Source organism: Pelophylax lessonae, assembly GCF_965119305.1.
Source record: "Pelophylax lessonae genome assembly, chromosome: 7".
Classification (NCBI taxonomy): domain Eukaryota; kingdom Metazoa; phylum Chordata; class Amphibia; order Anura; family Ranidae; genus Pelophylax; species Pelophylax lessonae.
In genome coordinates, this window is record NC_138774.1 from 46,769,233 (window position 1) to 46,841,321 (window position 72,089).

General features: G+C 43.0%; 1 protein-coding gene across 1 annotated transcript; it reads right to left on the minus strand.

Moving 5' to 3' along the window:
• Positions 1 to 18,167: 18,167 nt before the first annotated feature.
• On the minus strand, positions 18,168 to 40,514 carry LOC309560453 (major histocompatibility complex class I-related gene protein-like; the record flags this gene model as incomplete). The annotated part of the gene is made up of 6 exons (XM_082264087.1): positions 18,168 to 18,172; positions 19,385 to 19,486; positions 25,647 to 25,919; positions 34,519 to 34,791; positions 35,859 to 36,122; positions 40,499 to 40,514. 6 exons carry the CDS (start codon positions 40,512 to 40,514, stop codon positions 18,168 to 18,170), a joined length of 933 nt encoding a protein of 310 aa, XP_082120213.1.
• Positions 40,515 to 72,089: the final 31,575 nt, after the last annotated feature.

Sequence of the window (72,089 nt, forward strand, 5' to 3'; positions counted from 1 at the left end):
AGGCACGACGTGTTATTACATCTAAAATTAGTGTTCTCATTTGGTATGGCCCTCTACGCTCACTCCACATCGTGTACCCCGCAGATACCCGAAACCATGCCTTTGAGATGCCTGGTGCCTATTTGCTTTGCCTGCTGTGTTATATATGCGTTTGGTTGTTGTATATTCCAGTCCATTTACAAGGGTACTATGTTAATAGGTATACACATATGGTTCCTGATTATTCAAGTTCACATGCGTTGGATATTTATGGTGACGTACTTTCATGTTCTCCCTTGATGTGACCTGAATTGGTTTATACACATGTTGTACTGTATGTTCCTTCTTTATTTGTTTAAATAAAGTTGAATTTGAAAAAAATCCTATTTTGGTATACGTGGATAGTGCCGTGTATACCCATCATTAAATTCAGTGGGTGGTTGTTTGGGCGGTTAATGATGAGAATCCAAAAACTTTTGTTGTGTCAGTCATTTTATATGTCCTACTCTTCCTAATGTACTTTTTTTTAATGTACTTTGTTTTTTCATTCTTTTGTGACCTGTTTCTCTTGCAGGTACTCGTCGGCTACCACGCATTGATTTTATATATTCTGACACAAACAGTGTTTGCGCTCAGCATATATGGATACCTTTGCTGATAGCAGCTGTGGTGATTTTCTGATTTCAGCACTGCAATTAAAATCCTATTTTGGTATACGTGGATAGTGCCGTGTATACCCATCATTAAATTCAGTGGGTGGTTGTTTGGGCGGTTAATGATGAGTAATACTACGCATTATTCCTGTGCTGATTTCTGATAGGTTCTCTTTTTTTCTGTTCAGCCCACAGGCTGCATGAAAAAAAAAAAAACCTATATGCCAAACAAGGACCAGCAATGTACTGGTACGTTGCTGGACTTTGAGTGGTTGTACCAGGATGATGCCTGCAGATTTAGGCATCATCTTGGTATCGTTTTTTACAGCCAGCGGTCGGCTTACATGTAAAAGCAATCCTAGCAGGTAATTGGCCGCTAGACTGCTTTTACATGCAGTGGGAGGGGCCTCCCCCCCCCCACCGCCTCCTTCCGCAGCCTTCCGTGGTTTTTCTCGGGCTCTCCTGTCCCACCGGTTAACCCGAGAGTGCAGCCGGTGGTTCAGTTATCTAACCATAGATCTAATTGAAGATTAGAATGGCTCCAATCATCTCTATGGCCTAAGATGCCGGAGGCTACGAGCATTTCATGACTTCTTTTTCGCCAGAAATAAACAGGGCCATTGGGAAATTGGGAAAGTATTTTATCACACCAATTTTGGCGTGGTCAGATGCGTTAAGGTCAGAGGAGAGATCTAGAGTATAAAAGACCCCAATTTTTTAAAAAAAGAGTATCTGTCACTACAGATTGCTATCATAGGGGATATCTAAATTCACTGTGATAGCAATAAAAATGATTTAAAAAAAAAAAAAATTAAAGGAAAGGTGTCAAAATAACATAAAAAAGCAAAAAAAAAAAAAAATCGAGCCCCCCCCCTTTCCCCCAGTGCTTGCGCGCAATGGCACACGCAAGCGTTGGTCTAGTGTCATATGTAAACCGCAATTTCAGCATGCATGTGAGGTATCACGACGATCGTCAGATCGAGTGCAGTAATTCTTGCAGTAGACCTCCTCTGTAAGTCTAAAGTGGTAACCTGTAGAGACTTTTAAGTTTTGGCCGCTGCGCAGGCGTGCGCAATTTTTAAAGCATGTCATGTCAGGTGTCTATGAACTCGGCATAAGATCATCTTTTAAATTTTACCAAAAAAATTGGAATTATATGGTGTATTTGTGCAATAAATTTAAAAAAAATGTATTTTTTTCGCAAAAATTGCGTTTGGAAAATCTGTGCGCAAATACCGTGTGACAAAAAAATTTGCAACATCCACCATTTTATTCTATAGGGCCTCTGCTTTAAAGAAATATATAATGTTTGGGGGTTCAAAGTAATTTTCTAGTAAAAAAAAAATATTTTTTCATGTAAACAAAAAGGCACAAAAAAGGCTTGGTTTTCAAGTGGTTAGAAGAGTGGGTGATGTGTGGATAAGATTGAGCATAAAATGCCGGGACAGTTCAAACACCCCCCAAATGACCCCTTTTTGAAAAGTAGACACCCAAAGCTATTTGCTGAGAGGCATGGTGAGTCCATGGAATATTTTATATTTTGCTACAAGTGTCGGGAAAATTATTATTTATTTATTTTTTGTTGTTTTTTTTACAGAAAGTTGTCACTAAATTATATATTGCTTACACATGCCATGTGCATATGTGAACTGACACCCCAAAATACATTCTACTGCTTCTCCTGAGTACAGGGATACCCCATGTGTGAGAATTTTTGGCAGCCTAGCTGTGTACGTGCCCCCGAAAACCAATCCACATCTTCAGGTTTTCTAATGGCGTAAATTGCTGATTTTACCCCTGACTACCCGTCACAGTTTCAGAGGCCCTGAAATTTCAAGATAGCACAAAACCCCCCCAAATGACCCCATTTTGCAAAGTAGACACTCCAAGCTATTGGCTGAGAAGCATGGTGAGTCCATGGAATAGTTTATATTTTGCCACAAGTTTCGAGAAAATAATTTTCTTTTATTTTTATTTTATTTTTTACACAAAGTTGTCAGTAAATGATATAATGCTCACACATGCCATGGGTATATGTGAAATGACACCCCAAAATACATTCTGCTGCTTCTCGTGAGTACAGGGATACCCCATGTGTGAGACCTTTTGCCAGTCTAGCCGCGTACAGGACCCGGAAAACCAATCTGCACCTTCTGGCTTTCTAAGGGCGTAAATTGTTGATCTCACTCCTTACTACCTATCACACTTTTGCAGTCCATAAAAGGCCAAGATGGCACAACCCCCCCCCCCCCCAAATGACCCCATTTTGCAAAGTAGACACTCCAATCTATTTGCTGAGAGGCATGGTGAGTATTTTGCAGCTCTCATTTTTTTTGGAAAATGAAGAAAAAACAGGAAAATGCATTTTTTTCCTCTTTTTTTCAATTTCCAAAACTTTGTGACAAAAAGTGAGATCTGCAAAACACTCAACATGCCTCTCTGCAAATAGCTCAGGGTGTCTACTTTCCAAAATGGGGTCATTTGGGGGGGTTTTGTGCTATTTTGGAATTTTAGGGCCTCCGAAACTGTGATAGGTAGTCAGGAGTGAAATCAACAATTTACGCCCTTGGAAAGCCTGAAAGTGGAGGTTGGTTTTCGGGGTCCTGTACTCGGCTAGACTGCAAAAAAGTCTCACACATGGGGTATCCCTGTACTCAGGAGAAGCAGCAGAATGTATTTTGGGGTGTCATTTCACATATACCCATGGCATGTGTGAGCAATATATCATTTACTGACAGCTTTGTGTAAAAAAAAAAAAAAATATATATATATATATATATATATATATATATATATATATATATATATATATATATATATATATATATACATATTTCCCGGAACTTGTGGCAAAATATAAAATATTCCATGGACTCACCATGCCTCTCAGCAAACAACTTGGGGTGTCTACTTTCCAAAATGGGGTCATTTGGGGGGGGGGTTTTGTACTATCTTGGAATTTTAGGGCCTCCGAAACTGTGATAGGTAGTCAGGAGTGAAATCAACAATTTACGCCTTTGGAAAGCCTGAAAGTGGGGACTAGATTTCGGGGACCTGTACTCGGCTAGACTGCAAAAAAGTTTCACACATGGGGTATCCCTGTACTCAGGAGAAGCAGCAGAATGTATTTTGGGGTGTCATTTCACATATACCCATGGCATGTGTGAGCAATATATCATTTACTGACAACTTTGTGTAAAAAAAAAAAATATATATATATTTCCCGGAACTTGTGGCAAAATATAAAATATTCCATTTACTCACCATGCCTCTCAGCAAATAGCTTGGGGTGTCTACTTTCCAAAATGGGGTCATTTGGGGGGGGGGGGGTTTGTGCTATCTTGGAATTTTAGGGCCTCCAAAACTGTGACAGGTAGTGCAGAGGTGACATCAACAATTTACGCCATTAGAAAACCTGAGAGTGTTGATTGGTTTTCGCGGTCCTGTACACAGCTAGGCTCCCAAAAAGTCTCACACATGGGGCATCCCCATACTCAGGAGAAGCGTCAGAATGTATTTTGGGGTGTCATTCCACATATACCCATGTCATGTGTGAGAAATGTATCTTTTAGTGACAACGTTGTGTAAAAAAAAAAAAATTAAAAAAAAAAATTGTAATTTTCCCGAAACTTGTGGCAAAATATAAAATATTCCATGGACTCACCATGCCTCTCAGCAAACAGCTTGGGGTGTCTACTTTCCAAAATGGGGTCATTTGGGGGGGGTTTGTGGTATCTTGACATTTCAGGGCCTCCTAAACCGTTATAGGTAGTGAGAAAATGCAATGAAAAATGTACGCCCTTTGAAATTCTGATGGTGGTGATTTGTTTTCGGGCTCCCGTACACAGCTACGCTCCCAAAAAGTCTCACATATGTGGTATCCCTGTACTCAGGAGAAGTAGCAGAATATATTTTGGGGTGTAATTACACATATACCCATGGCATGTGTGATCAATATATCATTTCAATGACAACTTTGTGTAAAAAAAAAAAAAAAAAAAAATTTTTTTTAGTCATTTTTCAAACACCTGTGACAAAAAAATAAAATATTCAATGAGCTCAACATGCCTCTCAGAACATTCCTTAGGATGTCTTCTTTCCAAAAAGTGGTAGTTTGGGGGGGTTTTGTACTGCCCCGCCATTTTAGCACTTCATGAAATGAGATAGGCAGTCAGAAATTAAAGCTTCGTAAATTTCAGTATTTACACCATAGTTTGTAGACGCTATAACTTTTGCGCAAACCAATAAAAATACGCTCATTGATTTTTTTTTGTCAAAGACATGTAGCTAAATATATTTTGGCCAAAAAAAAATGACATAAATTGAGTATATTGGATATTTTTTAAAAGACAAAGTTGAAAATGTCATTTTTTTGCAAAATTTTCGCTCTTTTTTTATTAATATCGCAAAAAATAAAAAGCGCAGAGGTGATCAAATACCACCAAAAGAAAGCTCTGTTTGTGGGAAAAAAAGGACGTAAATTTTGTTTAGGTACAGCATTGCATGACCGCGCAATTATCAGTTAAAGTCACAAAGTGCCAAGTTGAAAAAAGGGGTCTGGTCTTTTAGCAGCCAAATCCTCCGGGGGCTTAAGTGGTTAAACACATCCAATAAAAAAGTTAAAAATATTGAATAAATAAAATAAATTTAGGCCAATATGTATTCTGCTACATGTTTTTGGTAAAAAAAAAAAGAAAAAACCCAATAACTGTATATTGATTGGTTTGCATCTACAATCTATTGGATATATATATACTATTTTGTTTATACTAGTAATGGCGGGGATCAGCAACTTATGTCAGGACTGCGATATTGCGGCAGACAATCGGACACTAACTGACACTATGCAGGAATCAGTGACACTAATGCAGTGATCAGTGGTAAAATATGAACTGTCACTGTACTAATGACACTGGCTGGGAAGGGGTTAAACATCTAGGGCAATCAAAGGGTTGACTGTGTGCCTAACCAGTGTTTATGTGTGTACTGTGGGGGTGATTTTACTAAGGGAAGTGATGAATTTTATTCCCTGCTTTGCAGGGACACAAACTCCATCCCTTCCCCCCTGTCATAATGGAGATCTGCCTTGTTTACAAAGACAAAGATCCATCCTGTGTCTCTGTTTGATGATCAGCTAAGTAGTCACAGCAGAAGCGGCATGCCTCCCTAGGCGGAAGTGCAGAATCCCATGTATATATACATGATTCTGCCCAGAATGGTTGCCCTGTAGCAGTATATTTGCTAAGCAGCAGTTGGGAAGTGGTTAATTAACACATATCACATACAGTGGGTACGGAAAGTATTCAGACCCCCTAAATTTTTCACTCTTTGTTATATTGCAGCCATTTCCTAAAATCATTTAGGTTCATTCTTCTTCCTCATGAATGTACACATAGCACCCCATACTGACAGAAAAACACAGAATTGTTGACATTGTTGCAGATTTATTAAAAAAGAAAAACTGAAATATCACATGGTCCTAAGAATTCTGACCCTTTGCTGTGACACTCATATATTTAACTCAGGTGCTTTCCATTTATTCTGATCATCCTTGAGATGGTTCTACACCTTCATTTGAGTCCAGCTGTGTTTGATTATACTGATTGGACTTGATTAGGAAAGCCACACACCTGCCTATATAAGACCTTCCAGATCACAATGCATGTCAGAGCAAATGAGAATCATGAGGTCAAAGGAACTGCCTGAAGAGCTCAGAGACAGAATTGTGGCAAGGCACAGATCTGGCCAAGGTTACAAAAAGATTTCTGCTGCACTTAAGGTTCCTAAGAGCACAGTGGCCTCCATAATCCTCAAATGGAAGACGTTTGGGACGACCAGAACCCTTCCTAGAGCTGGCCGTCAGGCCAAACTGAGCTATCGGGGGGAGAAGAGCCTTGGTGAGAGAGGTAAAGAAGAACCCAAAGATCACTGTGGCTGAGCTCCAGAGATGCAGTCAGGAGATGGGAGAAAGTTGTAGAAAGTCAACCATCACTGCAGCCCTCCACCAGTCGGGGCTTTATGGCAGAGTGGCCCGACGGAAGCCTCTCCTCAGTGTAAGACACATGAAAGCCCGCATGGAGTTTGCTAAAAAACACCTGAAGGACTCCAAGATGGTGAGAAATAAGATTCTCTGGTCTGATGAGACCAAAATAGAACTTTTTGGCCTTAATTCTAAGCGGTATGTGTGGAGAAAACCAGGCACTGCTCATCACCTGTCCAATACAGTACCAACAGTGAAGCATGGTGGTGGCAGCATCATGCTGTGGGGGTGTTTTTCAGCTGCAGGGACAGGACGGCTGGTTGCAATTGAGGGAAAGATGAATGCGGCCAAGTACAGGGATATCCTGGACAAAAACCTTCTCCAGAGTGCTCTGGACCTCAGACTGGGCCGAAGGTTTACCTTCCAACAAGACAATGACCCTAAGCACACAGCTAAAATAACGAAGGAGTGGCTTCACAACAACTCCTTGACTGTTCTTGAATGGCCCAGCCAGAGCCCTGACTTAAACCCAATTGAGCATCTCTGGAGAGACCCAAAAATGGCTGTCCACCAACGTTTACCATCCAACCTGACAGAACTGGAGAGGATCTGCAAGGAGGAATGGCAGAGGATCCCCAAAATCCAGGTGTGAAAGACTTGTTGCATCTTTCCCAAAAAGACTCCTGGCTGTATTAGATCAAAAGGGGGCTTCTACTAAATACTGAGCAAAGGGTCTAAATACTTAGGACCATGTGATATTTCAGTTTTTCTTTTTTAATAAATCTGCAACAATGTCAACAATTCTGTGTTTTTCTGTCAGTATGGGGTGCTATGTGTACATTCATGAGGAAGAAGAATGAACTTAAATGATTTTAGCAAATGGCTGCAATATAACAAAGAGTGAAAAATTTAAGGGGGTCTGAATACTTTCCGTACCCACTGTAGCTGGGCAGTGTTCACAGCTATTTGCATGGTAACACTGTTGTATGAATACTGATTATTTAAAGAATACTCACAGTAAGGTTGGTTCACACATACAGGTAAGGGAAACAGATACAGGTACAGAAAGGAAAGAGTTACGAAGAGAGATGAGATAGATAGATAGATAGATAGATAGATAGATAGATAGATAGATAGATAGATAGATAGATAGATAGATAGATAGATAGATAGATAGATAGATAGATAGATAGATAGATAGATAGATAGATAGATAGATAGATAGATAGATAGATAGATAGATAGATAGATAGATAGATAGATAGATAGATAGATAGATAGATAGATAGATAGATAGATAGATAGATAGATAGATAGATAGATAGATAGATAGATAGATAGATAGATAGATAGATAGATAGATAGATAGATAGATAGATAGATAGATAGATAGATAGATAGATAGATAGATAGATAGATAGATAGATAGATAGATAGATAGATAGATAGATAGATAGATAGATAGATAGATAGATAGATAGATAGATAGATAGATAGATAGATAGATAGATAGATAGATAGATAGATAGATAGATAGATAGATAGATAGATAGATAGATAGATAGATAGATAGATAGATAGATAGATAGATAGATAGATAGATAGATAGATAGATAGATAGATAGATAGATAGATAGATAGATAGATAGATAGATAGATAGATAGATAGATAGATAGATAGATAGATAGATAGATAGATAGATAGATAGATAGATAGATAGATAGATAGATAGATAGATAGATAGATAGATAGATAGATAGATAGATAGATAGATAGATAGATAGATAGATAGATAGATAGATAGATAGATAGATAGATAGATAGATAGATAGATAGATAGATAGATAGATAGATAGATAGATAGATAGATAGATAGATAGATAGATAGATAGATAGATAGATAGATAGATAGATAGATAGATAGATAGATAGATAGATAGATAGATAGATAGATAGATAGATAGATAGATAGATAGATAGATAGATAGATAGATAGATAGATAGATAGATAGATAGATAGATAGATAGATAGATAGATAGATAGATAGATAGATAGATAGATAGATAGATAGATAGATAGATAGATAGATAGATAGATAGATAGATAGATAGATAGATAGATAGATAGATAGATAGATAGATAGATAGATAGATAGATAGATAGATAGATAGATAGATAGATAGATAGATAGATAGATAGATAGATAGATAGATAGATAGATAGATAGATAGATAGATAGATAGATAGATAGATAGATAGATAGATAGATAGATAGATAGATAGATAGATAGATAGATAGATAGATAGATAGATAGATAGATAGATAGATAGATAGATAGATAGATAGATAGATAGATAGATAGATAGATAGATAGATAGATAGATAGATAGATAGATAGATAGATAGATAGATAGATAGATAGATAGATAGATAGATAGATAGATAGATAGATAGATAGATAGATAGATAGATAGATAGATAGATAGATAGATAGATAGATAGATAGATAGATAGATAGATAGATAGAGACAGATGGAAAGAGAGGATGGAGATGGAGAAAAGAACAAGTGAGAGAAGAAAGAAAGAATAGAGAGGGGCAAGAGATAGAGCAGAATTAGGGAAATTTGCTACTCAAAGTATACCCACCATAGTACCCACCAGTAGTACCAGCCAGCAGTACCAGCCCTGGAGAACAGCCAGTTAGCAGCCACCAGCCATTCCCGCCTGGGGGACAGAAGCAGCCAGCGATACCTGCAGGAACCCAATTCAATTCACCTTAAAAAACAGAAGGATCTGTCCCCTTCTGTCTGGGCAGTTCAGATTGGAGGGCCCATAGAATAGAGCGGGCTGTGTCTGTGTCTGCTCTGCATATGCTGACATGGACCTATCATCTGATCTGCCCGCTCTGTTCATTGTGGCCCACGACCGGTTACCAAGTCACTAAAGTGGCTCTCGCTCCTCAAACGGTGTATATATACACAAACACACACTTTTTTTTATTTTTGAGGTGGGGGGAGTTTCCACACTTTTTTCCCCAGGACTTGACCCCTGGTATTAACCACTTGCCGACCGCCCACAGTATATTTACTGCGGCAGTCAGCCCCGTAAGGCAAGGTGACGTAGTACTACGTCGCTAGCCTGAGAACCTCTAGGGGGCGAGTGCGCGCCGCCGGAGGCGTGCTCCCGCTCGTTCCCTAACATGTCCGGACCCGATGTCCCCCGGTCACTTGCGATCTCCTGGTGGAGAGGGAGAAAGGCAGGCAGCTGATGTAAACAAAGCCGCCTGTGATTCTCCCTGATGTAAGAACAGAGATCATACGACTTGTGTCGCTCCTATTAGAACGGGTCCTGTGCTAATCAATGGACCGCGACATACCGCGACTTGTCAGGCTGACAAGTCGCCTGACAAGTCGCGCTAATGTGAATGGGCTCTTAAGCAAATCATTGTGGATACAGTATGTTTACACCCCCAGGTGCTGCCTCTGCTGCTAAAGGGGGTAGTGGTGGAGGCACACAGTGGATGCCAGATTATCCCCTCCAGGCCATCATATTTTAGCCACACCCACTTTTAAACCACACCAACTTTTCGCCGCGGCTCGCTACATTTGCCACAGGTCAATCTCCCCCCTAAATGTCCCTCATTCTCAACTTCAAAAGTTGGGAGGTATGGTGTATGTCACATGGAGGAGTGAGGGAATTCTATAATGGTTACAACACTCTTTATGAATTCCGCTAAGTTCAATAATTCTACCCTACTAAGAGGTTTCCTCTGTATTCTGAAGAAGTCTTTGTACATTTAGTAGCAGACAATTCATTTTTCAAATCATCTTTATTCTATAATTGATATATAGGTTATACATTCTGGATCGTATAAAGTTAGTAATAAAATAAATGAACATAACATACTTGGAAAGGCTGACATTTATCCATTCTAAATCTCAGAAGTCTTTCTTGTTGTTTTTACAATAAAAGATCTGACCAAATTTACTCCCACCTCAAGCAACTCTCCATCTAATGATTACTCATGTCAATGGATAATCTAGCAACTGCAGATGGTTACTTACCAGCATGCTGGAAGATTTATTTTTCAGCCAAGCTACCATATTATCAGCACTTCATTATACACATTATTTCTACATTCTTGTTTTTGATACAAATGTTGTTAAAATTAACTGCTTGAAATGGGAGTAGCTGAGATAGTAGGCATTTACTTTAAAAAATATCTTCAGGTACATCACCCTATTCATAAGCATTCAGCCTTGGTTCTCACTGCTGTAACCCCATTGTTGTGCAATTTCCAGTGCGACTTTGCAGTTCAACTGGCTTGTGACTTTGATGCTACTTTAGAGTCTATGGGACTTTAAGTCACATTGAAGTAGAGCAGGAACCTTTTTAAAAGTTGCTGCGGAATGGCTGTCATTAAAATGAATGCATTTTCACTTATCATGTAACTTTGTGTGTCACAAGTCGCATGCCAATTTGCACCAGTGTGAATATGGGGCTTACAGGCACTGAGAAGGCAGGCTGTACATATTGCAACAAAACACTGCTGATCTTTATGATCAAAGTTCTCATTGACAATTTATCCTTTCTTTTGAATAGGCAATCTTAATCAGGTGTTGACCCGCCATGCACTTGCAAGTGTGCAAAAATGTATCAGATATACTTTCGAATGGATAGAACAGCAAGGAACCACTGACTTCTCTCCGACACATCCCCCCAAACAATGCATGGGGCTTGCTTTTGAAAATGCTAGTTGCCTGGCTCTGTCTGGGCTCAGTATACCTGAGCAAGCCTGCTGTGAATAAGTGTGAGAAAAGTCAGAATGTCATATATCTATACTTATTCCAGGTAGGCAAAGCAGCAGAACAGCCAGGGAGCTTACATTCTCAATGGAGAGATCAGCAATGGCAGCCCCCTGACATTTCTTTATAGAGTCACTTTAAATCTATACTTGTACATCTTACTCCTCCTGCATTCTTTGTCCCATCTGGATCAAAGGATATGCAGAAGGTGACAGATGTCCAGCATTGAATCATCCCTATCAACAATACTATAATCTTATTCTTATAATCTTATACTATAATCCTAACATATATTTTAGCAAAGCAAAGTAAAATGTGCACAATAATGATTATATTGCATATATTGATTAGATAGATACTTCAATCATAGTAAATTAAGATACTCATTATATTGGTGATACACTCTTCTTATACCCAAGTCTGGATTTATCATTAAATTGGAACTTTACTCAGAAAATTTAAGTCCTGCTCGATCTTTTAATGCTGGCCCCTTTTGCAGGTATAGCTATGTAAAATAAGTGCCTATGCTGTTTAAAATCCAGTAATACACTGTCTCACCCTGCTCTGCACATGCTCAGTTGCTCTCTATTTTTAGGCACTGTGCTGAATTTGTAGAGGTCGATCTGATGACAGCCTTAAGATTTACTGCTGCTGAGGGGCTCTAGGCTTCAGCAAAATGCCAGCATCCGGGCAAGAAGAAACAGAAACAACGCTGGGGGCTAATTACGCCAATGCGCTAATTTTGGTAGCATAAATGTTAATGCGGAATGTATGTTTCCTGCTAAAGAACATTATTTTTTTATCAGGTTGTTATGGGTAAAGTTCCACTTTAAGTAAAATAGGTCTGTGCCTATGGGTGGTAGAGACAATCAGAAGTTGGCACAGGAATTGATGAAAAATCCCTGCAGTGGAGACACTGGTTGCACTTTTGTTCGGTATATCTGGGAAGGGTTAGATCCTCTGTCAGGTTATTATTACTGTCTGTATCTTCTTGTGCCAGAGACAACTATTGCTTTCCAGCTGTCACAGAGACAAGAAGTGGAAGTGAAATTTTCCCCAGGGGGGGTCACAGACAGCAATAAGAATTTGGCAATAGTATTTATTCTTACCTAGGCCATTGCAGTATTTGGCTAGCCTTTTGAATTAATTCATGGAGTTATGAGTATTCTGTGATTGGAAAGGGTCTGATCAAGTGACTGGGGTCTCCTCCAGGTGTTCATTCTATATTATTGCAATTTATTGGCTTTGGACCTCAGGCACCATCAGTAACAAAAAGTAAATTGTTAAAAATATTCACTCAGGTGTTTATAGGGTGTTTGTGTTGCTTTGTATTTTCAGTGACACAATACTCCACAAAACAGCTCTATAAAGGCCCGTACACACGTACCGATCGTCGGCATACAAACGTCGGCGGACGAAAGATCTGCCGATTGTACGCGTGTTAGTATGGTGCCTCCGACAGCTGTCTGCGCACAATCCGTGGACAAGAGTCTTTCTTGCAAACATGAAAATTTTTGTCTGCGGACACCAGAACGGACGATTGTTCGCCTGTCAGTACAGAATTCGGCCGACAGACCGCAGATTTGCAAGACTGGGCATGCTCAGAAAATAAAAAACACAGGGAAAGTTAACCATTACATGACATCACTTCTGCAGTCAGCTGAAGTCTGCAGACAAAATTCTTGTGCTGTCCTTGTGCTGTCTTTGCACTTTTCAACAGACACCGACATCCCGGGGAGAAAAGACGAACATTTGTATGCCGACGATCGGTACGTGTGTACGGGGCTTAAGCAGACTAGATGTTGTAGAAGACACTCCAGAGAGCACTTTTCCTGCCAGCAGCCAAAAATGATCTGAAGTGTTTAGTATTGCTCTTCCGAACCTGCTGCATGAAAGAAACATCTGTTTGGCAAACCAGCTCATTTTGACCCACTTGACCTATTTTAAATCATGTTTTTTACTTGGTGTAATTACTTGAATCATAAGAAGCACGTTAATGGTTTTAAGAAAGATGCACTCAAAATCATACAACGGGATGAACATCATTGTAAATTTCTGTAAGAGAAAAAAAGACATTGGATTAAGGTAGATATAAACCCTATACAAATGATATTTAGTATTATAAAACACAGTATTATAAACAATTTCTGATTTATTATATAAAACACTGCTTTAACCTTTTTTTTTTGTCTGTGTTGCTAATCGCCATTACCATATACAAATTACTTCCTGTGTACATGCACTTGTTTCAGCTGCATATCATTGCTCTTGACCAGCTTTCTGTTAGGCTGGGTTCACATAAATGCGAATTGAATGTGTATTTATCCGCATCCAACTCACGTAACATGTGAATATGACCGGCTGTCAATGGAGCCGGTTCACACATGTCCAGAAAAAACCACAGTCCATTTCTGAAAAGGGGTCCTGTGCGTTATTGGATCTGGTTCATGTGCGAATTCAGGCAAAATTTAGCTCCTGAATCGCACCTGAACTGGTGAACAGAAACACACCGGAGTCTGGACTGCAGACCGTGGCCGGACCTGGGTGAACCCTGGACCAACAGTGGGCTATAGATTGCTAAATGTGTGTTGGCAGGGCTGCATATGGGTGTAGCAGGGTGGAGCCCCTGTTAGGCTCCATTCACATTAGTACGACTCCAAAGTTGCACTCCAAAGTCCGTGCAACTTTGGAGTCGTACTAATGTGAATAGAGCCTAACAGGGGCTCCACCCTGCAACTTGGATAGGACTTTGGCTTTCACCAGTGATAATGGACAACTGTTGCACACTAGTTGCATTGTAAAACATTCAGGTACGACTTTCATGCAACTTTTGAGGGTTAATATTGAGGTCTATGGCTCTCAAGTTGCATGAAAGTTGGACCAAAGTAGTGCATGAACTGAAGTTGCTGCAACTTTGTCGCGCATATATGAATGGTTGTCATTGGAAAACACGGGGGAATGACTTGTCATGCAACTCTGATGTCCAAAGTTGCATGACAAGTCACACAAGTGTGAATGAATCCTGTATCGGGACTTTTTTTGTGGTTTGGCTTTCATCACATATTGAGGTAGTAGAAAGTTATTTTAGGTAGGTTCTGCTAAGGTTCAGGAGCAATGAGGAGAGTCCAAAAAGTTAAGATGTGAGGCACAGAAAGCCAGCATAATCTTTACCTTTTGGGGAAAGCCAGTCAAGCCAGGCCCTTAGATGGGAATCGAGTGGAAAACTACTACTAGAAAGGATAAACCATCTATGGCCACCTTTACACTGACTCATCATCATTACCCACCTTCTACTTTAGTGTAGCAAGTGCTCCTTAATGGGCTGTTTGTTATCTGGGTTTCAGTATCTCACTGGTATATGGCTGCAGCTTCCCAGACAGAGTTGGCTTGTTAGCCAGTTGGAGTCACAGTCTGATTGGGCTGACCTGCTATACCAGCAACTGTGACCAGTTTGCAGATCGATACCCACCCACAATGATATTATTCAGTATAGAAAACCAGAGTCCAAGGGCAGCACAGTGCTTAGTTATTAGTACTTCTACCTTGCAGCACTAGGGCCCTAGGTTGAGTCTAAATCTACATTAAGGTTGAATGTTCTTCATGGGCTTGCATAGGTTTCCTTCAGTACTTCGGTTTCCTCCCACACTCCAAAGACATGGTGGTAGGTTAATTGGTTCCTGTCTAAAATTGTCCCTAGTATAATATTCTACTGAGTGTGCCCAATAACCTCACCATCTGCTCCAAAAGCATATAAATGCGCTTTAAGTCCCCAGGGAGAAAAGCGCTATAGAAACATAAATTAATGGTTTTTACCAATGCCAGTTCATAAAAAAATGGTTTAAGGGTACTGTAATATAGCATTGTCTAAAACATTTTTATTACTTCATTACCTGATATGTGTGGTGCTCAGAATCAGAAAGTCTCAGTTTTCTTTTGCCATTCTCCTTAAAAATACATAAAAAAATTGATAATTGCATGGCATACTGAAAAACGTAAATAGACAGCTTTGAAATACTTAAATCCCCCAAAAAGTATTTATTTTGTGAAAGCAGACATACTAGAGAATAAAATAGTGGTTGTCTTTATTTTTTTTTTTATGTCACATGGTATTAGCACAAAAGTTTATGAAACTAAATGTTTCAATAAAAATATACTGAATTCTAATTTTAGGGCACACAAACACAATATATTACCCAATTTGTGGTAAAATATAAAAGATGAAGTTGTGCCAACTAAACAGATACCCAATATGTCAAGCCTTAAATGGGGTGGAAAAGGCAAAACGTTTTTATCTTAATGCATTCTATACATTCAAATAAAAAGCCCTCTGTGTGCAGCAGCTCCCCTTAGCCCCCCTTACCTGAGCCCCCACTCTATCCAGCGATGTCCACGAGTGCTTCAGCCACCCGGGACTCCCAATTGGCTCCCGCTGCTGTCAATCAAACGTGGTTAACCAATCAGGAGAGAGAGGGGGCGGGGCCGAACGGCAGCTCCAGGTCTGGATGGATACACAGAGCTGCAACTCGGCTCAGGTGCCCCCATAGCAAGCTGCTTGCTATGAGGGCACTCAACAGGAGGGAGGGGCCAGGAGCATGTAAAAGGAACCTGAGAAAATTAGGATCTGGGCTGCCCTGTGCAAAACCAACTACACAGAGGAGGTAAGTATAACATGTTTGCTATTTTAATAGAAAACAAAACAAGACTTTACAATCACTTTTTAAATAAAAATAGCGTGTGCCCATGAAATGGTGACAAATTATTGTAGCCTATATTCTCTATAGGCAACAATTTAAAAGTCCCTACAGGTCATCAATTTAGAGATATCTGTGAACAAATGGGCCCAGAATTATTGCTCTCATTGCAGCATGCATGGTAATATGTCACAAATAACGTATTCTTGCATAGGCGCCCCTACATGTGCATTTACATTTGTATGCATGTGTGTGTAGGGGTGGGTTCAAAACATTTTTTTTTTGGGGGGGGGGGGGGGGTTAAAATAGGTGTAACTTTAATTGTTTACACGTTTTAATTTCTTTACCTTTCATCACATAGGGGACAAAAAGTCCCCAATATAATGATTTTTTTTCAGGTTCTCTTTAAACAGACATCAGATGTCCAAAATACCCCCTGATGTCTCACCTGTCCTCTAATGAAGCTAATGGAACACAGATCACACTCTATTAACTTCTTCTCCTCTTACTGTATATAGCTATATATTATATATTTCACTCATCTCATCTTATATAGCTGATCTTATATTCACCCCCTTGACTTTTCACCTATTTATTACATTACAGCCTTAAGTTCAATGTTTTGTTAATCTGAATTTTATGTGATGGATCAGAACACAATAGTCTAAGTTGGTGAAGTAAAATGAGAAAAATATATACATAAAACTTTTGACATGTTGATCATATCCCCCTTAATCTCCTCTTCTCAAGAGACAATGAATTCAGTTCCTCTAATCTTTTCTCATAGCTGAGCTCCTCCATCCCTCTTATCAGTTTGGTTGCCCTTCTCTGCACTTTCTCCAGTTCCCCGATTATCCTTTTTTAAGAACTGGTGCCCAAAACTGAACTGCATATTCCAGATGAGGTCTTACTAATGATTTGTACAGGGGCAAAATTATCTCTCTCTCTCTCTCTCTCTCTCTCTCTCTCTCTCTCTCTCTGGAGTCCATGCCTCTCCTAATACAAGAAAGGACTTGGCTTGCTTTGGAAACAGCAGCTTGGCATTGCATGCTATTATTAAGCTTATAATCTACCAGAACACCCAAATCCTTCTCCGCTATGGATTCCCCCAGTTCTACTGCTGTTCTGTGCTCATTGATGCCAATATTCTCTGCCATTCCAAATCCTGGAGAGCAGCCCTCATCCTTGGAAAATTTTTTCTCTTAAAGTTAAGTGTTTTTGTATTTCCTGTATGCGTTTTTTGCTTACAGCTAACATTAAATGAAATCATATTATGGTCACTACTACCCAGAGGTTCTTTTATATGAACTTTATTAATAAGCTCTGCATGGTTTGAGATTACCAGGTCCAACAGAGCATCATTTCTAGTGGGGGCCTCAATAAACTGCACCATAAAATTGTCTTGTAAGAGGTTTATAATTATTTGCCCTTTAACTGTTCCAGCAGTGCCATTACTCCAGTCAACGTCTGGGTAGTTAAAATCCCCCATTTTTAACACTGTCCCAGCCCTTGCAGCCCTTTCTATCTGTGCCAGGATAGCTGATTATGTATGGCTAGCTCGGGTATCTGACATCCAAGTGTGTTTGATTTCTATCTGTTGTGAATGTTAAAGGGGTTGTAAAGTCAGAAGGTTTTTTATCTTAAAGGATAAGTCCAGGCAAAACCTAACTAACGCTAAACCTACTCTGTGCCACATTCTAACCCAAATCTATCTAACCCTGTAAAGCAAAAATCACCGTACTTACCTTTTCTGCACCCAATCTGGTCCAATCTCCAGTGACGGAAGCTCTGTGCAGGAGAGGACAGTCAACAGCTGTGAAATGAATGGGAAGTGACTTCACCCATAGAGTTACTATGGGGCTTTAATTTTCAGCTGCCTCTCCTGTACCCGCCTCAATGCTGAAGCTGCTGCTGACAGCACAGCGTGGGACTGGACCGGAAAAGGTAAGTACAGTGATTTCTGCTTTACAGGGTTAGATAGCTTAGGTTTAGAATGTGGCACAGAGCAGGTTTAGCGTTAATTAGATTTTTGCCTGGACTTACACTTTAATACATTCTATTCTTTAGAATAAGATTAGAATTAGAATAAGATAAAAAAACTTTCTGTGTGCAGCAGCCCCCCCTAATGCTTACCCGAGCCCCATCTAGATCCATCGATGTCCACGACTGTCTCAGCTGCCTAGGACTCCCCTACTCATTGGTTAAGAAACAGCAGCAGCATCATTGGCTCCCACTGCTATCAATAAAAGTCAGTTAGCCAATGAGGAGAGAGAGGGGGCAGGGCCGAACCGCAGCTCCGTGTCTGAATGGATACACAGAGCTGTGCCTCGGCTCAGGTGCCCCCATAGCTAGCTGCTTGCTGTGGGGTCACTCAAAGGGAGGGAGGGGCCAAGAGATTTGAAAAGGAACCAGAGAAGAGGAGGATCTGGGCTGCTCTGTGCAAAACGAACTGCACAGAGCTGGTAAGTATATGATGTTTGATTTTTTTTTTTTTTTTGGGGAAAAAAAATAGACTTTACTTTTACTTTAAGGTTTGTCATTCGTGCAAATACAAAACCTTTGTAATCTGAAAATAAATGTTCAGCATATGTTAAGTCTAAAGCACATGTGTCAAACACACAGCCCTGGGGCCTGAATCCGGCCTTTCAGGTAATTTCATGTGTCCTTCGAACTTCTTCTGCAGCTACGGTACCCCCCCTTATGCAGCGGTGAAGAGGCTAATCTCTGCCCTCCCATCTCAGCAGTCAGCAGCAGAGAGGAGGGCAGAACTCCTCCTACAGATCCTGTGCCTTTGTCTCTGCCTCCCCTGGTCTCAGCATTCAGCAGACTCCAGCCCTCCTCTGGTCATCCTCCAGACCCTGCATTTTCTGCTTCCCAAATCTTCCCCTAGCTTTTTCCCCGCAGCAGCACAAGGTAAGGGGGTGTGCACTGTTATGTAAGGGAGGGTCAGGACTTTCGACATCATTCTTACAGATAAAACCGGTCCTTTGAGCGCAACCATAATACTGATGCAGCCCACAATTAAATTTAATTTGATATCCCTGGTCTAAAGTATAAATAAGCTCAAACATACAGTGTATGTTCCCAAAGTCATTTATTTATATGACGTCAGCCAGAGAATACTGGTTTGTGAATTTCTCTGAACTGTGAATTGCACTAGAATTACCTAGCAGGTGTTCTTCACACACAAGATTTTTACAAATTTGACCAAGCTTCTGAATGCCTGAAGAATGCTTTGAATCAAAATAAAATATTTATCATGCACCAACTTACCTTGCTTTTTCTTGAGAAGTGCAAAAACTGACACCGACAGGAGCAGAACACCAGCCAAGGCGCAGGCAATTGCAATGTATGAGATTTTAACATGCTTTGGTTCTGCAGTTTTTAAAGTATGCAGGAATGTAAGTAATAATGAGCGTGCCATGTAAAAAAGGAAAAAAAAAAAAAAACATGAGTAGAAAATAAAAACTGTGATAAGCATAACATAGAATACACAAAAGTTCAACAAGCAAAACCTAAGTGCAATCACTGCAGTGTTAGGAACTGTGAAAATTTCCAATGAAATGATAAAAAATATAAGCAAATTGTGTGCAATTAATTAGAGCACTAAAAAAAATACTGTATATATGCATATACTTATATGCGCCGATACTGCTGTGGTCCCACATGTGCCAACCAAACATATATAGAAGACAGTGCTGTGCTGTATAATGTAACAAACAATAACATTTTATACATACAGTGGGGTTTATTTACTAAAGCTAGAGAGGGTGAAATTAGTCACAATATTGCAGAGAAACCAATTAGCTTCTAACCTCAGCTTGTTTAACCACTTGCCTACAGGGCACTTTCACCCGCTTCCTGCCCAGGCCAATTTTCAGCTTTCAGCGCTCTCACGCTTTGAATGACAATTGCGCAGTCATGCTACATTGTACCCATATGAAATTTTTATCATTTTTTTTCACACAAATAGAGCTTTCTTTTGGTGGTATTTAATCACCTCTGGGTTTTTTTATTTCTTACAAAAAAAAAAGACAGAAAATTTTGAAAAAAAAAAGTTTTTCTTATTTTCTGTGAGTAAATTTTGAAAATTAATAAATTGTTCTCCTTCACTGATGTGCGCTGATGAGGCGGCACAGATGGGCACTGATAGGCTGCACTGATGGGCACTGATGAGGTGGCACTTATGGGCACTGATGAGGTGGCACTGATGAGGAGGTACTAATATGCCGCACTGATGAGCACTGATAGGTGGCACTGATAGGCGCCACTGATGAGCACTGATAGGTGGAACTGATGGACACTGACGGGTGGCACTGATGGGCACTGAGAGGTGGCACTGATGGGCACTGAGAGGCGGCACTGATGGACACTGATGGGCAGCCACATCAGTGCCCACACTCAGTGTCCATAGTGCTGCCAGTCAGTGCCCATCAGTGCCTAGATGAGCAGACACTGATGGGCACTGACTGGCAGCACTATGGGCACTGATTGTGGGCACTGATGGCGGGCACTGATTGTGGGCACTGATGGCGGGCAGTTATGGCATTTTATTTCACTCTTGTGTAATCAGTGCCCTGATTACATTTCCCTGTGTCCCCTATGAGGAGGAGCCGCTGATCGGCTCTCCTCGCCTCACACACTGACAGTGTGAGCCGAGGAGAACCGAATACCGGCACTTCCTCATTTACATGTGACCGGCTGTGATTGAACACAGCTGATCACCTGGGTAAAGAGTCATGTCATCGTGTTGCTAGGACACGGTGCGGTCATGATCGCCGCTCCGCTCGCCCTCCATATCTTAATGCATAGAATGCATTAAGATAAAAAAAAAAACTTCTGACTTTACAACCCCTTTAAGCTTTAGCAATAAAACCTGGAAGCTGATTGGTTTCTCTAAAGAACTGTGACTAATTTTGCGGTCTCTTTGTAACTAAGCACTATAACAGGGATAGGGAGACAGGGGGTCCCCTCCAGAAAAGAGTCAACTAAGGGCACCAATTGGATGGATTTCAAAAGATAATAACTTTATTTAGGCGCCGGATGTGGGAGGCGGGGGAGCGGAGTAACTGCAGCCGTATGATGCCCGATGGTCACAGTGGTTGCCAGTCCATTGGATGAGATCAGGTGATGATGATTTTTTGTAGGGCTATGGGAGCCTAGTATTATATTTCCTTCCCTTCTCTTGCCTTCATTACTTATATACTCTGGATGATGACTTGACTTAAAGTGTCTATGTATATATGCCCATTTACAACAAATATTATTTAATCCATCTCCAGTATATAAGGGTACTAATTTGAAGGTAGAAAGAAATGGACAGTACATGGGAGAGGTTTTCTATACCTGTGGATATACACTTATGTGAAGTTCTTTAATATCTTGAACATAGGAGGGTTATTATACTTCATTCTGACTGTGCTATATCAATAGGAGACTATAGATAAATGTATGTATGCATCATCATCAGCAAAACCTGTTTTTTATCCTGTATACATTTTTAACTTTTAACTTTAGTTATAAGTATTGGTCAATTTGGGCTTCACTGCTCAATTTCCCATGGAGATGAATAGTCTTCTTTTTTGACACATACTCCGTTGGAGAAAAGATTGACGTATGTGGGATTACTAAATCTGTTTATTTTTCTCCTTGAGTGAGGACATCTTGTGGCCAAAAGACTGCATTACATGTTATCAATGTGAAATGGTAACCACACCTGCAGTTACTCCGTTCCCACGTCTGGCGTGACGTCAGGCCGCAATCGGCATGCCTGCCCCTGCTACAGAGAAGCACACGGAGGGAGAGCGAGCCACGAGGAACGCCAATGGCAGAATGCACTGCTAGATTGTCACCAAGGTTCACACATCCCGGGATCACTTCTAAATCCGGATTTATGTCTGAAGGACGGTAACTAGAGACATGTGATTGACTTATTGATGTCTACTGATACAGTGAATGGTCTATCTGGAACCCCCTGAATTTATCAAATTCCATCTGTTTGCCTCCAGTCCATCATCCATTTGTTATCACCAGATTCAGTTTCTCCCTACATGGGACCCCACACATCCATAAATTACTCACCCCATGTGGTGACTTCTATTATGTGAGACTGCATCTGCCTTATATCTTCCAATCCCTCAACTAATTATTGACTGCTGGCATTGGGACTGTGCAATTTCATTCCTTAGCCTTCACAGATCTCCATCCATGATTACTACCTGTTCCATCACCACCAGCCTTTGCATTCAACCCGGGTTGATGTCCCTCCATTGAATGCTGCTTTGTTTTTAAATTGTTTTACTTTTGCTGTGCCACACCTATTCACACATTTTTTTTTCATTGGCATATGTGCCTTAATAAAGTTATTATCTTTTGAAATCCATCCAATTGGTGCCCTTAGTTGACTCTTTTCTGGGGGGGACCCCCTGTCTCCCTATCCCTTTTATAGTGCCTATGTTTTGTCAATGGTCACCTCTGGGTGGATATACAGGGGCTTGAGCCCCCTACCTATATTATGTAGGTTCTATCCCACTGTGGCCTTCCTAGGGAACATACTCTAGTTTAATTTCTTTGTAATTAAGCCCCATTATGTCTCTGTTTTTGAAAAACCCTCTCAAAAAATAAAACTTGTCCATTAGTAATATTGGTACAAAATTCTTCATTTATAAAGTAAATGTCCATCACTAATTTCTTGCCACTTGTGTTTTTTATTCTTATCTTCCACCATTATATTGTGAAAATCCCTTCACCAACATTCCAATACTCTTCCCCTGTGATTTGAGGTTTATTGGAATGTTGGTAAAGGGATTTGCACAATATAATGTGGAAGATAATTTTCAGTAACGTCACAAAATACAGTGGCATGGCAAGAAATTAGTGACGGATATTTACTTTATAATTTAAGAACTTTTGTTAATATTTATGGACACGTTTTGTTATTTGAGAGTGTTTTCCAGAAATAAAGACATGTTGTATGTATAAGGTTATAGTTTGTTACATGATACTGTGAGGCACTGTTTTATATTGAACTTTGGAATACGCAGAAGTTTGGAGAAGTTCCAAATTTTCAAGAGGAGGACTGTCCACTGACTGAAAGTCTTCTTTAAAAACAAGAGGAAACTGAAGCCTGTTGATAATCTGTACTCCCCTCTGTTGTCTGAACCTTTATCAGAGACTTGCATGATGTCTGAGCCCATATTTGAAAGCTTCATGATGTTTGAGCTCATAACTGAGAGCTATGTAATGCACAAATCCTTATCTAAAACCCACTCAATGTCAAACTCCTCATCTGAGAGATGCATGATGTATCAGCCCTTATCTGATACCTGCAAAAAAAAGTCCAAGACTTTACCTAAGAGCAAATAGGTGTGTGAGCCCTTATTTGATAAATAAATAATATCTAAGGCCTTATCTGTGAGTTGTATGATGCATAAACACAATAGCCTTGTACACACTACAGTTTTTTTTTTTCGTGCAAACCAGCGGGTTGTACTAACCATGCAAAGTTAGTCCAGTGATCTCCCCCACTGAACTGTTGTGTTCTGACCGGGGGACAGCCACCCCACCAAAATACTCAGATCAGCGCGCACTGCCATTGCCTGAGAGCACTGATCAGGAGTCTGTTGGGCGCTGGTTTTCCAGCATGCATGTCCGACAAAAGCCGGCTTCTGTCGGTCAGACAGACATACACATGGGCAGAATGTCGCCGGGTTTTTTCTGTACCGCAAATGTTTACCGACATTCTGCTCCTGAGTATGAGGCTTTACGGTATAAAAAAGTTGCTTTGTGTCTGAGCCCTTATGGGAGAGCTGGATGATGCCTGAGCCCTAAGCAGTGCTGAAATAGACTGTTGCGACACATAAAAGTGGGCATTTGTATAGGGACTAAAGCTGGCCATAGATGGTTCGATTCTCGTCCAGTTGAGCAAGGACTGACCGACATTCAAAACATCTATGAGCAGGGTGATTATACCCAATCGGCTATAGCCGCTAGCAATAATCACGGTGTTCTCCCAGCAGGGATGGCTCCCCATGCCCCACCAGGGGGAACATAATAACTCCATTGGAGGGAATCAAGCTATCTGGGAGGGAATCAAGCAAAACTTGCATCATCTATGGCTGGCTTTACTGTGGGCTGCCCATAGATGGATCCAAATGTGCCTGTTTAAGCAGGAACAAACTGAATTTCAGTCCATCGATGGCTGTTCTAATGCTCAACTTCTGTCGAATGGGACGGTTGCATAACTTTTATTAATCAGTGGCTTGCAGCCAATTGGCAGCAGCCACTACTCAGTGCCTTCTGACAGTGGAAGGGTCCTGGCAGGGAGGATTCCTCCACCCACCTTGCATTTGTGAATAGGGGAATCCATTCATTTTTTGTTTTTTATCAACCTGCTGGCTGATTGGAAAAAGAAAAAGAGAACTGTCTAAGGCCAGCCTTAAGCCTCGTACACACGCAACGAATTTCCGCCGAAGGGTCGTCCGTCTTTTGTCCAGAGTGTGTGTCTGTTGGTTGGAATGTGCTCTAGACTGCACACACATTTTCCCGTATGACATAATTCTATTTTAGAAGTGATGTCATGTGTTGGATTGCTTTCTATGTGTTTTTTCATCTCTGAGCATGCCTAGTCTTGCTCATAAGATTTTTCCCCCGTCAAAATCTGTACTAATGATACGAAAATCGGACGTGTGTTGACGGACGACAAAAATTATATAGCCTGCATACCAGAATTTTTTTCGGCCGAAAAGTCGGAGTTAGTTGTCGGAAGCACCATACTAACAAGCCGAAAATCGGCAGATCAGTCGTCGGACGAAATTTCCCGGCCAAATTTCTTATCGTGTGTACGGGGCTTTAGGCTTTACACAGCTCAGTTGTACTATGAATGTTCAACAAGCTGAAGACAGTGAATTACTGAGCAGCCACCCTCAGTGGTAAAAGGTATCAGTAGATAGGGAGGAACCATTCATGGAAAATTCTGTAATTACTGTATGTTAATATGAGTGCAAACATGGACAGTGAACAATTGCAACACACTAGCAACACTCAAATATATTCATTTCCAGCAATTTCTCATTTTATATTATTATTTTACAATTTATTATAACCAGGACTTACAAAAAGTATTGAATATTGAAATATTGAATATCAGTGTTTTGTATTCTCATTTTCAGTCAATAGATGGAGCCTTAGGCTCCTCTTCACGTTTAATTGTCTATACTTATCTACCTTACTGAAAAAGTCTATTTACAGAACTCAATACCACAAGCTCAGATTTCTCCCTGTTCCCCCTTTCTCCTGTGTACAGCTGGCTAACACATAGCGTTCTGGAAATCCAATTACCAAGGAGGTGTTTTTTTTTGCAGAATTACAAAGACTGGAGAAAAGAAAACAGGAACATAACTTGTAGCTTCTACCCAAAAAAAACTATCCCAGGCTTTAGTCACTGCCTGATATTTGTTGTGGTCTTTTCAGAAAAAACTTTGTAAGTTAGCTAAGTTGCATGACAAGTATTCTTTAATAAACTAAATACACTCACCCCATTTCTTAGTGAGAACATTCTCCAGACTGCTGTGCTCCACATGACAGGAGTAAGTGTCTCCCTCCTTGGTTGGCACTTCCACACTGACTCTGATCTGATAGGTGCCATCAGGATGGGGGAGAATTGGACTCATTTCATCTGAAGGAACATCATCCTCCCCATTCCTCACCCACTTCACATCCACAGGTCGGGGGTGAAACCCGTACACCAGGCAATGAAGTCTTAGTATTCCATACATTCTCTGACCTTTAACCATTACCTCTGGTACAACTGAAAGTAAAATAAAAAGAGGGATATTTATAAAGTTCTAAACGTAGCATTCACTGCATGTGAACCAATCGTTCACCAGTTCAGATATTGCATTCATAAAGCACATTTGTTGGCAAAATTCTGCCTTCCATTAACTAAAGCAAGCTAAATGTGTTGATCTTCACATACATCTGCCAATTACTAACAATGAGGAATAAGGTTACTGGGTCTTCAATGCTTTACATGGAACTGGCAGTCGAACACAGTGAACATGCTTACAGGATGAGAAAGCACAGGGATGACCTTAATTAGTATCCTGCTGCTCCTTGATTGCCTAATCACAGGCTAGGGACTGTGCTAGACCAGGCTATATTACTTAACATGTGTTTCAAGCTATTTTTTTTTTTTTTGTAGTTTTGGATAGAGTGTAAAAGGATTTGATCCAGAATATCAGAATTAACTGGGCTGATAGAAAGATAAATGGAGATGACAATCAGCGCAGGACCTTAATATTCCCTTGAATGATAATTCTATTATCTCCATAATATGTGGTTATGAAATTAGATTTTTTACATTATTTATTTTTTATTATTTATTTATTTTTTATGCACTTTATATACGGTAATAGTTCCAGGAAGCTGGTCAATTCTTGTTTTTACGATTGCACTTGAATTGGCATTTGCACTATAGTTGGGATTATTATCACAATTCCATTTAATTTATTATTTATTTAATAGATTGTATTGCACTTTTTATAATTGCATTCAAGGCACACATTTTTCAGTCTCTATACACACACACACACTGCACGGTGCACTTTCTTAATAAGTATTTGGTTTCAACATTTTTTGTTTTACAAATTTTCCAGGTAGATAGATCAGCATTTTTCTGGAGGTTGACACATAATTACTGACATCCTGCATTGCACTTTTTCCCCACACATTTATAAATTTGCACCAGCACTTTTTTGAACATTGGGTTTATTAACACATTTTCATTATATATATATATTTATATATACCTCACACCTTTTATTGTAGGTGTCACTTTCCAATCTTTTTATTTTTCTGGCAAATATTACAATATTTTTACTTTGAAAACAGAACATTGTGTCCGATCATACATCAGAGATAATAGAATTATCATTCAGGAGAATATTAACCTCCCTGGCGGTATGATTCTTTCGGATTTTAGGTGCTGGTACCATTATTTTGCATGTAATTCTTAAGAATGAGTAGCCCAAACCAACTTTCTCTTGCGTCCTCCGACAGTCGCCGCCTCTTCATATTCGTCACATATGGGGTATTAGACTTTGCTCCGAAGGAGTAGCTAGGCAACAGAATATGTTAACAATAAAGCTTTTAACATATCCCACCCTCAAGGGGTGGTCCCCTCAGTCAATACCCTCCTACTTCCTGCAACCATATCTCAGTTTTAATGTCTAGCTTGTCAGGAGTGGCTGGCTTTTTCTGTGCTGGGGCTTTCTGCCCCAGACTCTTTCTTCTTTTTAAAATTTTGTTTGAGTTTTCTCTCTACCTTTACTTAGCTGTTATTTTTGTCAGCATTAGTTAGTTCTTCGGACGAAGAGGATCATGCAGACTGGGTCTCGGGCTGATCCCCCTGATCGCAGGTCGTGGGTCAGTGGCTTCCCAGTCTGCCTTCGAGCGTTCAGCCAGGTAACGCTCCTGGCACAGTGAACGACCCATCCCTGTTCGGTGCAGGGATGATTGGTGAGGTGGCTACCTCACTGGACGCTGTGCGGTTTCTTAACCCCCATTTTGTGCGTCTTGAATGCGACTCTCCCTGCCTCATGTGCAGCGGCTTGTTCGCCTGTGCGGGTTCCCCACGCCATGTGAGGTAAGTGTATTTATGTGGGGACCTGTCTGTCTGGGGGGGTGTCAGTCTGGGACTGTGTAACCTGCCTTTAATCACACTGCTTGTCTCCCTATCTCTCGGCTGCATGCTGTGGGCTGCAAGGGGGGGGGGGGAGATGTGTGACACTGTCTGTGTCAGGCTGATCAGTGTGTGAAGCTGTGTGCTGTGGGGCATGTTTTTTGGCATGTTTGGGCACTGTACAGCGATCGCTGCGGCGATCTGACATGTATTCTGATACTGGAATGTAATGTGTGTTTTTTACTGCACTGTGGAGCGGCGTTTTTCGGTGCCAAACGGCGCCATTTTGCCTACTCCCGCTCCGGCCACATGTTTTACATGCATGGCGGCCATTTTCTTGTAGCCTCCATAGGCTTACATAGAGCGCCCTGGCAGCATCACTTCCTCTTTCCTGGAACACCGATCGAGGCAGCAGCAGCGGCGAGGGTCTCCTCAGGTTTTACCCTTCTGTTCTTGCTATCCATTGCCTGTGTTCAGTTTGCATATTCCCTGTGGGGGTCTTATTGTGCTGAGTGTGGTGCGGTGGGCTGCGCTTGCCGCGCTTGCTTAAAAGGGGCAGTTAACCCTTTGTTGTCTGGCATTACAGGGGCAATGGACTCTCAGGAGGGAAAATTTCCTACAGCCTTGGTGGAAAGCCAGGGGACCGCTGTCTCCCCCCCCCAGGGGGGGATTTGGCCACTATTGGGGCTGGCCTTGCTGCTAAGGTGCAGATGCTGGTGGCTGCTCAATCTACTAAAAGGCCCAGAGTTGCTCTTTCCTCTGATTCTGAGGGTGAGGGTGATAGGGCTGTTATGGCAGGGGCCTCCTTATCGGGGTCCCGCTCCTCTCTTGATCTAAGAGGGTCTGAGGTGGAGGCTGATGTTGAGGGGGTTGATAATTCTCCCCCTGGCTCGCCTGAAGAGCTTGCAATCATGGATGAGTTGATTGCTTCCATAAAGCAAACGCTGCGTTTGCAGGATGAGGTGTGTCCCCCCGCCGCCTTGGCGGCTTATGGGACGCAGAGAAAACGCAGGACGCCGCAGGTTTTTCCCTGCAATGATGATTTTCAGCGCGCTGTTAAGGAACAATGGCGCAATCTACGCAAACCTTTTGCTGTACCAAGTAGATTCAAGCTGCGTTATCCTTTTTCACCTTCCACTGATGAAAGGTGGTGTGTGCCACCCCCAGTGGATCACGCAATTGCGGTTTTAAACAAAGCCACTGCGATTCCTGCAGAGGATTCCCCGGTGTTCCGTGACGCCACGGATAGGAGACTGGAGTCTCTTACCCGTCATACTTATTCTGTTACGGGTTCTATGCTTAAGGCTCTGTTTGCTTCTCTCATGGCGGCCCAGGCGATCGCAAGTTGGACGCAGATGCTTAGGCGCGTCCTAGTGGCCGATTCGGCCTCACCAGCGACCCTGGATATGGTGGATCAAATCCACCAGGGTGTCATGTATCTGTGTGATGCGGACCTGGACCTGGTTCCGTTGGCTGCACGTGTGCACAGTGTGGCGGTGTTGTCTCGCCGCCTGATTTGGTTAAAATGTTGGTCGGTGGACCAGTCTTCACGTAAGACCTTAGCCAATCTACCTTATGATGGGTCTCGCCTTTTTGGGGAGTCCCTGGATGTGTTGATTAAGGGGATCACCGGGGGTAAGAGCACTCTCTTGCCCCATTTCCCCAAAGCTAAGGGGGCTTCTGGGAAGAAGCATGCTAATTTTCGGCCCCCTCAGGGGTCCTTTCGTGCCTTTCGGCCGCACTACAAGGGCAAGCCGTTCAAAGGTCAAGGCTCTCAGAAGAAGCCCTGGTCTGGTAAACAGAAGTCCGGCCAATCCGGATCTGCAGCCCATAACAGTGCGGCCTGAAGGGGCGCCCTCACCCAGTTTTGGGGTGGGGGGGCGCTTGCTCGGTTTTCTTCAGCCCTGGTTGGCCCGTGTGCGGGACAGATGGGTTCAGGAAATCGTTCGATCTGGTTACAAGATCGAGTTTCTCTCTCGGCCGGAGAGCAGATTTTTTTCCCTCAAATCTTCAACTGTCTCCAGAGCGTTTGCGGGACCTGCACCTGGCGGTGCGGGACCTGAGGGCTCAGGGAGTGGTGGTTCCGGTGCCTCATCGGGACAGATTTCGGGGGTTTTATTCCAATCTGTTCACCATGCCCAGGAAGGAGGGCAAGGTTCGTCCAATTCTGGACTTGAAGGCTCTGAACCGCTCTGTGCGGGTTCGCAAGTTCCGCATGGAATCCCTGCGGTCGGTGGTGGCTGCCCTGGTTCTGGGGGAATTCATGGCCTCCATCGATTTGAAGGATGCGTACCTTCACATCCCCATTTTCGAAGGTCACCAGAGGTACCTTCGATTCGCCATTGCGGAGGATCACTACCAGTTCGTGGCGTTACCTTTTGGTCTCGCCTCGGCTCCGCGGGTCTTCACCAAGGTGCTTGCACCGGTTCTGGCATTGTTGAGGGCCCAGGGCATTTCTGTCCTGGGGTATCTAGACGACATCCTGGTTCGGTCTGCGACCAGCCAGGGTCTGGAGGAGGACCTGTCTGTCACGATGCAAACTCTACAGGAGTTTGGTTGGACGATAAATTTTCCAAAGTCGACGCTGAGTCCGTCGGTTCATCTTCCCTACCTGGGAATGATTCTGGACTCGGTACAAGCAAAGGTCTTCCTGCCGGAAGACAAACTCAGAACTCTTCAGGAGGAAGTCAGGTCCCTCAGGGACGTTCCGCACTCGTCTTTAAGGACGTGCATGAGATGTCTGGGATTGATGGTCTCGGCCTTCGAGGCGATTCCCTTCGCCCAGTTCCACACGCGGGGTCTCCAAGCGGAGATCCTGTCCAAGTGGGATGGGCGACCTCAATCTCTGGATCTTCAGATCTCGTTGAGTCATCGCACCAGAAGAAACCTTCTGTGGTGGCTCCAGTCCCCGATGGTGTCCGGGGGCAAGTCGTTTCGTCCTATCTCGTGGACGGTGATCACCACGGATGCCAGCCTGTCGGGCTGGGGTGGTGTTCTGGGCGTTCTGTCTGCCCAGGGAACTTGGTCGGAGGGAGAGTCTTCCCTTCCGATCAACATTCTGGAATTACGTGCGATAAATCTCTGTCTTCATCGCTGGACGGACCGGCTGCAGGGCTGCCCGGTTCGGGTGCAGACGGACAATGCCACGGCGGTGGCCTACATCAACCACCAAGGGGGCACCAGGAGTGCCCGGGCGGCTCGAGAAGTGGCCGACATTCTGTCTTGGGCCGAGACTCATGTCCCGGCGATAACGGCAGTTCACATTCCGGGGGTGGAGAACTGGCAGGCGGACTATCTGAGTCGCCAGACCCTGGATCAAGGGGAATGGTCTCTTCACCCGGCTGTCTTCCAGATGTTGTGCGCGAAGTGGGGTCTTCCAGATGTGGACCTGTTCGCGTCTCGTCTCAACAACAAGGTGAGAAGGTTCGTGGCAAGGACGCGCGACCCTCGGGCAGACGCGTCAGACGCGTTAGTGGCCCCGTGGCATCAGTACAGGCTGATGTACGCGTTCCCACCGATTCAGTTGCTGTCCAGGTTCCTTCGCAGGTTACTCTCGGAACGCAGCACGGTGATTCTTGTGGCACCGGACTGGCCTCGCCGGTCCTGGTACGCAGACCTCGTGAATCTGGCGGTCGACGCCCCTTGGCGTCTACCTCTTCGAGACGATCTACTGTCTCAGGGACCGATTTACCATCCTGCTTTACAGTCGCTGGCTTTGACGGCCTGGCTGTTGAGACAGAGGTCCTGAAGGAGAAGGGTCTCTCTCCAGAGGTCGTTCATACTTTGATCAACGCTAGGAAGTCTTCCTCGGGGAAGGTTTATTACCGTACTTGGAAGACCTATTTTGCCTGGTGTGAGTCCAGGGGGTTTTCACCCCGCACGTACTCGGTTTCCCGTGTGCTGTCTTTTCTTCAGACGGGTGTTGATCAGCGTTTGGCGCTGGCTACGATAAAGGGTCAGGTGTCTGCGCTGGCCGTTCTGTTTCAACGTCCCGTGGCTTCCAACTCCTTGGTTGGCACTTTTATTCAGGGTGTGCGGCATCTGGTTCCTCCTAGGAGGGATCCTTTGCCCCCTTGGGACTTGAATCTCGTTCTATCTGTGTTACACAACGTGCTCCTTTTGAACAGATCAGGGAGATCTCGTTGTCTATGTTGTCCAAAAAGGTCGCCTTTTTGGTGGCGATCACTTCGGCTCGCAGAGTGTCGGAGCTGGCGGCTTTGTCCTGCAAGTCTCCGTACCTGGTTATTCATTTGGATAAGGTGGTCTTGCGACCTAATCCTTCTTTTCTTCCGAAACGAGTTTCGGAATTCCATCTTAATGAGGATATTGTCTTGCCTTCGCTGTGTGCGAAGCCTAAACATCCGAAGGAGGTGAGATTGCATTCTCTGGATGTTGTTCGGGCGATAAGGGTTTACCTTAAATCGACTGAGTCTTTTCGTAAGACTGACTCCTTGTTTGTTCTTCCAGAGGGTCCTCGGAAGGGCATGGCGGCTTCGGCCTCTACCATCGCCAAATGGATCAGGCAGACCATTGAACAGGCCTATGCTTTGCAGGGTAAGGCTCCTCCTGTCCCTGTGAAGGCGCACTCTACTAGATCTTTGAGTACGTCTTGGGCCTGTCGTCATGGGGCTTCTGTAGCCCAGGTGTGTAAGGCGGCGACCTGGTCGACCGTGCACACTTTCACAAAATTCTACAAAGTAGATGTTCAGGCATCGGCGGATGCTTCCTTTGGCCGCAAGGTTCTTAGTGCGGCTGTTCCATAGGGTCCCTTGTTGGGGACTCCTGGCTGTTTGGATAGTTTTTTTGTATCCCCTGGTTTTTTGTCTTCTCCTGGGTTGTTGCTCCTGTTGAGCACTTGTTTTTTGCTGTTGCCCAGCTGGTTTCCTTCCTTTGGTAAGGTTCCTTTCTTTGATGCGGAGACTGCGTTGCCTTTTCGGCGCGGATGCGTTTCCCACCCCTCATGTTTGCACTGCTTTGGGACGTCCCCATATGTGACGAATATGAAGAGGCGGCGACTGTCGGAGGAGAAAACGGAATTTTTGTAAAATCTTACCTGTAAAATTCCTTTCTCTGAGTCCTCCGACAGTCGCCGCCCCCGCCCCTCTTTTGGGGTTTGGTTGTATACTCTACTGCTATTCCACTAAAACTGAGATATGGTTGCAGGAAGTAGGAGGGTATTGACTGAGGGGACCACCCCTTGAGGGTGGGATATGTTAAAAGCTTTATTGTTAACATATTCTGTTGCCTAGCTACTCCTTCGGAGCAAAGTCTAATACCCCATATGTGACGAATATGAAGAGGCGGCGACTGTCGGAGGACTCAGAGAAAGGAATTTTACAGGTAAGATTTTACAAAAATTCCGTTATTTACATTTTTATTTTTTTTATTTTTTACTGTGCGTTCTTCTTTATCTCGTCTATCATCTCGGGTATGATAAAGTTTGAAACACAAAATCATGAATTATAATATAATAAAAAAACTATAAATAAGTTAAAGTATATATATATATATATACACACGCGCGCGCGTACAGTAAAACTGCAGGAAAGGGTACTGGGGGGGGGGGGGCAAACTAATGTGAATTTATTTTATCTTGCATTGTTTCAGTGTGTTTTACATTTGAATTTACCGCCGGTTCCACCCCCCTGCGAACGTCACATCACAGGAGACGGAAGCCGGGGCACGGAGAGGATCGGGAGTAAGATCTGCCGCCACACACCGCCGAGATACATCGCTGGATCCCGGTGACAAGGTAAGTAACCCCTCTACCAGGATCCATCGATCTTCCTAGCGGTACCCCGAGTGTGGCTCGGGGTTACCGCTTTTGGCACTGAAATTTAACCCCGAGCCACACTCGGGAATACCGCTAGGAAGGTTAAGGCCCTGCGCTGATTGTCATCTCCATTTATCCTTATGCAGAGTATCTGCAATTCTTTATCCCCTTGTTAATTAGCCTTGGAGTCCAAGGCGCTTGATTAGTCATTTTTTCTCCCTGATAGAAAGATGTTCCTTCAGGTTTTGTGAGAAAGTGACAATGGTTTTATTACACAAGAAGTTATGAAAAGTCAAGCAAAAAAAAAATCTGACAGGGCTTCTAGCTTTCCGATTCTTTATAATTTGAAAGGAAAAAAATGTTCTCATATATGTAGTTTAACTGAGCATGTAGCTGCTTTTCTTGAGTTCAGCTTTAAAGTGGTAGTAAACACAGCTTGGACACTTGTACCTACTAGTTAGCTTATAATACAGCTATAATACTGCTTACCTGTAGGTAAAAAGAATATCTCCAAAACGTACACAATGCATACTAGCACATTATGATATAACCTTGCAGGAGGAATTTTTTTTTTTTGCTAAAAGTTTACTACCGTTTTAACTAGAATTAGTAAAACCGTAAACAGCTGTCCCATTTAGACTGGATTCACACTTATGCTTTTGCTTTGCGGTGTGTCTTTAAGGTGTGCTTTTGCCATGCACTATGATGTACTGACATACGCTGGCATTCCTATGAAAAACTCTTATAGCACATGTCAGATGCAAAAGAAAAAAATTGCAAGCCCCTGTGTTAATGTACACGTTAAAAAACACATAGAAATAAACTAACTTCGGAAAATTCCATTCTTCTTTTGTAACAGCAAATAAAACGTAAACCCCTCAAAACTTTGGGATCCAATGGGGATTCACTTTCAAATTATAGAGAGTCTTGGGAAATTACAGATTTTATTCTCACCTCTTTTCTCCAGCTCTTCTCTCCCATAGCCAATGTACTTCTCGAGAGCGCTTACGCAGTGTTCAGTAAGGTAGAATTTCACACCCATACCGATGTCACTGTCACTGTTCCATCTCTGAGCGCTGATCTCTGCCTTCTGCATGCCGGGAGTCCACAGCAAGGTGTTTTGATCAAATATCAAGAAGTCTTTCCCATCAAAGCCATACCGATAGTATCCAGTCAAGTAATTATCATTCAATGCACAGCCATAGCTGAGCTGGAGAGTGTGGGAGCCTGTAGAGAATATAAAAAAATAAGGCTATGTGTCATAACATTGCAGACTGAGAATTTACCAGTTTTAATTAAAGGAAGAATACAACAATACCCATCCCAGAATGTGTGCAGACAATACTTTAAAATCAGGTTACTCCTAAAACGTAAAAGCTGCACTGTCAATGTTGATTACACATATATAACTGGTATGCAAGCCAGTTTGTAAATGTTTGGCGTGAGAAATTACCTTCAAAGTATAACTAAGCATGGTTTATATTATTGAGTAACAATAAAATGTCTCTTTTTTCACAGAACAGTGTAAAGAGGTCTATGTAAAAAAAAAAGAAATCTCTCAAGTAGTTGGATTTTGCACCCAATATTCAATGCAAGGATAGCAGTGTTGTTTTATCACCAAAACTTTTGGTGCTGTTGGTGGTTAAGGTTTGGTGGTGATAAGAAAGTAGTTAATGGAGAACAAAAGTGTGATTTATTGCAGCTCAATAAATTTGGTGCCTGCATTAGCTTTAATTTTTCAAGTACAGAAAAACATTTTCAGCAAGTACAGAATACACCTGGTGATCTTGCAGAAGTATTCCTATTTGCCATCCATGATACCTTTTGTAAACTATTTTTGCCTTTTACCCATAGAATAAAATATTTGTCGTCCAAATCAGGAAAGTAGCATGGGTGATAGCTACCTCAATAGATTCTTTGCATGGTTCTTCTTTCTTTGCATGGTTGCGCTCACTCTACTTCAGTAGAGTGAGCGTAACCATGCAAAGAAAGAAGGATTACAAGTTGAAAATAAAGTGAAAAAGTCTGAAAGAAAAAAAAAACTCATGCAATCACCACATCTAAAGCTGCAATATATTACTTTTTTTTTTGTTGTTCTGGGTTTAGATAACCTTTAAGGCTGAATTTAAAAATGACTCTCTTACAAAAACTATTATTCCCCAAAAAATATAACTAAACCTTGTTTTACAAAAAATATACAAAACACTAAAATAGGCAGGTGGTATAAGGAAGTGTCGAAGCTTTAAAAGGCGAAAGGTTTAATCATAAAAGCAGGGTATTGGATGCTGAATTACTTCTCGTGTAGTTGAACCGACTGGCCAGGATCATTAAGTTGTCTCTAAAAACTTTCTCCCATCCTCTGCGCATAGATGTCTGCTTCTCCCAGTAAAGATTGTCCTCGTTCTTCTCCATCCATACTGACTTTGGAATGTTCATGCGACTTTCACTGCTGTACATGTCAATCTGCTGATCATCCACATACCCGACTGTCTCAAAGTGATACCGGTCTTCCCCAGGGTAGTACAAGCCAGTGTGATAGTAACTGAGCACATGGTCATCTAATGAATGTAGAGAATATTGTCAATGTTAAGTCTTTAAAAAACAGTTCTGCCCCTTCCCCACTGAGCACCCCTCACAGATTTATAAAGATTACAGCAGGGGTGTGCAGATTAACAAATCCAACAAAAATGGAAAGAAATGGTAAGCAGCTTAGAGACAAATAATAAAACTGGGCTATGGCAAATGCCGCAAAGTTCACAAGAGTTATAAATGCACTCCCAGGTAAACCTTTAGAATGCGTTTGCTGTCTTCTGGCAATGACAGTGTCTTTGCTGTTGTGGACAGCAAAGACACCCAGCGCATGGACCTCTCCTGGGCAACTTTGCTGTCTTGCTGGCCATGGGACAGCAGCACTATATTCAATGCTTACAAGCTCCAGATTTTTTACCTCACCCTAACCACAGCATTCATCTCCCAAAAGAGACACGGACTAGTGACAAATATAATGCTGTGTTTATTCAACCATCATTGAGGGTAAATCCCACCTTAAACATCGGGATGTGACCCCTTCCTTTAAATATTTCTCTAATGACACCAGATCCAACGACTTCCTAAGTTGCTTATCCATTACATGCCTCAATTGTTTAAAAGTTCCTGGGATTTGTTATCTTTTTGTTTATCCTTAAATACATCAATCATCAATATTAATTGCCCTTATGCTTATAAAGTCTAATAAATACATAGCAGCAGGATACTTCTACCCAGCAAAGTAAAATAAACACTAAACCAGCAATCATGTGCAGTGCTTAAAAAACATTAGGAAGCCACCTCTAGAACAGAGAGCTATTGAAGTCCAATATAACTGAAAAGGTTTATAAAATTAATAAACCTTTTTCATGTGCCACCACACATGTGATCTACCTGCTGGAGTGTCCATGTGGTCTTCAGTATCTATGTTGCACAACTTGAAAATTATTTATAAGGATTGGCAAGCATATTTATAATATTAAAAAGGGTTATGATGAACATGGTGTTACAAGACATTTTATAAAGGTACATTAGAGGAACCCTTGCAGATCCAAAAAGCCTATGTGTACATGTACACATAGGCTTTCAGGATTGTTTGGGAGCTGCTGTGGTTAGGGGAGGTTCAACCTCCCTCTCCTGAATGTGGAAGAATCGCGTTTCAAATCACGTTTAGAATAGGAGCATTTTGACCGTCGGCCACAAAACATGCAAAATTGTGGTAAAATCGCAGCAAGATTTTGCCGCACTATGAGTTTTCCAGCGGTCAAAGTAGTTTAAGTGTACATGAAGCCTAATGCTGTCATATTGGTACTAAGAAAGAACACATAATTATGTAAGTACATTTTTTTTTATATTTGTTTTTAGTTTTTTTAATAAACATGTGTTGCACAATGATCTTCTGAATCGTTTGTCCCTCTCTTTTATGATGTCTGAGTTGGAAGCTGGATGGCGTTGTATACAATTTACATGTGGGGAAAAAGATTTATACATGTTATTACAAAGCTATCCTTTTTCAATCAAGGAGTCTACATTTGGAACTGTCTGTGTATTTGGAGACACAGGTTGGATGACATTTGTTTACAGATACTATGTATGTTTTCAAACAGACTTTTATTGGAGAAAAAAAGAAGGAATAAATTACATTAGTACAATAAATGAACTTAAGAATGTTACATTTACCATTAGAAATGGTACTTAGATAAATATAACTTATGCAGAATTTTAATACACAGGTAGTAGGTATCATGTCTTTGAAAATACATCTGTGTATCAATACGAAATAAACATTAAGTCTTCTAAAGCAGTACATACAGTCAGGTCCATAAATATTGGGACATCGACACAATTCTAATCTTTTTGGCTCTATACACCACTGCAATGGATTTGAAATTAAACAAGATGTGCTTTAACTGCAGATTTTCAGCTTTAATTTGAGGGTATTCACATCCAAATCAGGTGAAAGGTGTAGGAATTACAACAGTTTGTATATGTGCCTCACACTTTTTAAGGGACCAAAAGTAATGGGACAATTGGCTGCTCAGCTGTTCCATGGCCAGGTGTGTGTTATTCCCTCATTATTCTATTTACAAGGAACAGATAAAAGGTCCAGAGTTCATTTCAAGTGTGCTATTTGCATTTGGAATCTGTTGCTGTCAACTCTCAATATGAGATCCAAAGAGCTGTCACTATTAGTGATGCAAGCCATCATTAGGCTGAAAAAAACAAAACAAACCCATCAGAGAGATAGCAAAAACATTAGGTGTGGCCAAATCAACTGTTTGGAACATCCTTAAAAAGAAAGAATGCACCGGTGAGCTCAGCTACACCAAAAGACCCGGAAGACCACGGAAAACAACTGTGGTGGATGACCGAAGAATTCTTTCCCTGGTGAAGAAAATAATGAGGGAATAACACACACCTGGCCATGGAACAGCTGAGCTGCCAATTGTCCCATTACTTTTGGTCCCTTAGAAAGTGGGAGGCACATATACAAACTGTTGTAATTCCTACACCTTTCACCTGATTTGGATGTAAATACCCTCAAATTAAAGCTGAAAATCTGCAGTTAAAGCACATCTTGTTTGTTTCATTTCAAATCCATTGTGGTGGTGTATAGAGCCAAAAAGATTAGAATTGTGTCGCTGTCCCAATATTTATGGACCTGACTGTAGTTGATTCAGAAGGGTTAACACCAGGTAATAAGAAAAGATGCATCAGTATGTTATTTTTTTTTGGAGTATGACTTATTGTCAAGGCATATGTCATACTGGCTCATCACTTAGCAGACTCAACCCTGACCCAAGGGCTGATATTTGTGGTATTTGTGGGTTTAGGAAGTAGGGTGTGTTTGCTAGATAGAAAAATACTCAGGCCAATGAAGTCCTCATAGTTATTATCATGACTGAGGAACGGAGTTGGGTCTATGTAGACTTGGGTGCGTCCTGGGTTAACAGAGGAGATAGGAACAGGAAGGACAGAACAGAAGCGAAAAAAAAAAAGGGGGGGGGCGCCCAATAGTTTCCAACTGGGTCCATCTACGTGTAGTTAAATCTAGTGAAGTTATTGGAAACCAAGCGTGTACGCGAATTTGGCAAATTGAGTGTAAATAGTGTGTTATCGGATAAAATTTATATATCTTGTTGATTGCGGTTATGGGAGGTTATTCAGCTCTTTGTAGGTATTCGTTTGTTGATATAAAGTGGAGCCAACAAGCCCATGTGGGTGAAAACTTGGAAGGTGTATCTTTTGCATTAGAAATTAGTTCTTCCATATCAGCTCTCTTTTTAACCTGTTGTACCATTCACATAAAGTGGGAGTATGTGGAGTGCCCCAGTGTGTGGGTATGCACATTTTGGCGGCATTCACCATAATCATTGCTAGCGATTTTTCTAATACGAGGCAGCAGTTTCTGGGTTGTGATGGAGCAGGTATTGAGCAGGGGAGAAGCTATCTAGAAAGGTTGAATATGTGGGCAATTATACCAAATGTGCAATAGGGTACCCTTCTCTTGCTGACAACGCCAATATCTTTCTGAAAGAGATGGGTTGAATTTGTGTAGTAAAGTAGGTGTACGATGCCATTGGGACATTAACTCAAAGCCATTTTCTTGGATCGGTACCTTTTTTGACCCTTTGTGAATGGAAATACGTTCCCAGGTTCTGCTGGAAAGATCAGGTTGTAGGTCATGAGTCCAAGATGTACAAGCTTTACTTGCATCAGGAGGTTTGTTTGCCCAAAGAAGACTGAAGAAAATGGGGAGATGACGTGTTTTTGAGATATGAGTTTAGAGCAGAGTATCTCAAAGGGAGTAATAGGATTTGACACAGAGTCTGAGCGTTTGAATGAGTGAAGAAAGTGGTGAAGTTGCCGGTAAGTCCATGGGGTCAGACGAGCTTCTGGCTAGAGGTCATTAATGTATTCCATCTTGTGCATTTTACCTGCATGAAGGAGGTTGTATATACATGACCTGGATTCAGGTTCTGTATCTGCAAAAAATGTCTTTGTCAATCCCGGTTGAAAGTTAGGGTTCGATAAAACCGGGGTTATAGGGCCGGGGATCGTGGACAGTTTAAATTTTGAGCAAACTACTCTAAAACAAGTTAAAGCAGGCCCATTAGATTAGCAGGTAGGAGAGAGATCTTGCAGTGTGACAAGCACTAATTGGGTGGCCATGGGGAAAGGGGAGTGTTGAGCTCTCTCCAATATTTTTTCTGTCATATACAGTAGTGGCTCTTTCCAAACAGACTAGACTTTTGTCATTTGGATAAATGCCCGAACAAGCAAAATTCAGAATGAACCTATGTTCGGAATAAATTGGGAGCACATCTCTACTCTTGTGGCTCTTTGTTTACCAAGACCACTAGCCTCATTCAGATGAGGTCCATTTTGAAAGTGGAGGGCCTCTCACCTGACTGCAAATCCATTGCCAGCTACCTCTGCCTCATCAGGTGTGGTCACTCTGAACTCTTGAAGTAAAGGAACATATCTTCTTGGGTGAATCCAGGAACCTAGAGAGTTGTGGCAAGAAGCTAAATGGGTGTCTGTATCAGAGCATGGTAAGGGACACTACTACATTGCTAAGGGGCTGTATTGAGCCAAATACACATGACCTTCTAGAGAAACAATTATTTTACTGCAAGAAACATTGTCTGCATTCACCAACAGACTTTGCCACTTTAACAGCTGTTCCGGCAAACAGGTTCCACTAATTGGACTTTCCATTTCTGAAGAGCACCATTGACTTCCTCGCCACAGGGAATACAAGTGCAAGGAGTTATGTGCACTCAGTGTTCATGGATACTTAGCCTAAAGCATGGTCAGACATTCCATATTGGTCTTCAGGTACTTCATTGTGTCAGACATGCTCATAGATATGTCACAAGAACGTTTGATGTACTCACCGCACAAGATCACAGGTAGACAAAGGAATGCAATGCCCATTTTGCTCCAGGATCCTCTCTTTGTTTTTCCAGTGAACAAATCTACAAGGTTAGGGAGAAAAATATTAATAAGAATCAACCCTATACATTTCTAAAATATAGCAAAATATACAGAGCTCAATTCAATATGCAAAATTAAACATTTACTCAAGGGTGCTACCTATACAGAATGTTTCCAGCTTTAGAAAGATGTGAATAAAAATAGGTAAAATGTAGACTTCCTCCTGCAAAAGCACATCTGGTAGTAAGTGCTCTCCATCCAATTTTGTCATCTGCAGCTTATTCATCATCCTCCAATGGCAATGGGACCTTGATGGCTTTCAGGTCTGTTTTGAAGGCAGAATGCAAGGTTGCTGGTAGTCTTGCTTTCTTCTAGGTGATGGCAGGCATCCTTTACATTGCAATTCTGAGTAGGCAGTGATATATCAAGCCAGTCGCAGCCTTCAATCAGTGAAAATATCCTATAGCTTCTGCCTACCTCTACATTTCAAGATTTCCATTTTGTGCTTAGTAATGACCCGAAAGAACTTGGGCTTGGTTCAGGAAACTTTACTGAAATTCAGATGCTGAATCTGAACTTCATTGAAAGTCAAATTTTAGAAATTAATAATAGCCTTTTTCTAAGCTATTCGGAAAGGGATTGTCAAACAAAGAACATAATGGTCTGGGCACTGCCCTGGGGGACATGTACCAAAGCAAAAATAAATTGGGAGGAGCTATTTTAATAATGCTTATAGTGAAACATTTAGGCCCTGTTCACACTTGAGCATTTTGTAGCTTGTAGCTCAAAGCTTAAAAACGCTTAACAAGCAAAATCCCATTTATTTCAATGGCCCCTGTTCACACCTGAGCATTCTGTTGCTTGTAGGAAAACACCTGTCGCTCAAAAAAGTACATGAGCTACTTTTCAGGCAGAATTGAGCATTTTTGTCCCCATAGATTTTAATGGGAAAACACCTGATTTGAGCATTTATTCAGGCATTTTTAGTTGATCTCCTCCCCCTAGTGATTTCCATTAGCTACAACAAAATGCCTAGATAAAAAACATCTGACAAAAACGGCTGACATATTTGCATTTCTGCTTGAAAAAATGCCTAAAAACAAGATGCTGTAGTGTGAATGTAGCCTAAAAATTTAATTTTTGGGATGCTTGGGTGATTTTAGAGTTTTCTTTTGCTGGAGAGTAGAAAAATGCACCACATCCCCTCAAGATAAATACAAAAATGTTGATAGGGATATTTGGGACTTTATAGGTGCAGAAATATATATAAGTATGTATAGACCCAATTGATGGAGAAAAACTCAATATATATTTAAAAAAATGAACATTTTTATTTAATCAATGTAAAAACATTTAAAAACATATAAAAGAAATTCAAAGAAACAGTTGTGGTGGTGTCATCTCAACATGTTTCGCTATGAAAGCATAGCTTCTTCAGGAGACTTACGAACCTCTTTTTACAAGTGATATTCTGTATACAATGAAAAGAGTACATATAACATTTTTGTATGCCGAATGGACATTGAATGGGTAAAGATAATACACACTTTATACTCATTCACCTATAATATTTGATAGTTTTTAATCAAAATTTAGTTTGATTCTTCCTGTATGTTTTACCAACATCTAGGCTTTCCTCATCCTAGCTGGTGTCTTCCCTCCTCTATGATTCACCATATGCTCTGTGGGGAGTCTATTCGGCTGTATTTTCTGTGAGTTTTATTCCATTTGGCAGCCTTCCACTGACAGAAAGTACAATTCAGATTCCTTTCGAGGTATGCCTCCTCTATTCATGCATACAGTTGTATGTTATTTTTGAATTGTTATCCTTTGTATTTTTGTACCATTGTCATTTATTGTATATATATATATTAAATTATGTATATACAAAAGTATATTCCTCGTGCCAGTGGAAGAGCACTATAATTAGGGTAATATGTATAAAATATAAATAGATGTTAAAAGAGCCTAAAATCAATGTTTAGCAGCTGCTGTATAAAAGGTGGTAGGTGATATATCGAAGGTCTTAATTAAGACCAAAATACAGCGCTTGCTTGTACCTATGAATACCTGTAGGGTTTACCCAATTGTTATTATTTTATATGATACCAGCATATATTCTAAAATTACTATATAAACGAATAATATTAGTGCAAATATAGTGATACACAAAAAACAAGGGTGTATAAATAATTAATAAATATTCCTTGGCTGATAAGAATTAGTAAAGTGTAAATACATATAAAGGTATCTCAAAAATATATATATATATATATAAAGGTGACTCTGTGCTCAGAAACATATAATGTAAGTACCGTGTCCTTAATAAATATAAAGTTCAAAGGTGGTGTCATGGTCTTACCTTCTTGCTGTTCTCCTTCGTTTGACATGTGCTGGCGGCCATCTTGGTTTCTGGGTTTCTTGTAGCCTCCCACCCTGCGGCTCCTCCTTCCCACTGGGAGGAGCTGGATACCTAGCTCATATATATAGGAGGTCTGTGGCTTCAGTTCCCTGCTTGGTCCTCCTGTGTTCACATGCTACTAAGACTGCTGCTACTTCTGGTTCCTGTTCCTGGCTTCGTCTGACTACCCTGCTGGTTCCTGATCCTGGCTTCGTCTGACTACCCTGCTGGTTCCTGATCCTGGCTTCGTCTGACTACCCTACTGGTTCCTGCCCCTGGCTTCGCAAAGACTCTGCATCGGTTTCGCCATCCGTTTGGACTTTTGCTTTATAGCTTGTTTTTCAATAAAGCTTTCTTATTTTCACTTATCTGTTGTTGTACGTCTGGTTCATGGTTCCGTGACATTAGGACCAAGCCATGAATTCTGACGGTACAGGGCCATCCTCGCTACCCACGCTGGTTGCCAGACTTGATCAGCAGGATCACCTGTTGGGTCGGTTCGCCGTGGCGTTGCAAACCCTGCTTGAACGCACGGTACCACAGGCCACGAATTCTGACGGTGCAGGGCCATCCTCACTACCCACGCTGGTTGCCAGACTTGATCAGCAGGATCACCTGTTGGGTCAGTTCGCCGTGGCGTTGCAAACCCTGCTTGAACGCACGGTTCATTTCGCTCCCGTTGCCGATGGGTCGGTTGTCGCTCCTGGGTCCGCTCCTACTGCCGCTCCGGTTGTTGCGCCAGAGTCTACCCCGACACCTGTTGTTGCGCCTGCGGTGTTTCGGGGTATGTCCGGTTCTGCCCCCCTTCCACAGCGCTTTGGGGGAGAGCCAACTCAGTGCCGAGGTTTCCTTAACCAGGTGGGCATTTATTGGTTGGCATGTCCGAACCGTCCAGGGAGACGCTCGCACCTGAGATCCTGTCGGGGGCAGATCTTGGGTGGAGTCTCCTCGTCCCCGGTTTCCCGTGTTGACAAACCACTGATCACTGTTGTCCTTTCCTGGGTCGGGGGCTCGGTGACGACCCAGGCGTTGGTGGACTCTGGGGCTGGTGGTTTGTTCATTGATAGTGTGTTCGCTGCCTCCAATTGCATTCCTCTGCAGGCTCGAGGTTCTCCTCTGGCTCTTGAGGCGATAGACGGCAGACCCCTTCTGCCGCCACACGTGACTCATGAGACCCTTCCAGTGGGGTTAGCCATTGGTGCCGTCCACAGAGAGTCGGTCTGCTTCCAGGTTATTTCGTCTCCACACTACTCGGTGGTCTTGGGGTACCCCTGGCTCCAGAAGCATAATCCGATTTTCGATTGGAGATCGGCCGAGATCCTCTCGTGGTCACCGCAGTGTGGGGCTAGTTGCATCCATGGGCCTGTCAAGTTGCTGTGTACTTCCTCGGACTCTCTGTTGCCCCCTGAATACGAGGAGTACCGGGATGTATTCGATAAGGTGCGCGCGGTTGCCCTACCTCCGCACCGCCCATACGATTGTGCCATCGAGTTACAATCTGGTGCCGTTCCTCCTCGTGGCAAAGTCTATCCACTGTCGGTAGCGGAGAATGAGGCCATGGAGGAGTACGTGAGGGAGGCGCTTTCACGTGGACACATTCGCAAATCCTCGTCCCCGGCAGGGGCTGGATTTTTCTTTGTGAAAAAGAAGGGCGGTGAGTTGAGGCCTTGCATCGATTACAGGGGTCTCAATCGCATCACGATCAAGAACGCTTACCCGATACCCTTGATTTCCGAGCTGTTCGATCGCCTTAAAGGGGCCACGGTCTTTACCAAACTCGACCTGAGGGCGGCATATAACCTCGTAAGGATCAAGGCGGGCGATGAGTGGAAGACCGCGTTTAACACCAGGACCGGTCATTATGAATCCTTGGTTATGCCCTTTGGGCTGTGCAATGCGCCCGCAGTCTTTCAGGAATTCATCAACGATGTTTTCCGTGACCTGTTGCAGCAGTGTGTGGTGGTCTACCTGGATGACATCTTGGTATATTCTGAGTCCATGGAGACCCACATTCTGGATGTCAAACGAGTGTTGCAACGGTTACGAGAGAACAAGCTGTTCGGTAAGCTTGAGAAATGCGAATTTCACCGATCCCAGGTAACTTTCTTAGGTTACATCATTTCCGCTGAGGGGTTCTCCATGGATCCTGAGAAGGTTTCGGTTGTCTTACAGTGGCCCCAGCCCAGTGGTCTTCGCTCCCTGCAGCGCTTTTTGGGCTTCGCCAATTATTATCGGAAGTTCATCAGGGACTTTTCCATGCTAGCCAAGCCTCTCACGGATCTGACCAGGAAGGGCAGTAATTCCCAGGTCTGGCCGCCCGAGGCCATCCGAGCTTTTGAGGCTCTAAAGTCCGCCTTTGTGTCGGCTCCGATTCTGTCGCATCCCAACCCTGGGTTGCCCTTTGTCCTCGAGGTGGACGCGTCTGAGACGGGAGTAGGCGCCCTTCTGTCTCAGCGTAGAACACCAGAGGGTCCTCTGCTTCCTTGTGGGTTTTACTCCCGGAAACTGTCTTCCGCGGAGTGCAACTACCAGATTGGTGACAGGGAGTTATTGGCCATCGTGCAGGCTCTTAAAGAATGGAGGCACTTGCTCGAGGGTTCGGTGGTTCCGGTCCTCATCCTGACGGAACACAAGAATCTGACCTACCTCTCTGAGGCCAAGAGATTGACACCACGTCAGGCCAGATGGGCTCTGTTCTTGTCACGTTTTAATTACGTGGTCTCCTACCTACCCGGTTCCAAGAACATCAGGGCTGATGCCTTATCACGGCAGTACTCCGACCTGTCCAGGGAGGAGTCGATTCCGACTTCGGTCATACCTCCGAATCAGATCCTGGCTGCCATTCGCACCAGCCTGACCTCTCCCCTGGGTGAGCAGATTTTGGCGGCTCAATCTGGTGCTCCCTCTGGGAGACCCAAAGGCAGATGTTTTGTGCCTGAGGAGTTGCGCACTCGGTTGTTGCGAACCTACCATAACTCCAAGACCGCGGGGCATCCTGGAAAGAATCAGCTGTCCTGGGCTGTTTCACGTCTGTTCTGGTGGCCTTCCCTACGTTCCGACATCGCCGCATATGTAGCGGCATGCTCCGTTTGTGCCCAGAGTAAGTCCCCTCGGCACCTTCCGTTGGGCCTTCTGCAACCCTTAGCCACCGGGGAGCGCCCATGGTCACACCTGGGGATGGATTTCATTGTGGACCTCCCTGCATCCCGAGGCCATACGGTCATTCTCATGATTGTGGATCGGTTTTCCAAAATGTGTCACTGTGTTCCTCTCAAGAAGTTACCCTCTGCACAGGAGTTGGCCACGATTTTTGCCAGGGAGGTCTTCCGGTTGCACGGTTTGCCCAAGGAGATTGTGTCGGATCGGGGGAGTCAGTTTGTGTCCAGGTTCTGGCGCGCCTTTTGCTCCCAGTTGGGGATTCATCTCTCCTTCTCCTCGGCCTACCACCCTCAGTCCAATGGGGCCGCAGAACGTTCCAATCAGGCCTTGGAGCAATTCCTTCGTTGCTATGTCTCCGATCACCAAGACAATTGGGTTGACCTCCTGCCTTGGGCTGAGTTTGCCAGGAACACGGCGGTGAACTCTTCCTCTGGGACGTCTCCCTTCATGGCCAACTATGGGTTCCAACCTGCCGTGTTACCGGAGGTATTCTCTCCCCAGGATATTCCGGCTGTGGAGGATCACCTTTCCGTCCTACGTGCTTCGTGGGTACAGATCCAGAAGTCCCTTGAGGTCTCTGCGCAGCGCCAGAGACTCCAGGCTGATCGCAGACGAGCGCCTGCTCCTTCCTACCAGGCCGGAGACCGTGTATGGTTGTCCACCCGCAACCTCAACCTTCGAGTGCCCACTCCCAAGCTGGCGCCTCGCTTTGTTGGTCCCTTCCGAGTGCTTCGCAGGGTAAACCCGGTAGCCTATGCCCTTGCGCTTCCTCCTGGCATGCGGATCTCCAACGTGTTTCATGTCTCCCTGTTGAAGCCTCTGGTGTGTAATCGTTTCACTTCCTCGGTTCCTCGGCCTCGTCCGGTCCGAGTGGGCAATCGTGAGGAGTATGAGGTGAGCAATATCCTGGACTCACGCCTGGTCCGCGGTCGGGTGCAGTTTTTGGTTCATTGGCGTGGTTATGGTCCAGAGGAGCGTTCCTGGGTTCCCTCCGCAGATGTCCATGCTCCTGCCTTGCTCCGAGCCTTCCACGCACGCTTCCCTCAGAAACCGTTCTTTACTCCGCGGAGGAGGGGCCCTTGAGGGGGAGGTACTGTCATGGTCTTACCTTCTTGCTGTTCTCCTTCGTTTGACGTGCTGGCGGCCATCTTGGTTTCTGGGTTTCTTGTAGCCTCCCACCCTACGGCTCCTCCTTCCCACTGGGAGGAGCTGGATACCTAGCTCATATATATATAGGAGGTCTGTGGCTTCAGTTCCCTGCTTGGTCCTCCTGTGTTCACATGCTACTAAGACTGCTGCTACTTCTGGTTCCTGTTCCTGGCTTCGTCTGACTACCCTGCTGGTTCCTGATCCTGGCTTCGTCTGACTACCCTGCTGGTTCCTGATCCTGGCTTCGTCTGACTACCCTGCTGGTTCCTGCCCCTGGCTTCGCAAAGACTCTGCATCGGTTTCGCCATCCGTTTGGACTTTTGCTTTATAGCTTGTTTTTCAATAAAGCTTTCTTATTTTCACTTATCTGTTGTTGTACGTCTGGTTCATGGTTCCGTGACAGGTGGTGAGCGTTTAAAATTATATATAACTGTGTTTCAAAATTTAGTCCTTGATAATAAAAATAGTGATTGTTCAATTCAAAAGTGCACGTGCTTGATCAGAAGAAACTGTGACATCAAATTCTTGCTGAAAATAAAAGGGCTGGATCACTTACCAGACGTAGTGGGTTCTATATACCTTATGGTATTAGAACCTATCAGGCTTGTAGAGCCCCCTGGGCTCAATGGGTAACCTCTTTAGGATGGTCTCCAGTAGCAGATATTACCGTCCAAGGTGTTTGAAATGAGAGGAAAAAGAAGGCTCCAATAGCGCAATTCAATAGAATAATTGTTTATTTCCCATATTATGGGTAAAAAGTATTTTAAAAGGTCGTATCACATCACCAGTGGTCTAGCGGTGCGGGCTGCCTGTCCTCCTCGCGGTGAGACAAAGCTACTTCCAGCTTGCGTTCCACTGAGTGCGACGTGATGACGTACGTGTGGTCCAAGCTGACACGTTTCGTCACATCCGGTGACGTCTTCAGAGCTTGGACAACACAGCCAGCCACGGACCCTTATGCGGAAGACTCCGCCCCTCCTCCGGCCCCTTATCGGCAACCGAAAAGGATATGACGTATCGGATACAGATTCACATTTTCCTTTATGTAACGGCCTCTGATGAGTTATTAGGTTGCAGCGAGGTGGACCGGCAACCCCCACATCGCCTACACCAATACAGATACATATACAATACAACATAAAGAGATATAATTTCACATATATATATAATAACCACTGGTAAATATTAAAATTTATGCTAAAATTGCCCTGGATGAATAAAAACTTTATGGTTATGTTTAAAATCAATATTAAAATAGTTTAAAAACATACCTAATAGCAAATTAAATCCATCTTATCAATATTAATATTCTTTGAACATTCCCTAAATACTTTTATATAAATGTCATTAAATATTACATACTATGAATGGTCCAATAATATATCCTATATATATATATATATATATATATATATATATATATATATACACACAATAATAATGTATTAAAATTCATATTCAATAAATAAATAAATAAGTATTCTAGTTTTTGGAGTAGGGTTTTATTTCTAAACTGTTTTTCCAATATCTTTTAAATATTTCATGGGTTTTATTTTTATTTTTATTTTTTTGCAGTATATTTTAATCACATTAAATATTTTATGGATTTGACATAAAGCAGTTTATATCTAGATCTATGTTCATTCCCTTGGGGTGTAGGGTTGATAATAAATAGATCCATTTCGTTTCGTTACATATATACAAAATTTTTATATGTACTCTTTTCATTGTATACTTGTAAAAAGAGGTTCGTAAGTCTCCTGAAGAAGCTATGCTTTCATGGCAAAACATGTTGAGCTGACACCACCACAAGTGTTTCTTTGAATTTCTTTTATATGTTTTTAAATGTTTGTAAATTGATTAAATAAGTTTAATGTTTTTTTAATATATATTGAGTTTTTCTCCATCAATTGGGTCTATACATACTTATATATATTTCTGCACCCATAAAGTCCCAAATATCCCTATCGACATTTTTGTAACTATGCTTGATTATTATATTCTGAACCCTTGAAGTGACACATCTGTACAATGTATACAACCTACTACCACATAACTGACATTTACAGCGAAACAAATACAGACCATTTGTGATTAGAACTCTGCCTTTACCTGGACGCTGAGGCCTGTACATAGTGAACTGGTCATTTGTGTATGTGTCGCTAGCCAGCAGGTGCTGTGTGCAGGAAGCTCATTAAAGTGTATGAGGATGCAGCGCATGCATGGACACAGCTGCCCCACCTCATGTGACAAGCATATGGGTGAGCTGCACACTGTCTGCATTTGGGATCACTCACTTGCAATTTCCCACCTGTCACATTAGAATGGGGCTGCGTTTGGGCAGCCGCTGCAGCTAAATGGATTTCCTGCACACAACACCTCCCAGCTATTGATGTATAAAGCTATTGAGGGTCCGATATAAAATGTAGGAACCCTATGTAGAACCCTATGTAGAAAAAAATGTGGTACTCTCTCTCAAATTCTATACCAAACCCTTAGGGCTGCCAGCTCCGTAACAACCAGCCCTAGGGGAAGATGTCGCATTTAGCAGCAGTAGTAATACTACTGCTAAATATTTCACTTCCCACTGCAGCTGGGGGTTCGGCTCAGCAGAACACCAATTTAGTCTGGCTGTTCACCAAACTCACAAACATGTAAAATTAGAACCAAACCTGGAGCTCATTCCTATTTTTGATACGTTCTCTGTATGAAGGGCCCAACATTTGTGCTAAGAGGGGGGATTTGGGGAAGGAGATGATTTAAGCTTGGAGAGGATTTGTGCTAGGAGATTAAAGTTGGGGGGATAGATGTGTGCTAGGAGAGGGGGATTCAGGGAGAGAGGATTTGTGCTGGTGGGGGGGGGGATTGGGCTCAATTCACATGGGCGTACGTAAGCATACTTCTGTGCGAAGGGATGTTTTTGCCTGCATGGGATGCACAAGTGTTCTGTAATGGCAGTGTTTCATTTTAAAAAAATGATTGTGCTGAGGTTTATACATGTCTGTGAGACTCTTGCTTGTGGTACAGCAGTCAAACATTATTATGGGTACAAGAAGGCTTTTATTTTATTTAACCATGCCCCTTTAAGCTCCTCTCATTGTTATTGCAATTCAGCCACACCCACTATTTGCCAAACTATGCTGAGCATGCTGCATTACTGCTCTGCTTAGGGCGCTAAAAGATATCATAGGTCTTTTACAATCCTAGCTACGCCCCTGTCCAGATGTCTACAATTTGATGCAATGACATCATAAGCCCTCTTCACCCTTCAGTGGTAATCTTAAATTCTGCAGAAATTGGCACTACATAATGACATGGCATCACTTTCTGCAGAATTCTCTTGGACTCATAGGAAGCGGATTGATTTATGCTGGGCATCACTCAACCCGAAAGAAGACTGTGCTGGTTCTGTGGGGAAAGAACTGAAGAGGGTGTTAGTGTACCATTAGGAGCTCCTTTTATTTTTTAAATGCTGCAGGGGATCCAGTATATATTTTCTTTATTGCCGAAACAGGATTTTTTTTAAACATCCACAAGCCACCTTCTCTTTTCATGAGATTTAAAAATGAACAACCACCAAGGAAAATGCAACAGCATTCACTGAAGTAGAAAGTTTCTGTAGGGAGACATTCAGTTGTATCCAAATATACCTATTCAAAAAGAAAATTAACTTCTGAGTACTATTATTTTTACATGTAGCTACCCTGCCCTAAGTGCAGTATTCTGGTTTCTTCTGCATGCTGGCAGTAGGTATCACTGGTATCTCAGTATTGCTAGGTTATGAATATTTATGTTCCCTCTGGTCAACCATTAGCAAGTTTATTGTCAGTGATATATGAATATTTAAGTGACCTTGTGATGGTACCCTACCCCTGACCTTTAGCCTGGGGAGGTGTGATGTCTGTATGCTGACCTATTCGAGCCTAACATGCATTATGTTGAGGTCTGGAATGGTTCCAGAGGTGGTTATCAGAAGTTATCCTGCCTGGTAGAGTGGGAAGCTGAAACAATATGAAGAACCAGGAGGAGAGACCCTGCTGGAGGTAGGAGCTGTAAAGAAGCTGGACCTTTGAAAAAGAGGATGCAAGAATGAGCCTGCAAGCTAGCTGAAGTACTGCTTTTTACACTGGTGTTGGTATCAGCCTAAAGGCCCTTTACACATTACAATCTGGGTGCAGATCAGTAGTCTGTAAGTGTTGCTTTAGGTATCTGCAGCCCCTAACCCTCTCTCCCTGGGAGCCTAGTACAAAATCTTGAAAAACCAAGCAAATCTTTTGGCTCTTCCAGTGTTGACCAATACCACTAGTCCCATTTTGATGAGACCCAGAGCTTGCAACACGATATGTGTCCTGATTCAAGAAAGGATCTGTAATTGCCTTAAACATTCAGTGGTTAAACTAGTCACTTAAAGGCAGACAACCATGTAAAACTGCTATTACTCAGTAGTCACGTGATCTTTTCACTGCCAGAGTCATTTTACGATTTTGTAATATATAAAAGAAAAGGTTGCATTAAGTAAATAGATACCATACATGTCAAGCCTTAAAATTGCAATTATCTGTGAAACAGTGGCAAACTCATTACCTGAGGAAGCTAAAGCCAAAGTTTACTGCATTAAGAGTGGAGCAGCCATTAAAGCACAAGCTGCCCAGGCAGAACCAAAAGCTGCCCAATTAGAAGCTCATGCCATCCAAGCTTGTGCACAAGCAGAAGCACAAGCTGCCCAGACATACGCTCAAGCCACCCAAGCTCGTGCACAGGCAGAAGCTCAAGCCACCCAAGCTCATGCAAAGGGCAGAGGCACAAGCTGCCCAAACTTATTTGCAGGTTGAAATAGAAGCTGTTCAGAAAGGAGCACAAGCAGCCCAAGCACAAATAATGGCAGAAGCAGAAGAAGCTCAGGTGCAAGCCCAGCTAGAAGTTCTTCAGAAGAAAAGAAAGGAAATGGCAGGTTTGGAATGGGCTAATTTTTTTATTTTGGATAATTTCTGATGGTGCTGCATGATGCACCTTGCAATTTGTCCTTAAGTCAGAAAAATTAGCATACAAGTAGATTGGGTGCTTTAAACCCTGAACACCAACCCTTAGCACATTTGGCAGCAGGAGAAGCTCATAGGAGATTGAAGTTGGGGGATGGATTGGTTTCTACTATCCAATACATCAAATCATGTGCCACCACAGACTATCCTGAATCCATCTCTCCAAATCATCTCAAAACCTCCTTAGACTGATAATGCTGCTCTCAAGACCCACACCACAAGACCTCCAGATGTCAAACCTTCACCCCCACTGAACTCATCTGCTACTCCATTCTATCCTCCAACACCTAAACAATGGGTATTGGATGCCACCATCTCTATCAATGGAGAAGGAACGCTTGGCAAAACAAAGCCTCAAGGAGCTGATACGTGAGACCTTGCAAAGTAAGTGACCCACAGAAAACGAATTAACACCAGCCTTATGAACTTCAAAGATTGGCATGTGAAAGATTGCAGCAAATGTATTGGAACCTTGAAGTTATCAAGCTTTCCTTGTTCAAGAGGTTACAGAACTTTCCAAAACTATCCAAGAAAATCAGACATTCAAGGAAAAAAAATGATCATCTTCTTGTTCCAAGGAAGACCGACATCTACCAGGTTTTAGCTACTTAGAGATTACACGATGTGTTAACCCGGTTGTAGCAAAACTACCATGCAATATCCAAGACAAAATAGCTAACATGTTCTGGGTACAAGTCTCCTTTCCACCTTTTTTTCCCTTCTTTTCAAAGTTCATGACAGACTTTAAGAATGATCCAAGTGTCTCAATTGTCGTCTTGAGCATCCCTAGCCCTCTGACTACAAGAAGAGAAAATCTTGACATTAGGTACCGAGACAGTAGAAATGTTGTTTGCACTTGAAAGACAGGAGTTACACCCACTACTAGCAGCAACAGTGAAGAAAGGTGAAGACACCCAGACTATCATCCATGACAAACTATATCCTTCCAGAAAGTGTTGCACTTTCAAGGGAAAGCCCTTTGAAGAACACAAGGAGTTTCTAAAGAACCAGGACATTTTGTTTCAGATGTTGCACATCCATGCAGCCAGGGCCTGCCCTATCATGGGTCCCACTGGGTCCATTGGACCCAGGCAGAACTTTGAGAGTAGCAGCAAATTGATGCCCACAATTTTTTTACCCAGCAGTTTTGTGTGTCATCAGTTTGCGGCACGTTATGGGGGGCATTTCCCCATCTCATACTGCCATCCATAGTGCAAACTGATTAGTAAGGGGAGGCGAAGGATCTCCTCCGGGGAATGTTTCTTTACGTGATTGTGGTGTGCGCAATGACATCAGACATTCAGACAAACAAAATAATACTGGAGTTTGTGGTTTGGAATTGAACATAATGGTATGTCATATAATTGTGCATGTAGACAAGGTGCTGTTGCATATAAATCTGACTTCCATTTATTTTAGTTTTAATTATCATGATATAAAATAAAAATTGTGTGGGCCTTTTGATGGGCGTCAGTGCTGGAACAAGGTCATCCAGCGCCCAAGGCAAAGATGCCAAAATGCGCCCCCCCCCCTGCCCCCCGGGTTGTGCATGACCAATCATCTTACCCATGCCTGATAACAACACCTGATCATTACACCTATGTATAGAGTGCAAAGATCAGGACTGATTAATTAATTTACTCCCTATTGGGCAGTTTACATTTCCATATATATATATATATATATATATATATATATATATATATATATATACACATACAAACACTAACATATATACAGTACATAAAACCACCAATTTATGTGCCTGGCAGACCCAACTGTCTTCCCTGAAATTTTTTTTCATAATAAAGGTTTAAATTCCAACTCCAGGAAAAAAAAAAAATCAACCCTTGCAATGGGGTAAAATGCTCATTAACCACTTGCCTACTGTGCAATTAAACACCCTTCCCATCCAGGCCAATTTTCAGCTTTCAGCGCTCGCACACGTTGACTGACAATTGCGCGGTCATGCTACACTGTACCCATATGACATTTTTATCATTTTTTTCACACAAATAGAGCTTTCTTTTGGTGGTATTTAATCACCTCTGGGTTTTTTATTTTTTACAAAAAAAAAAGAATAAAGACAGAAAATTTTGAAAAAAAAAAAAAAAGGTTTTCTTATTTTCTGTGAGTAAATTTTGAAAATAAAATTTTCTCCCTCACTGATGTGCGCTGATGAGGCGGCACTGATAGGCACTGATAGGCTGCACTGATGGGCACTGATGAGGTGGCACTTATGGGCACTGATGAGGTGGCACTGATGAGGTGGCACTTATGGGCACTGATGAGGAGGTACTAATATGCCGCACTGATGAGCACTGATAGGCGGCACTGATGAGCACTGATAGGCGGCACTGCTGGGCACTGAGAGGTGGCACTGAGAGACGGCACTGATGGGCACTGGCGGATGGCACTGATGGACACTGACGGGTGGCACTGATGAGCACTGATGGGCGGCACTGATGAGCACTGATGGGCAGCACCATCAGTGCCCACACTCAGTGCCATAGTGCTGCCAGTCAGTGCTCATCAGTGCCTAGATGAGCAGGCACTAATGGGCACTGACTGGCAGCACTATGGGCACTGATTGTGGGCATTGATGGGGGCACTGATGGCGGGCACTGTGGGCACTAAAGGGGGGGGCAATTTGTGTGGTTTTTTTACCTTTAGTAATCAGGGCACTGGTGATCGGTGCCCTGATTACATTGCTGTGTCCCCGGCGGCTGTCGGCTCCCCCTCCTTCCTCACACTGAAGTGTCTGTGTGAGGAAGGAGCGCCGGCGATGAGAGATGATCTCATATGTTTACATATGAGATCATCTCTCATTGGACGGCTTGATCACATGGTGAATGGCCGCTGTGATTGGCCATTCACCACGATCTGTGATCGGCCGTGTCCAAGGGACACGGCCGACACAGATTCTCCCTGATGCACGCTCGCGGGAGCGCACGGGGAGAGTCTTTCTGGGAGGCCGTTTAAAAACGGCCTCCCGAAAATTCAAGTCCGCGCTGCAGCCGTATATAGGCTGTAGCGCGGATGTGAGGGAGTTAATGCCTAGTACACATGATGAGCAAATTGGACAAAAACAAACGCATTTGGACCAATCGTCTGATAATCTGATTATTAGTACACAGTTTTCAAGAGCTGATTACAGCAGTTCATGTAAAAATATCACAAAATAAGCACTAAAAGAAATTCTTGTAAAATAATAAAACAAACGATTTTCACATAAATAGTATGGTATTTGCACAAAAAAAAAAGTCTAATAATCGTGACTGTGCATGCTCGGAAATGAAAATATACATTTCATGAAAAAAAAAAAAAAAAGAAAAGATACAAGAAGTTTTGTAACTTAAGTACTGTACCTATTTGTTTTCCATATGAGACTAGCATGTAGAAAAAAATTGTCAGATTATTCTTATCGTGTGTGTGGGCCTTTTATTCTATGAGAAGAGAATAAAAGTGGAGTTCCAGTCGTTTTTAAGTTTATTAAAAGTCAGCAGCTACAAAAAATGTACCTGCTGACTTTCAATAAACACACACTCACCTGTCCCATGGTCCAGTAATGTGGTTGCCCGAACCCTCTCTCCTCCCTGGCGCCAGCATCACTACTGTGGGATCCCGGCTGTGACAGCTTGCGGCTTCACAGCCGGGTGTGCACTGCGTATGCGCGAGTCGGGCTCCACATCCTCAGTGTCTTCTGGGACCTGTGATGTGTCCTAGAAGATTGCAGGGAGGGAGGGGGAGAGGAGAACTTCTTCTGCTTGAGCTGCCTAGGCGGCCCGAGTGGAAGTGGGAGCGAGTACCAGTCAAAACTAGGTACCTGCTCCCCCCCAAAAAAATGACACGCCAAATGTTGCATGTCAGAGGGTCAGGAGTCCTTAAAGCTGAAGTTCCACTTTTGGGTGGAACGCTGCTTTAAAGGTAAAACCACTTAAACTGGCACACATGCATAGGTTTTTTTTTTTTTTCTTTCAGCCAGTGGGCGGATTAAAAATAAAAAAATACGCTAACAGATTCATCCATCCACATAAGAGAGGTGGATGCAGACATCCCCTCCACCGAGATGTATTCTGACAGGGGGGACTCTTTGTCAGAATACACTGATCAGCACTGCAGCTGATTGGCTGCAAGCTGCTGATCAAACAAGGTTTTCCAGCAGGCTCCCATTCTACAGAAGCTGATCTGACGAGCAGCTTCTGTCTTACAGGAAAGGCCACACATTGATCACAATTCAGCTGTCCCTGCTGAACCGAACAAATTTTAATCATCCATGTGTACCCAGCTTTACCTTATTCCTTGCTCCAGTAGGCTCTCTCCGGTGCTGTGACTGGTCGTCGGGAGTTCCTGGGTAAATTGTGACTGGCTGTGGTCAGACTCCAGCCTCATCATACCATACAGGGTTAAGGTTCCTGTATGGTATGTGATGATGCTGAGACTTTGGGTGGAGGAGGAGAGCGCTGCAGCTGGCTGGAGAAAGTAAACATGAGGCTATTTCCCCCAGCACTGCAAGGGTGGACTTTTTCACTTTGCTGGAGTTGGGCTGCATCACATCACTTTATGGTCAAATCTTTGAATAGATTAGGAATATACGAGGATTTTTCAGGCTCTACATAGATTTATTCCTAATACACACTATATCTTATTCAAAGGCATCATTTTCATTAAGATATAGTGTGTGTGTGTGTGTAATACTACAGTATGTAGAGCCTGAAAAGTCCCAGTATATTCCTGACCTATTCAAAACATTTTACTTTCTCTTTAGTAAACCTGCACTGCAAGGATCAGTACAGGCGCACAGCACAGCATTGCACAGTGTGGAAGACAGGACAGGTCGGGACTCACGGGGACCTGTCATCTCTTATTTTCAGTCTGCCAAGGAAAGCCCCGATGTATGCTGTGCAGAAAGCAGTGATTGGGGCTGCAGTGTTGTGTGCTCTGCTTGCTCTGCTTTTGGGCAGGCTTTAACGACACAGGGGCTGAGAAAAAAAGGTCATGCTCAAATGTTTTGGCGCCCCCTCCCACACTTCGCCCAGGGCAGCTGTCCCTCCCGCCCACCCCTTGTACCGGCCCTGATGGGCGTGATTTTTTTTTTGGGGGGGCAGCATTTAATTTTTGGGCCAAGGCAGCACTATGTCTTTGGCCAGCCCTGCATGCAGCACTTTGCCAGAGACTGCAAGGCTATAGTTAAAATGCTCAGACTGTAAGAGCAACAAGCTTATATCAGCCTTGCACCGAGGCCCTTTTAAACAAGACTTTACTTCCACCGAGATCTTACAACCATGTCAAGATTATGGCAGGAAGAGCAATGAGCAGTCACCTTCAACAAACTTACCTAAATTTAGTGAGCTATGACACAGAGAACTTGCAGAAAAAAAAGTGCTAAAATATGTTTGATGAAAGGGTTTCCCCAGGCACAACCAGAGAAATCTATCTGCATTAAACTTTTTTAAATGACCAAAGCAGGTCTTGAAATGGCAGTCTTTAAATGACAAAAGCAGCCACTTCAACGTTTTTTGACAGATTAAACATAAAGGGAAAAGTACTGTCCTACACCTTTCACACGGGAACCACAAGAAGAATTGCTTCTGCTGGAGAATTCATTATCTAAGACATAAAAGGGGCTGAATAAATTCATCTTCCTACATTCAAGTGCAATCAAACACCCAATGACAGAGAGGAAATCCTGCACTGAAAGACGCACAATTATGCATGACTTTAAGGTTTTAAGACAAGTCTACATACCACCCTTGAAAGATAATACCAAAATCATGCTTCTGCTGAGAAGGACCAAAATGCTCAAAGAACCAAACTTGGTTGTGTTGTTTTATTAGTGCTCCTCGCCCCAGTGAAAAATATAGTTCACTCAATGTACACGATTGTAAAGCGATTGTCAAGTGAATCCAAGTAAACCCTTTCATCTGTCAAGCCCTATGCTACAGAAGCTCGAAAAATACAACCATCCAGCCAATGAGAGCTCCTGTGAACAATCAAGGCTACATTAGAGAACCATCTTACAGCAAGGTCTGTGAAACAATCATTCTTATATACGCCCTTTTATGTAAATGATGTGACAACGGCGCAAGCGCTCACACTGTGTCCCTGCGGCCATGATATGCACGGTTATATCAATCTAAAATTATGCAGCCATAATTGATTATCAACCCATGGATTCATTCATATTCTTTGGTGACCTTTATTCCTCAATACAATGCCAACCTAAACATTATATCTAGTCACCATACATAATATGTTAACAATATAACAAGCTTGAAATAAATGGATTTTTAATACATATTTACCTGTAAAATCCATTTCTTGAAGTACATCACGGGACACAGAGCCATAAATCATAACATATGGGTTATATAGCCACTTGCAAGTGAAGGACACTGGCAACAATCAGTAAGAATGTCCCTCTATATAACACCTCCCACACAGGAAGTACCTCAGTTTTGTAGCAAACAAAGTCCCCATAAAAGAGGGGAGAGACCTGTGTCCCATGATGTACTTCAAGAAATACATTTTACAGGTAAGCATGTATTAAAAATACATTTTTATTTTCATACATCCCGGGAGACAGAGCCATAAATCATAACATATGGGATGTCCCAAAGCAATGCATCTGAGGGGAGGGGGGACACCAAAAATACCACAATCAGACCACAACAAGGACTACACCGCTGCTTGCAGAACACTGCGGCCAAATGCAGATTCCTCCAGGGTCCCAACATCCACTTGATAGAAACAAGTGAACGTATGCACCGACGACCAGGTCACGGCGTTGCAAATCTGAGCCATAGAGGCTTGATGGCGAAGTGCCTAAGAGGCACCTACTCCTCTGATAGAATGTGCCTTTACAGGAAAAGGTGGAACCTTCCCATCTAAATCATACACGTGGATAATAACCTGGCGAATCCAGTAAGAAATCATAGACTTAGATACTGCCAACCCTTTCCTGGGCCCTTCTGGCAGCACAAACAAGAGATCGGTCTTACGAATCTGAGCTGATATTTCCAAGTAAAACTTAAGTGCATGCATTACATCAAGAGATTGCAATAACTGTTCCTCCTCTGAGTGAGGATCTGGTAAAAAGGAAGGTAGTTTAATGTCCTGATTCAAATGAAAGGTGGACACCACCTTGGGCAAAAAACCTGGGTGTGGACGTAGAATCCCTGTATCTTGATGAAAAATCAAGAATGGCTCTTTACAAGAAAGAGCTGCTAGTTCCGAAACCCTTCTAGCCGAAGTTATCGCAAGCAAAAAGACCAGTTTCCTGGTCAGAAGAACCAGGGTAACTTGCCCTATGGGCTCAAAAGGCTGTTTTTGTAAGACTGCCAGCACCAAATTTAAATCCCAAGGACATAATGGTAGCTTCACAGGTGGAAGCAAACGTAACATTCCCCGGACGAAGGCCCAAACCAACGAATGGGAAGCGATTGGTTCTTGGAAAAAAAACGATAAGGCTGAAATTGGCCCCTAATAGTGCTCAAGGCTAATTTCATATCCACCCCTGCTTGAAGGAAAGCTAGAATTCTCCTGAAGATATATTTGCGGGGATGCCATTTCCTGGCTTCACACAAGGTAATGTAGGATTTCCAGACCCTGTAATAAATGCTTCAAGAGACTTGTTTCCCAGCATTTATCAGGGTATAATCCAAAAAGTGCAGCGCTAAAATAATTAGTGACATAAAAAATTATAAACTTAAAAGTTCATATAAAGAGAACAATAAAGCGGGAGTGACTGAAGAACCAAGAAAAAAAAGTCCCATATATTGAAAGTGAATCCAGAAATATGAATCACTTCTTCCTCCTTATGACACCCAGGAATTCTGTGAGTAGGGGACACCTCTGTGCACAAGTGTGAGAAGCAGCTTACCAAATAGCCATGGCTATTCAAACGAACAGCCTCACCAGATATAGCATGGATCTCAGGAACTCCAAGGGGTCATGGATAACATCAGAAGATAATATATTCCTCAAGAAAGCTCCATAAAGGTCAGATGAGGGTGTAAGAAAAAAAAAGGTACAAAAAGACCATAGCGTAATCACGTAAGATATAAAATAGTATATTTATTAAAAAAACTACTCACATAAGTAGATAAGAACAGGCACATAGATTTAGTAGCTGGGGATCCAAACAGCGGCGTCCCGCACAGTGGTGGCTGGTGAAGTTTTAAGATGGGGGGGCGCAAGACCCCGCCCTTCCATTTTGACCCCTCCCATTTCTCAGAAGCCACACCCCTTATAGACTCCACCCATTTTGTCCCCTGTATTTTGCTTGCGTGAACCAATTCTACAAATATATCACATATTAAGGGGTCCATCAGTACTAGTATATCGCATAATAGGGAACAGGGGCCCTATTATGGGATATACTGTGAGAGACACCCTATTATGGGATACATGGACTGAGAGTGGCACAAACCCCACAGTACAGACCCCCCCAAGCACAAACCCGCACAAACAACTCAAGCACAAACCCCACAGTACATGCCCTCTAGCATAAACCCCACAGTACAGGCCCCTAGCACAAACCCCACAGTACATGCCCCTTCAATATAGTGACCAGTATAAATGCCCCCTTTCAATGTAGTGACCAGCATACATGTCCCCAATGCAGTTACCAGTATACATGTCCCCAATGCAGAGCTATGCGTGCATGCCTCCAATGCAGTGACCACCAGTATACATGTCCCCAATGCAGAGATATGCGTGCGTGCCTCCAATGCAGTGACCACCAGTGTACATGTCGCCCAATGCAGAGCTATGCGTGCGTGCCTCCAGTGCAGCCAGTATACATGTCCCCAATGCAGAGCTATGCATGCGTGTCTCCAGTGCAGCCAGTATACATGTCCCCAATGCAGAGCTATGCATGCGTGCCTCCAGTGCAGCCAGTATACATGTCCCCAATGCAGAGCTATGCATGCGTGCCTCCAGTGCAGCCAGTATACATGTCCCCAATGCAGAGCTATGCATGCGTGCCTCCAGTGCAGCCAGTATACATGTCCCCCAATGCAGAGCTATGCGTGCGTGCCTCCAGTGCAGCCAGTATACATGTCCCCAATGCAGAGCTATGCATGCGTGTCTCCAGTGCAGCCAGTATACATGTCCCCAATGCAGAGCTATGCATGCGTGCCTCCAGTGCAGCCAGTATACATGTCCCCAATGCAGAGCTATGCATGCGTGCCTCCAGTGCAGCCAGTATAAATGTCCCCAATGCAGAGCTATGCATGCGTGCCTCCAGTGCAGCCAGTATACATGTCCCCCAATGCAGAGCTATGCGTGCGTGCCTCCAGTGCAGCCAGTATACATGTCCCCAATGCAGAGCTATGCATGGGATGTGTGCCTCCAGTGCAGCCAGTATACATGTTCGGATGTTCCCCAATGCAGAGCTATGCGTGCGTGCGGCGGGAAGGTGAGCGCGCGCTTCTCCCTCTCGGACTCTTCTGCGGCGGGTGACCGGCGCGGGCTTCTTCTCCGGACTGGACTCCAGGTCTTCGGCGGCGGGAAGCTGACCGGTGTAACGCTCCTGCGTTTTATGTGTGATGTGGATTTTCAGCTGCAGAAATATTCCACTTCAGTAGTCATGTAGAGAAACGCTGAGACACCAATCCCAACTCCCAATGACTCATCATGTGTGGATGATCTCAATTCAGCAAGTAAATACACACACTCAATAAGATGTTTCCTAGAGTGACTTATGTATATAGTAACACAGTGATGATAGGCTGAAGAGACAGGTTGGGTAGAGATGATAGATGACAGACACTTGAAAGGAAATGTTCTTGAAAGTAAGATAGTGGCAGATGGGATGCAGATAGGTTTAGCAATCATGTATGGTAGCAGATGACAGAGTAGCAGGTGGACATACAAGAGAGATCAACCCAGTGCAAGAGCAGGTGGTAGTAGGCTCAAGAGCTAGCAATCTTAGATAATGCAGATGTAGTAATAGTCCTTAGTATGCAGAGCTAGATAGTGTAAGCTTTAGTATGAAGGTTATAGAGGTTTCCCCTGTGGGGTACTTATCACTAATAGCAATGTAGCAGAGGAGAGGTTCGGCAAGAGCGGATGATCCGGTAGCGGGATACAGGGATCAGCGCAGCGTGGTTCCGACAGCGAGGTATGCTTGCAAGCATGAGAGCTTCAAGACAGGTTAGCATCAAGGCACAAAGCAGTTTGAACGAACACATGTGAGTGAGAGCCGGCGATCTAAATAGCCATCCAGTCCGGCGCTCAGTGATGACAGTATCAGTCTTAAAGGTGTATGCGCACCTTACCAAAAGAGAATGGTGGGGCGCATACACTTATGAAAGAGTAATTAGGGTACCCAAAGGTACCAGAACATTACAGTACCCCCCCCTTAAGGCCGGCTCCTGAAGGCCTCTGGAGCTGGTTTGTCTGGGTACTTCGCATGAAAATTGCGGATTAATCTAGAGGCATGTATGTCAGAGGTGTTTAGCCAGGTGTCGTCTTGGGGCCCATAGTTCTTCCATCGAACCAAGTACTGAAGTCTTCCTCTGTGGATACGAGAATCCAGAATCTCTTTTATCTCATATTCTTCTCCACCTTCAACTTGTACAGGAGGAGGAGGTGGGATAGTAGGCCTTATTCCTTGGTCAGGAACATGGGGCTTCAGTAGCGACACATGGAAAATGGGATGTATTTTGAGGTCTATTGGCAATGTAAGCTGTACTGCAGCTTTTCCAATAAGTTTATTGATTGGGAAAGGTCCCAAGAACAGAGGTCCAAGCTTTTGCTAGGGATTTTCAGTCTTAAATTTTTTGTTGAGAGCCAAACGAGGTCCCCGATAGCGTACTGACGAGAAGGTCTTCTGCGAAGATCAAAGTACTTCTTTTGTTGACTATGAGCGTGTGCAATGGTAGTATTAAGCAAACCCAGAGAGTCCTTTATTTGGGTAAGATAGTCTGAGGCTACTGGGTTATTTGAAGGAAGGATGCGTGGTGGAAGAATAGAGGGATGAAACCCATAGTTCAAGTAGAACGGACTCTGCTTGGTCGTACTGTGGGTTGCGTTGTTGTAGGCAAATTCTGCCAGAGGGAGAAGATCCACCCAATCATCCTGTTGGTAAGAAGTGTAACAACGTAAATATTGCTTGATGCATTGGTTGACTCTTTCAGTCTGTCCGTTGGTCTGCGGATGGTAAGGAGAAGTGAGCTTCCACTCGATCCGTAGTATGTGACATAGTTCTTGCCAGAACTTGGAAATAAATTGTGATCCACGGACAGACAGAAGAGTTTTTGGGATACCATGTAACTTAAAGACATGTTTCATCAGGAGTTCTGCCGTTTGTTTGGACGAAGGTAGTCTGCGAATAGCAATGAAATGTGCCATTTTTGTCAGATGGTCCACTGACACTAAGATGGTATTAAATCCTTTGGAAGGAGGCAATTCCACTATAAAGTCCAAGGACACAACTTCCCATGGAGTTTGGGGTATTGGTAGACTGCATAGTAGACCGGATGGTCTCGTAGTGTCAATTTTGGACCTGGCACAGACATTGCATGAAGAGACGAATTTTTGTATAGATGTTTTCATGTCAGGCCACCAGAATTGCCTGGTAATCAGATTAAGAGTCTTTGTCATACCCATATGTCCTGCCATAGGCACATCATGCGATAATTCCAAGATCTTGGTGCGTATGGTAGGTGGTATGTAAAGTTTGTCGTTGTAGTAGAGGAAGCCTTCTGCGTCAGTATTTAGTTGTGGTGGGGGTGAATCCAAACTTATACCATGCAAAACCTCTTCCTTCAAGGAACGGACAACTCCAATAATGCGTTTGTGAGGTATTATAGGAACGGAAGGGATTTCAAAGTAGTTTTCTTCAGTTAGTCGTGATAGTGCATCCGCCTTTTTGTTCTTATCTGCAGGTGTGTAGGTCACTAGGAAGTTAAACCTTAGAAAGAATAGTGACCATCGTACCTGTCGGTGAGAGAGAGTTTTGTTAGTCTGAAGATATTGGAGATTTTTATGGTCCGTGTATATAAGTATTGGTAATTGGGTGCCTTCGAGTAGATGTCGCCAATTCTCCAGAGCCAATTTTATAGCAAGCAGTTCCTTTTCACCCACGGGGTAATTTATCTCTGGACTGCTTAGGGACTTAGAAAAAAAGGCGACTGGATGAAGTGGTAAAGTGTGAGTTGGTCTTGGGAGAGTATTGCTCCTACTGCCATGTTTGACGCATCTACTTCCAGAATGTATTGGAGGGATGGGTCTGAATGGCGTAGTATGGGAGCAGAAGTAAACCTTGTCTTTAACAGGTGAAAAGCTTTATTTGCTTCATCTGACCATTTGAATGTTTTTTTAATGCTAGTGAGCTGTGTGAGGGGTCTCACAATGGCAGAGAAGTTTCTGATGAACTTCCTGTAGAAATTCGAAAATCCAAGGAATCGCTGTAGCGCCTTGCGTGTGGTTGGTGTAGGCCAATCCTGAATGCAGGATATCTTACTCATGTCCATCTCGATTCCTGTTTTGGATATGATGTAGCCTAGAAACAGTACCTCTTCTTTATGAAACAAGCATTTTTTCAGTTTCACATAAAGGTTGTGTGCAAGCAATCTCGATAATACTAGTCTTACATGTCTTCTGTGTTCAGACAGGGATCGTGAATATATAAGTATATCGTCCAGATATACCACAACACAGACATCTAGTAAGTCTCTGAAAATATCGTTGATAAATCGTTGAAAAACTGCAGGGGCGTTGCATAGCCCGAATGGCATTACAAGATATTCTAACAATCCGTATCTGGTTCTGAATGCAGTCTTCCACTCGTGTCCATCACGGATTCAAATGAGATTGTATGCTCCTTTCAGGTCCAATTTTGAAAAATAGGTAGCTCCACGCACCTGCTCAATGAGCTCAGGGATAAGCGGTAGAGGATAGCGATCTTTTATTGTAATAGCATTCAATTGCCTATAGTCGATGATAGGCCTGAGACTTGAGTCCTTATTGCGGACAAAAAAGAGTCCTGCTGCTGTGGAAGAAGTGGAAGGTCTAATAAAACCTTTCTTCAAATTCTCATCCAAATAGTCTTTGAGATGGGAAAGTTCATCCTGTGAAAGAGGATAAACATGACCGAACGGCAATTTGCTATTTGGGAGTAGATCAATGCTACAATCATAGTCTCGATGGGGAGGTAGTGCTTGAGCATTTTTCTCAAGAAAAACCTCAGAGAGATCCTGATAACATAGTGGTGCAATCTCATCTGTCACCACAGACAGGATCTTCCCGAAAGACGGGAGGTTACACGTACCCTCGCAATAGCAAGAGAGGAAGGCCAGGGTCCGTTCCTTCCAATCTATGGTTGGTTGATGTGTGTGCAACCAGGGAAGTCCCAACACAATGGGAAAGTGGGGCGAAGGTACTAGATCGAAGGCAGTGGTCTCCATATGAGACCCGTTAGTAGTGACTAGGAGTGCCTGTGTCTGATCAGTGATCGGACCAGAGGATAAAGGAACACCGTTAATAAGACTCACTGAGACAGGTTTAAGTTTAGAAATAATAGGAACTTTATTTAAAGCAGCAAAACGTATGTCAATATAATTTCCACAAGATCCTGTGTCAATCATGGCCTTAGTAGTAATCCTGTTCTGGTCCCACTGTAATGTTAAGCAAACAGAAAGGTAAGGGTTAGTGATTGAAGTTATCAATCCCCCTAGGAGGACATGTGAACACTCACCCTTCTTTTTGTAGACTAGGGGACAGACGTTTATCTTGTGATCCGGGGATGCACAGTACAAGCAGAGATTACCAGATCGTCTTTTGGCTCTTTCCATAGTTGATAGAGGTGGGCGTATGGTTCATAGGAACGGGGTCAACGGCCGAAATCCGAGAAGAACTGGATAATGGCATTCCTATTTTCTCAGCCTTTCTTTCTCGTAGTCTTCTATCTATGGTGATACTGAGTTGTATCAATGCATCCAGGGTTTTTGGCAGATCCGCTCGGGCGAGCTCGTCTTTAACGGCCTCTGATAGGCCAAGCCTAAATTGGGTTTTCAGAGATGCATCATTCCATTCTGAATCAAGGGTCCATCTCTTGAATTCTGCGACAAAGTCTTCTACAGGTCTCCTACCTTGTTTCAAGGATCTTAATTGAAGATCGGCAGTACTCTGCCTATTGGGATCATCATATAGGCTAGTGAGTTCTGCTAGGAACAAGGCATAGGAGTTGAGAAGCTGGTCGCTTTTCTCAAAAAGAGAGTCTGCCCAGGCCCGAGGATCGCCTGTTAGGGAAGAAATAATAGTACAAACCTTAATGTGATCAGTAAGGTAGGTACGGGGTTTTAGCAAGAAAAGTAACTCACATGCATTTTTAAATTCGCGAAATTTTTTGCGATCGCCTGTAAATACCAAAGGAGGATTTATTTTGGGTTCAGGGGACTGAGCAGTGGTAAGTTGTGTCAGTCTAATTACCTGCTGCGACAGAGCCTGATTGTCTTCTTTTAATTCAGCAAGTGCGTGTATTAACGCAGTTACTTGCTGTTTTAATTGTGTCATCTGAGTGGTTATTTCTGCTGAATCCATTTGTGGTTCGTTCAATCTGTAACGCTCCTGCGTTTTATGTGTGATGTGGATTTTCAGCTGCAGAAATATTCCACTTCAGTAGTCATGTAGAGAAACGCTGAGACACCAATCCCAACTCCCAATGACTCATCATGTGTGGATGATCTCAATTCAGCAAGTAAATACACACACTCAATAAGATGTTTCCTAGAGTGACTTATGTATATAGTAACACAGTGATGATAGGCTGAAGAGACAGGTTGGGTAGAGATGATAGATGACAGACACTTGAAAGGAAATGTTCTTGAAAGTAAGATAGTAGCAGATGGGATGCAGATAAGTTTAGCAATCATGTATGGTAGCAGATGACAGAGTAGCAGGTGGACATACAAGAGAGATCAACCCAGTGCAAGAGCAGGTGGTTGTAGGCTCAAGAGCTAGCAATCTTAGATAATGCAGATGTAGTAATAGTCCTTAGTATGCAGAGCTAGATAGTGTAAGCTTTAGTATGAAGGTTATAGAGGTTTCCCCTGTGGAGTACTTATCACTAATAGCAATGTAGCAGAGGAGAGGTTCGGCAAGAGCGGATGATCCGGTAGCGGGATACAGGGATCAGCGCAGCGTGGTTCCGACAGCGAGGTATGCTTGCAAGCATGAGAGCTTCAAGACAGGTTAGCATCAAGGCACAAAGCAGTTTGAACGAACACATGTGAGTGAGAGCCGGCGATCTAAATAGCCATCCAGTCCGGCGCTCAGTGATGACAGCATCAGTCTTAAAGGTGTATGCGCACCTTACCAAAAGAGAATGGTGGGGCGCATACACTTATGAAAGAGTAATTAGGGTACCCAAAGGTACCAGAACATTACAACCGGGCGGTGACGGTGAGTGACTGATGCACGCACCGGCACCGCCCCCATTGCGACGTCAGTGGCGTCACAATCGGATGTCCTGGATGATGATTGGTCCAGGCTGGAGACTGGACCAATCACAGCCAGGAATCCACGAAGTGGGGGTGTCCAAGCGCTGTGTCCTGCTCCCAGGTTACGCCCCCAGAAGGCAGCCAATCGGCGCCTCTTGTGGGTCATAACCCCCCCCCCCCCACGCCCAGCCCCCACATAGGCCGGCGGCGGCGAAGTTTGCGAACGCAATTTTTTTTTTAAAAACTTTATTGCTCATTTTGTCTTTTTTTTCTTTTTTAAGGGGGGCGGCGGCCTGGCGCCCCCTATGCACGGGCCGCCACTGGTCCCGCATGTATCCAATCAGCATAGAAATGATGGTAACCGGCTCATAGAAGGGGCGTGTAGACAATTGAGTCTGGAGTCGCCAACGTTTCGTCATAAAAAAGACTTCATCTGGGCATGACTACCAGACACAGCACACACGCTAATAGCCTAGGGGTATATATAGAGCGTGTGTGCTGTGTCTGGTAGTCATGACAGTACTGAAAAGCGTAGAAACCCTTGATGAGCCTGGAATAAAGGCACGTGAAGATATGCATCCTTGATGTCTATGGATGCTAGAAATACCTCACCGTGCAGGGAGGCTATGACTCAACGAATTGACCCAATACGGAAAGTATGAACATTCAGAAACTGGTTTAGAGCTTTGAGATTCAGAATAGGTCTCACATCCCCGTTTGGTTTGGGGATTATGAACAGGTTTGAGTAAAAACCCCTGAACCTTTCCTTCCACGGAAGCTCCGTTATCACTCTTTGGGCCCTCAGCTGGTCCAATGCCAGAAAGAGAGATCTTCTTTTTAAGGATCTGTTGGTATACTTGATCTTACAAACCGAGGATGCGGGAACACCCGAAATTCCAGTTTGTACCCCTGTGAGATGGTGGCGTTAACCCAGTTGTCTTGGAACAATTTCACCCAAACCTTCAAGAACCGAAGCAGCCGTGCCCCCACCCAAGTGAGTGGGGGCACCCCTTCACAGAGTAGGCTTAGAGGAAGACTTTATATGTGCAGGTGCAGCGCTAAGTTCATAAATGGGGCACTCAAATCCCTTGAGACATGCAATCAAGAGTTCATGTGAGCAATCAACTCCACACCAGTCAGCCTTAGGGTGCACTGAGATAGGAATCCACCACCAGGTAACGCTTCAAATACTCTTACCAGACAACTGGACCTACAAAGGTCATAGTAAACAGATATCAGGCAGCAGAACCCAGGGTGCTGATGTTCAAATGAAGATTCCTCCCAACTAGGCTGATGTACCGACCGGTATAAATCCTCTCAGCTCATGCAAAACAAAGTGCTTCTCATAGTGCAGTAGATTTTAACTAGTTTTATTGCACAAGTGAAATAAAGCAACTTACAGGATTGCAGAGTGGCAGCGGCATATCATGTCTCCCTTATTGTCAGCTTTGCTTGGTTTCCTACCAAGAAAATGCCCGCTGCGTCCCCCGATTGTGCATGCGTCATCCACCGTAGGTACCACCCAACACGTTTCGTCATACATTGACGTTGTCAGGGGCGTGGCCTAACTGAGGAGATGCACCATTAAGTAGAAGGGAGAGGCGGAGCTTACAACAACTACCCGGAGTCAGGAAACAGCATCTCATGCGTCCCAAAGACTGGAAGTGTCACCTCCATATAAGATGTTATCGGAATCATTAACAATATGGCCAAAGGTGAAACAAATCATTATGGTCCATACAGAAATACCTTATTTCAGAAAGGGAAATAAACCCAATCTTACAACAATCACATTCTCTTATATAAAGCAAGCCATAATATGCAAATCGGGTAACGGCGCCATCTTGTGGCAGAAAACCAAGTAGCTCTTCAAACAATCCTGCCACGCTTGCCATTCAATTACAGTACAAATTACAAACATTTTTATTGAGTTAAGAAAATGATATGACATAAAATTAAAAAGTTATAAAAATTATATACCGTAACAAAGGCTGGACAATTAAAAGCCGGGACAAAAATAAATATCCCACTAATTATAAAAATCATATAAATAAGCATATATAATAAAACATGTAAAACTAACTGAAATCACGGCTAGACACCATAAAGGACACAACGAAACATCCAGAACTTGTGGCATAAATCAGAGGGTAGCATAATCTTTAGGAATTGCTAATAAAAGCAATTAAATCCCAATCTATATTTAGGCCAAGGGGAGAATAGGATTTGATTTTGTATATCCAATTCGTCTCTAACCTTGATACACCTCTCATCATGTTACTACCCCTCCAATTTCCAGTATACCTGTCAATGCCAAGGAACATGGTGCCATTCGGATTTCTGTTATGGCATGTGTCTCTTGAGTCGAATTTGACTGAAAAGAATCTATCCTTCTACAACCTGCAATATTAATCTTACATATCGCACATCTCCTACATGGGTAAAAACCACCCCTATTCTGGAAAAAAGACACCCTTCTAGGGGAATTCAAGACATTGGGGGCCACCTGAAGTTTCAGGGGGGCACACCCCTGAACACCACAGGTGGCACATCCGGTAGGAGGGGGCCAAGAACCCCGTCGTTCCTCAGAACGTGCCAGTGCTTGCGTATGATCGTTTTCACTGAATAATGCTGCACCGAGTAAGACGAAAAAAAGGCATCTTGGAAAGTTTCATTTTTCTCCTCAACTCTTGGTTGCAGCAATTCCGCCCTTTCACGCTGGTCCGCATGTAACAGGGCAATATCCAGCTCTCCCTCGCTATAGCCTCTTTCCAGAAACTTAGCTTTAAGAGAGGAGGCCTCCATCAGGAAGTCTCCTCTATCTGAACAGTTTCGTTTGAGCCTCAGGAATTGACTGACAGGAACGGATCTCAACCAGGCCAAATGGTGACAACTGGAGGTATCTATAAATCCGTTCCTGTCAGTCTCCTTGAAAAAGGTAGAGGTCACAATATGGCCATCCACCACCCTGATATTTAAATCAAGAAAGTGGATTTCAGTTCTGCAATACTCATATTGCAAAACTATGCCCCTGTCATTGGCATTAAGAGTGGCCATATGCGTGTTTTGTCAAGTCGTTGACATCTTCAGAGGTACCTTACGCGCGTTTCGTCAAGTTGTTGACGTCTTCAGACCTCCACGTCTTCAGACGTCAATGACTGGACTAAACGCATGTAAGGTGGAATGCATGCTGTCTATGTCACTGGAGCCGAGTGGAACGCAAGCCGGTATTCACCGCTCTCCACTCATGAGCTCCATTTTAGCTGGCGGTTTTATTATTTTTTACTATTTTACCTATCGTGTATTGTACCTAAGTCTATTAAAAGCTTTTTAATGGTACTACACCATCTGGGGCTCTTTTTATTCCCACTAACCCGATCGGATCCAGAGAAGGAGGCCATTCAGGAGAGGGCAATTCGGAGTATTGGGGCACTACATCGCCCAGCGGTATCTACCCTGGTCCAGGTGGCCAAACAAGCGTTAACAGGTCTTAATACTATAAGGTATTTAAGACCCACTTCATCTGGTGAGTGTGTTATCTTACTATCCCCCATGGTGACATCAAGTACCAGCACCAGACCCTTTGAAGATTGAGCACAGAGCACCTGCACTTTATATTCACTCTGCACCCAAGGATATTTTGCATATTTGCACCACAAGTCACCCATGAACTGTTTTTTATGAAGAATTTTTGAATTATTTATTTTTTGAGCATTGAATTATCACAGAAAAAACTGCACTTCCCATCACGAATGAACTCCTGCCAAACTTGCAATTGAATCCTATTGTTTGTACATAATTGCACTGTATATATTTCTTTAAGATTATTTGTATAGGAATTTATTATTATTTACAGTACAC